Raw genomic sequence first — 72,089 nt, 5'->3', positions numbered from 1 at the left:
CATACATTGGCTAAACTACAAGTGTAGCTTAACCAACAGAGGAAAAGAATGTTTGTCAAATTTATTTGGGCAAAGCCCTATAGACTGCAAGATGGTTGGATGGACGCACGTTTCGGAATTACTACATTCCTCATCAGCATCCTCTACTTGCAGCAAAACTATCAACCAATTATCAGAATAAATTCAGGCAGTTTATTAAACCCAACAAAAACCACACTTGAACCCTCCGAAAAAAGGTTTTACATTGATAGCCGGCTTATGCCGAAATAAATTCGAAACAAACATATCTCTTTTCCTATGCCACTGTCAAATCATCGATTTGAATTCACATGGCTGGGTCTAAAGAAAATAAACTTTTTCAATTGTTTTAGCGGCAAAACTCAAACTTAATACCCGCTTTTATATTTGAAGGTGTCCGTCAACTCCTCTTGGAGTTTATACATTTTACTGTTTAATATTCCACTATTTCCTCGTTTTTTAATTTTGTGGTCCCAACTCTAATAAGAGTACACAGAAAAAAGTGCCTCGTAAATTTAAGAAGATTTTTACAATAATTTATTACAAGAATTTTCCTGAATTTTAGTTCATTTTTCGTATCTTCAACGAAAATTAACTACTCGAAAGGAAATTTTACAAATTCTAAGTAGCAATCGTTTAGTTCATGGCCAAAATACGATGAAAATTTCCTTAAAAAATTTCTTAACTGGTAGTTAAAAATTCGTTTGTCATGCTATAAAACTACTTGTGAAATGTAAAGTATTTTCTAAATAATAAGTGCAATTTACCATAAGATTTGTTTGTATGAGAAAATATTTTTTTACCAAAAATGAATTTGAAAGTGGATAGCAATTTCTTACTGACAATTCCTATAGTTAACAATTGGTGGTAAAAAATTACCCAATGAAATATTTTTAGTTCACATGTAATTAAATTTATAGACATTTTCGTCAAAAATGGTAGATAACATTTCATGAAAATTTTGCAAATTTTAAGTTAAACGTTTCATCGTTCATAAACTGGTGTGCCTTTACGAATATTATTCTTAGAGTAAATTGTCAGCAGATGCGATGAACTAATGCATAGTTCAGAGATCTTTATCGGCATAGTGGAATGTGATTAATGTAAAGAAGATGTTACTTGAGTTTTGTTGTGTATACATGAGCGTGGGGTTGTTTTTATTTTTGTTCATTTAGTGGTTTGTGTGTGTGTGTGTTTGTTATTCGCGGATGGTTTATTGGTTTATTTCAATAAAGGCACATGTGTTGTTGTTGTAGGAATGTTTTGGGTTTGCTTGGTTTTGTTTGGCATGCTTCAGTTGTATAGTTGGCGTCGGCGTGGGTTCTAGCATCTTTTAAGCAGGTGTGCAACAAGGGAATATAAAGACATAGAATATTTTGGATTTTTGAGACATATATTGGTGTTTGTTTATTAAACCTTTTAAATGAAAGTTATTAATATTTTATCGGTAGTTGAGAAAAAAGTTATTAAGAATATTTAGGAAAATATGTTGAAATTGAAAGTGTATTGAAATTTGTATTATTCAATGTAAAAAATTAATATTCAATTCCAGATGAATTTGGAAAATTTTTGTTATATCTCAGCGTATAGTTTATTCATAAATTGGTAAGTATTTTTTTAATATGGCTTTCTTTTAAAAAGAATATTTTTTATGTATATTATTATTTGTTAATTATTATTTTTTTTTTTTTTTGAAACCAGTTTAATGTTTTTCTTTGTTGTAAAAACAATATTTAATTTCAGAGCAACTCCAGATGGATTCGAACAAATTTAAAAAATAGAGAATTGGTACACCCAGAAAAAAGTGACCCCTTCTTTAAGTTAAAATGAACTCATTGTGAAGAAAGTTGAACTTCGTATAGCGCCAAAGACATTTTTATTTGTTTGAACGATGTGATTTTCGTAGAAATTAGGTATAATGCATTCCCTATATTAGTTAACACTATACTACAGAATGAAAAAATTTAACTGATTTGAATTCATATATGGAATGATTTTATTGAAATTTTTTCATTCATTTGGACAAATCTTACACATTTGTGATAAAACTTTTACTTCATAATTAGAACTGCTTACCTTCGTTTTTAAATACAATTTTATTTATTTATATAAGAAATTTTATCTTCAATAAAAGACATGTTTTATTAATATATTGAATATATTTATTAAGAATCAACAGCATCGAATCTCCTTAAAATATTAGTTTATTATTCCACTATTTCCAATTTCCATGTGATATTATCAACTGTAAAACGCACTTTTTCTTCTTCTTGTACTTTTCACTTTTAATAAGTTGCTGCCTTACAATTTCAATACCTATAAATATAAAAAATCATAAACCATTTTTGTTACAAAAGGTTAGCGTCACTGAATATTACCTGATAATTGAAGATTCCAAAATGAAGACAAATGAAAGGGTTGTTATTCTGCTGGTGTTTTCTTTCTTTATACACCATCACGATTGATAGATTTATTTTCAAAAAACGAAAATTTTTCTCACTAATTTAAAATAATAAATATTTTATATATTTTATTTGTTATTTATTATATTATTTTACGATATTATTTTTTAACAATCTCTCCGTATATCACAACAACGCGATTCCAACTAAAAAAACAACCCACGCGCAAACACATCGATTACGATGACAGGTATCGATTCCAGGTAGACAATAGAAATATAGGAAAATTTCCTATATTCTAACAAGTGTGTTTCCTTAAGTTTTGAAAGGATTGCATACTTCTTAGTACGAATGAACTAAAATATTTTTCTATGCCAAGTGTTGTTCGTATGTGTGAACAACTTTCTATTGTAAAGGAAGTCGCAATTATCATTTTATAAGAAATTTTACTAATTTTGAGGAAACTTGGTTTTAGTTCGGTTTTTGTTTATTTTTACGAATGCTTTGTTATCGGTGAATAAAATTTTCTTGTTCAGTAGTAAATTCTTATACCCAGCGAAGAAAATAGTATGAGTAAAATTCCATGCCTTATTCTAGTTAATGAACTATTCCTATCGGCTTACAGTTTAGGATTTTTTTTACTGAAACGAGTAAATTTTATTATTTCTCACAACAATTTACCTTAATGGAAATAAAATGGATAAACTATATTGATGAAAAATTTTTCCTTTAGTTTCGAAGGCACTTTTTTCTGGGTGTAAGTTTTCTTTTAAAAATTGGCTTTATTTCAACTAGAATATTTACGTTTTTGTGACCTTTTTATCATCAAAATTACAGGTTTAATAACTTATCTTAGTATTTCTTTAATCAAATTTTTTGGAAACCAATGTAATATTTCTAATGTAAAAACAAATATTTAATTTCAGAATAACCCCTTAAAAATTTGGACAAATTTTTAGTACTCCTTTGCCTGGAATTTAATAGTGAATTGGTAAGGATTCTTTAACTTTCTTTTATCAAGAATATTTGGTTTTTTATGCATATTATTATTTTTTTCATTAGATTTTTCGAAAACCTATTTAATATTTAATTTCAGAGTAACACAAATAAATTTGGACAACTTTTTATATTTCCCCTCAGCGTACAATTTAATAAAGAATTGGTAAGTTTTATATTAAAACGTTGGCTTTCTTTCAACTAGAATATTTATTTTATTATATCCTTCACATCGATAACAACACAGTTTTATGAGTTTATTTAGAATACTTCATTATTTCTCTAATTGTTTCAGGTACAAATTTTATGCACCCAGAAAAAAGTGCCTTCGAAGCTAACGGAAAAAATTTCCATTAATATAGTTTATCCATTTTATTTCCATTAAGGTAAATTTTTGTGAAAAATAATAAAATTTACTCGTTTCATTAAAAAAATCCTAAACTGTAAGCAGTTAGGAATAGTTCATTAACTAGAATAAGGCATGGAATTTTACTCATACTATTTTCTTCGCTGGGTATAAGAATTTACTACTGAAAAAGAAAATTTTATTCACCGATAACAAAGCATTCGTAAAAATAAACAAAAACCGAACCAAAACCAAGTTTCCTCAAAATTAGTAAAATTTCTTATAAAATGATAATTGCGACTTCCTTTATAATAGAAAGTTTTTCATACATACGAACAACACTTGGCATAGAAAAATATTTTAGTTCATTCGTACTAAGAAGTATGCAATCCTTTCAAAACTTAAGGAAACACACTTGTTAGAATATAGGAAATTTTCCTAAATTTCTATTGTCTACCTGTAATCGATACCTGTCATCGTAATCGATGTGTTTGCGCGTGGGTGTAATCGATATATTTGCGCGTCGGTTGTTTTTTTAGTTGGAATCGCGTTGTTTTGGTATACGGAGAGATTGTTAAAAAATAATATGGTAAAATAATATAATAAATAACAAATAAAATATATAAAATATTTGTTATTTTAAATTAGTGAGAAAAATGTTCTTTTTTTTAATAAATCTATCAATGTTCGTGATAGTGTATAAAGAAAGAAAATACCAGCAGAATAACAACCCTTTCATTTGTCTTCATTTTGGAATCTTCAATAATCAGGTAATATTCAGTGACGCTAACCTTTTGCAACAAAAATGTTTTATGATTTTTTATATTTGTACACCCTCAAAAAAAATCGCTTCTCTAACATATATTCCAAACCTATTTTGCAGGAAGCACATATATTATTGGATACTGCCGAAACATTAATATGTTTGTTTTATGTGAGCATATTATATGTTTGGAAGCATTTTGAGTCCAAAAATAGTATATGCTTGGAAAAATTACTCAAAGAAGATTGTGCTCATTCCCTCACATAATTTTCACTTCCACGAAATTTTTGAGTTCTTCGCATCTTTTTCTGTAATACAAATATGCTGTTTTTTTCAAATGTCTATTTTCTTGGTTCCGAATGTCTATTCTCTTTATTCCGAATACTCATTCTAATATTCAAATTAAATAATATTTAGACTTAAGCATATTACATTTTTGGCCTTCATGATAAGGTTTCCGAAACAACATACAAGCGGTTTCACAGAAATTGCTCTCATTTCATTCTCTCGCTGCGTTATGTTGATATCTTTCAACGTAACAACCCTCCCGTTTTCCATCTCTATTTCTTTCTCTATACTAACTCTCTCTGTCGCTCTATGAATAAAGTATCACAACATATATATGTTTACTCGAAATTTGTAAATTTATATATGTTTACATTCACACATATTATTTTTATGAAACATTCATGCCCCAAACATAATATATTCTAACATATTAACATATGTGTCCCAAACATTTTCTGTTAGTTTAGGAACATTACATGTTTGCACTTAAATATATTGTGTTTAAAAATTGTGCCCGAAACACATTTTGTTTATATCGGAATATATGTAAAACATATTTTTCTAACAGTGTAGGTATTGAAATTGTTAGGCAGCAACTTATTAAAAGTGAAAAGTACAAGAAGAAGAAAAAGTGCGTTTTACAGTTGATTATATCACACGGAAATTGGAAATAGTGGAATAATAAACTAATATTTCAAAGAGATTCGATGCTGTTGATTCTTAATAAATATATTCAATATATTAATAAAACATGTCTTTTATTGATGATAAAATTGCTTATAGAAATAAATAAAATTGTATTTAAAAACGAAGGTAAGCAGTTCTAATTATGAAGTAAAAGTTTTACCACAAATGTGTAAGATTTGTCGAAATGAATGAAAAAATTTCAATAAAATCATTCCATATATGAATTCAAATTAGTTAAATTTTTTCATTCTGTAGTATAGTGGCATATAAATATAGGAAAATGTTAACTAATATATGGAATGCATTATTCCTAATTTCTACGAAAATCATCACATCGTTCAAACAAATAAAAATGTCTTTGGCGCTATACGAAGTTCAACTTTCTTCACAATGAGTTCATTTTAACTTAAAGAAGGGGTCACTTTTTTCTGGGTGTGAGATACGTTTTCCAAAGAAAAGTTGACTTCCTTACACCATTTGATAAAATGCCCCCAAATATATATAAATACAAGCTAAAATAAAGAATTAAAAAATTACACTGAAAAAAAAGCATGCCCGGTTCCAAAGGTTTTGTCTTTACTTTAAAAAATTTGGTATTAATTCCGAGCCAACACTCAAAAAAAAGTGAACTCTCTATTTCACTAAAGCCAATTTAACTTTATTTTAGTTCATAGAATTGTTATGTTTGGAGAAAGTTTTCTTTACTCTAATAATTTTTTGTTTACGTTAGTTAAATTAACTAAATCCGAGGAAAAAATATACTCAACTGAAGCATAAAGATTAACCAAATTCGTGTCTTCCACAAAATAGTTCAGAATTTCTTTAAATTTGTAAATTTTACCAAAAATGCGTCCATTATGAACTTCGTATGTCACATTCTTGCAATTTTGAACTCCAAGTTTTTCCTTCAAACTACAAAATTTTCTTTAACAAGTGAAAAAACTTAGTTATGTCTAATAAATTTTTTTGAATTTGTCGAAAAATATTTACTTATTTTTATGACATCGGCGTGATGCCAACGTTTGTAATACTGTTTAGTTAAAATTTTCTACAAATATTCAAAATTTTCTAAAATTAACCGAAAGTTTTCTTTCTGGTGGGTTCACTGTTTTTTCAGTGAAAGATGCTGGGAATACAAGTAAGGATACTTTTAAGACACAATTCCCTTTCAAATTTGGGTTTTGTGTACTTGCTTCCAGGAAGCAAATTTTAATTTGTCGCTTTTTCAGCCTTTTTTCTTCATATGCTAATAAAATCCTTAAAAACGAGTTAACGACAACTTTATTTCCCGAATTAAGACTCGACTTCCAATAGAAATTACACTATGTTTCAAGTAAAAAGCGTCTTTAAAATAAAGTGTTGAAAAACATGTCCTATATTTGAACGATTTTTTGCTTTGTAGTCAAGATGCAAAAAGACAACAAATTTAAAGACAATTTCATTAAATTTAAAGAATTTTTCTGAATTATTAAAGTCAAGTTGACCTTAACCCAAACAGTTTTTCTTTCATGTTATGATACCCATTTTTAAGTCAAATCACTTAATTATAAGGACAATACGACTTCATTGAAAAGTTTATCGACTTTTGGACAAGGAAAAAAACTTTATATTAGAGAAATGCGTCTTCTATGCTAAGCCAAATTTGCATTCGTATATTAAAGACATGAAATCTTTGACCTCACGACAATATTTTTTTTAGTGTATATTTCATTACATGTTGTTCATTTTTAACAATTTTCATTATTGCTTCCATTTTTTTTTTCAGCAAGATATGTGAAAAAATTACCTACGATGAATAAAAAAAGGATAAGTCAAAATGTCCAAACAGCGAGTTCAAATGAACTACTCTCTGTTCCACGTGGTCATAAATTTTATTCACAAAAAACATTGTATTAAGAACTTTCATCATAAGTTTTTATAATAAACTACTTTTGCTTAAAGAAAATTTAATTTTAATGTATGAAAATTTTCATAATAGCAAAACAGTTTGTTGTTCCTTTAATTATTTAATTTCTCTGTACTGTGGAAGGATTAATTTAAAAATAGTTTAGTTGTCGACATTTTAAAGAGACTGTTAACCAATTTTTATTATCGGGTTTCCCACAAAATTAGCAAGTAAACCAAAATAATACTGACTTTTTAACTTGGTAGGGGTATATACATCTTATGGTGTTGTAAAAATGAACTACAATGTTATAGATGAACTAAAATTTAAGAGAATTATAAACTAGACAAGTTGAAAAAATCTTAAGTGCTAAATCATGGTCAATATTACTACAGTTTAGTTCATTTTGCAATGGAAAAGTGTTCACTGTTCAGTGCAGGGATCCGGAGCGGAGCGGAGCAAGCCCTTTTTTTGCCGGAGCGGGAGCGGGAGCGGAGCGGGAGCGGCATTTCTAAAATCCGGAGCGGAGCGGTTTCCAAATGAAAAACCGCTCCGCTCCGAATAAAATATTACTTGAATGAAATGTGTAACTTTGAAATTACACTGTGTAGGTAATTTCAAATATAGCTAGTACTTAGCGTAGTGTGAGTAAACGTTTAAAATGTACGATATGTATTTTTGTACGTACGTACATTGGGGAAAACACAACGTGTTTTTTAGTAATTTTTTTCAAAAACGGCAAATGTCAAAATATATCTCTAGTATGAGTTGTAAAAGTAACAACAGTACTTTCGATCAATTTCATCCCGTATTACTACAAAGATGTTTGTAATGAACGTCAAATAAATGCAATTAAATGATCTTATTTATATTTAATTTTTTAGTTTTCTACACTGAAAAAAATATTGTCGTGAAGTCAAAGATTTCATGTCCTTAGAATAAGAATGCAAATTTTGCTTAACATGGAAGACGCATTTCTCTAAACTTTTGAATGAAGTTGTAATGTCCTTATAATTAAGTGATTTTACTTAAAAGTGTGTATCATAACATGAAAGATAAAATTTTTGAGGTAAGGTCAACGTGACTTTAATAATTAAGAAAAATTCTTTTTTTCAGTGTAAGGACATTCATATTTGCTTTACTATTGTACTATATCCTAGCATTCTCTTATTTCTGATATTGGTTCTCGAAAATTTAATTAAAATTATGGATAGTTTCAATTTTGGTTGAAAAATGTGCGCATATACATTTATTTTAATTTTTTTCTCACATTGACTTGATTTGTATTATTGCATGTTATCTACTTTTTTGAGGACGAACATTTCTTAAAAACGCTGTTCGAAAATGTATTTTTGCAATAAAAGGGAAAAAAGCGAAATTAGGTAACACTAGATCTGAGTAAGAATATTCGTAGGTATACCACGGACTGATTTCGATGGAGGTTGTTGCAAACATAAACACACACACATTACAAATATAACAAAACCTCTTCTCTACGTCTGTTGCAATACAAAACAAGTATATACAGCAGTAAGTTCGGCCGGGCCGAATCTTAAATACCCACCACCATGAACCAAATATTAGGGTGTCCTTTGAAATTTCAGGAGGGCTTGAGGACTTGAGGACACTTCCCGAAGATAAATTTAAAGATTTCATCCATGAGGACTATATCAGATTCTGGATTTATAAGAACCATTTTTGTTTGAGTTTTAGAGGAATCATTAACATCTCTTGTAAGTGTGCAAGAAAATTATAAAATAACGTCTTGATTTGAAATCTTAAATCTGTAGAAGTAAAATCTGGAAATTTTACATTGAGTTTCAAGCAATTTTCATCATCAGTGCGCCTTCTACACCCTCAAGAAGTGAAGTCGGTCTATATGGAGGCATTACCAAATGGACCTATAAAAACCTAATCCGATACACGTTATTGTGAGCCTAAAATACCAGAATATTTACAATTTCAGGCAAATCAGATAAAAACTACGGTTTCTAGAAACCCAAGGAGTTAAATCGGGAGATCGTTCTTATGGGGGCTATACTGAAATATGGACCGATGCTCACCGTTTTCGGCACACCTCTTTATGACCCGAAAATATCTCTAGATTTCCAATTTCAGGCAAATAGGATAAAAACTTCGGATTCTAGAAGCCCAAGAAGTAAAATCGGGAAATCGGGCTATATGGGGGCTATACCAAAATATGGACCGATCCTCACCATTTTCGGCACACTTCTTTATGGTCCTAAAATACCTCTAGATTTCCAATTTCAGACAAATTGGATAAAAAATAAGGTTTCTATAAGCCCAAGACCCCAAATCGGGACGTCGTTTTATATGGGGAACATACCAAAACATGGACCGATACTCACAATTTTTGGCACACGTATTTGTAGTCCTGCAATACCTCTAGATTTCCAATTTCCGGTAAATTGAATAAAAACTGCGATTTCTATAAGCCAAAGAAGTAAAATCGGGAGATGGGTCTTTATGGGGGCTATACCAAAATATGGACCGATACTCACAATTTTTGGCACACGTATTTGTGGTCCTACAATACCTCTAGATTTCCATTTTCAGGTAAATTGAATAAAAACTGCGGTTTCTATAAGCCCAAGAAGTAAAATCGGGAGATCGGTCTATATGGGGGCTATACCAAAATATGGACCGATACTCACAATTTTTGGCACACGTATTTGTGGTCCTACAATACCTCTAGATTTCCAATTTCCGGTAAATTGAATAAAAACTGCGATTTCTATAAGCCAAAGAAGTAAAATCGGGAGATGGGTCTATATGGGGGCTATACCAAAATATGGACCAATACTCACAATTTTCGGCACACGTATTTATGGTCCGACAATACCTCTAGATTTCCAATTTCAGGTAAATTGAATAAAAACTGTGGTTTCTATAAGCCCAAGAAGTAAAATCGGGAGATCGGTCTATATGGGGGCTATGCCAGAACGTGGACCGATACTCACCATTTTTGGCACACCTCTTTACGGTCACAAAATACCTCCAGATTTCAAATTTCAGGCAAAGTGGATAAAAACTACGGTTTCTATAAGCCCAAGACCCAAATCGGGAGGTCGGTTTATATGGGAACTATATCAAAACCTGGACCGATACAGCCCATCTTCGAACTTGACCTGCCTGCAGACAAAAGACGAGTTTATGCAAAATTTCAGCACGATTGCTTCATTATTGAAGACTGTAGCGTGATTACAACAGACAGACAGACAGACAGACAGACGGACAGACGGACATCGTTATATCGTCTTAGAATTTCTCCCTGATCAAGAATATATATACTTTATATAGTCGGAAATCGATATTTCGATGCGTTACAAACGGAATGACAAACTTATTATACCCCCGTCACCATTCTATGGTGGTGGGTATAAAAAACTTTCGGAGAGTAGTTACTTCTACTCTGTGTATAGACTTTCAATTCCAATCAGCGTCGCCGCTTTGGTCCGATCGGACCAAAATTGGTCCTAAAAATTTCTAATTTTTAAATTTGGTCCGATGGTCGGACCAAACAGCATTTGGTCCATTTTCATAAATTTGGTTTCTATCACATATTAAATAGTAGATGGTGCACCGCAAAGAATATTGTCGGGAGGCCAAATATTTCACATGCGTAAAATATGAATACTAAATTTGCTTAGAATAGAAAACGTATTTCTCTGAAATAAAGTTTTTTCCTTGTCCAAAAGTCTCTAAACTTTTCAATGAAGTCTGTTTGTCCTTATAGCTAAGTGATTCGACATAAAAATGTGTATCCTAACATGAATGAAAATTTCGTTTTAATGAAGTCAAAATGGATTTAATATTTCTGAAAAAATCTTCAAATTTAATAAAATGTTTCAACACATTGTTTTAAAGTCATTATACCCTAAACCACATAGTGGTTAGGGTATAATAAGTTTGATCTGCCAAAAAATGTGCCTACCAGAAATATTGATTTTAGTCCCAATAAAGTATATACCGATCGACTCAGAATCACCTCCTGAGTCGTCCGCTTGGTGTCCGTCCGTCCGTCTGTCCATGTATTTGTTGTTCACAGGATTCCGGTCGCAATTATTAACCGATTTTGATGAAGTTTGGTACAGGGAGTTTTTTTGGGCACAAGGACGAACGCTATTGAATTTGGATCAAATTTAGATATAGCTCCCATATATATGTATTGCTCGATTTCGACAAATGGGGTCACGTTGCACTTTTTTACTAACCGATCGTCGTCAAATTTAGCACAAAATAATCTTTTGTATCACCCTTTAAGTCTGAAAATGTCATCGAAATCGGTTCAGATTTAGATATAGGTCCCATATATATGTATCGCCCGATTTTTCTAAATAAAACAAGTAAGGAAAGTCTAAAGTCGGGCGGGGCCGACTATATTATACCCTGCACCACTTTGTAGATCTAAATTTTCGATACCATATCACATCTCCCGCCCGATTTTGCCAAATTATGTCATAAAACCCTTATTTATCAACCGATCTTACTCAAAGTTGGCTAAATGTAATCTTCTATAGCACTAACTATATGTGCAACAAATCATCGAAATCGGTTCAGATTTAGCTATAGCTCCCATATATGTACCACCCGATTTTTCTAAATAAAACAAGTAAGGAAAGTCTAAAGTCGGGCGGGGCCGACTATATTATACCCTGCACCACTTTGTAGATCTAAATTTTCGATACCATATCACATCTGTCAAATGTGTTGGGGGCTATATATAAAGGTTTGTCCCAAATATATACATTTAAATATCACTCGATCTGGACAGAATTTGATAGACTTCTACAAAATCTATAGACTCAAAATTTAAGTCGGCTAATGCTCTAGGGTGGAACACAATGTTAGTAAAAAAATATGGGAAACATTTAAATCTGAAGTAATTTTAAGGAAACTTCGCAAACGTTTATTAATGATTTATCGCTCGATATATATGTATTAGAAGTTTAGGAAAATTAGAGTCATTTTTACAACTTTTCGACTAAGCAGTGGCGATTTTACAAGGAAAATGTTGGTATTTTGACCATTTTTGTCGAAATCAGAAAAACATATATATGAGAGCTGTATCTAAATCTGAACCGATTTAAACCAAATTTGGCACGCAGAGCTACAATGCTAATTCTACTCCATGTGCAAATTTTCAACTAAATCGGAGTTAAAAATTGGCCTCTGTGGTCATATGAGTGTAAATCGGCCGAAAGCTATATATGGGAGAAATATCTAATTCTGAACCGATTTCAACCAAATTTGGCAGGCATAGCTACAATGCTAATTCTACTCCCTGTGGAAAATTTCAACTAAATCGGAGTTAAAAATTGGCCTCTGTGGTCATATGAGTGTTAATCGGCCGAAAGCTATATGTGGGAGCTATATCTCAATCTGAACCGATTTCAATAAAATTTGGCATACTTGACTACACTACTAATTGTACCCCTAGTGCAAAATTTCAACCTAATTGGGATAAAACTCTAGCTTCTGGGACCGTAATAGTCCATATCGGGCGAAAGATATATATGGGAGCTATATCTAAATCTGAACCGATTTCAATAAAATTTGGCACACTCGACTTATTGTTCTTCTTCTGCAAAATTTTAAGCAAATTAGGGTAAAACTCTGGCTTCTGGGGCCATATAAGTCCATATCGGGCGAAATATATATATGGGAGCTATATCTAAATCTGAACCGATTTCTTCCAAAATCAATAGGGTTCTATTCTGAGCCAAAGCACATACTTGTGTCAAATTTGAAGTCGATTGGACTAAAACTGCGACCTAGACTTTGATTACAAAAATGTGTTCACGGACAGACGGACATCACTATATCGACTCAAGAGCCCACCCTGAGCATTTTTGCCAAAGACACCATGTGTCTATCTCGTCTCCTTCTGGGTGTTGCAAACATATGCACTAACTTATAATACCCTGTTCCACAGTGTGGAGCAGGGTATAATAAAACTCAATTGAACAAACAAGTATATACGGCCGCAAGTTCGGCCAGGCCGAATCTTATGTACCCACCACCATGGATTGCGTAGAAACTTCTACGAAAGACTGTCATCCACAATCGAATTACTTGGGTTGTGGTATGTTAAAACTTCTTATTCCTGCATGGTTGTTGGATACCATATACTAACATCACGTACCAAATTTCAACCGAATGGGAAGAATTTTGCTCTTCCAAGGGGCTCTGGAGGTCAAATCTGGGGATCGGTTTATATGGGGCCTATATATAATTATGGACCGATATCGACCAATTTTTGCATGGGAGTTTGAGGCCATATATTAACACCACGTACCAAATTTCAACTGAATCAGATGAATTTTGGTCTTCCAAGAGGTTCCGGAGGTCAAATCTGGTGATCGGTTTATATGGGGGCTATATATAATTATGAACCGATGTGGACCAATTTTTGCATGGTTGTTAGAGACCATATACTAACATCACATACCAAATTTCAGCCGGATCGGATGAAATTTGCTTCTCTTAGAGGCCTCGCAAGCCAAATCGGGGGATCGGTTTATATGGGGGCTATATATAATTATGGACCGATGTGGACCAATTTTTGCATGGTTGTTAGAGACCATATACTGACACCATGTACCAAATTTCAGCCGGATCGGATGAAATTTGCTTCTCTTAGGGGCCTCGCAAGCCAAATCGGGGGATCGGTTTATATGGGGGCTATATATAATTATGGACCGATGTGGACCAATTTTTGCATGGTTGTTAGAGACCATATACTAACACCATGTACCAAATTTCAGCCGGATCGGATGAAATTTGCTTCTCTTAGAGGCCTCGCAAGCCAAATTTTGGGGTCCGTTTATATGGGGGCTATACGTAAAAGTGGACCGATATGGCCCATTTGCAATACCATCCGACCTACATCAATAACAACTACTTGTGCCAAGTTTCAAGTCGATAGCTTGCTTCGTTCGGAAGTTAGCGTGATTTCAACAGACGGACGGACGGACGGACGGACGGACGGACGGACGGACGGACGGACATGCTCAGATCGACTCAGAATTTCACCACGACCCAGAATATATATACTTTATGGGGTCTTAGAACAATATTTCGATGTGTTACAAACGGAATGACAAAGTTAATATACCCCCCATCCTATGGTGGTGGGTATAATAATACAATATTTGTACTATAATTTTCTCGAAGAGGAGCGGAGCGATTTTTTTTTTCTCGGAGCGGAGCGTGGAGCGGAGCGGTTTTTTTTTCTCCGGAGCGGGAGCGGAGCGGAGCGAAAAAAATGGACCGCTCCGGATCCCTGGTTCAGTGTATAGTGTCCTTTCGTTATTTTTATGAAGATCTCTTTGTAATTATACCCTGCTCCACACTCACAATTTTTGGCACACGTATTTGTGGTCCTACAATACCTCTAGATTTCCAATTTCCGGTAAATTGAATAAAAACTGCGATTTCTATAAGCCAAAGAAGTAAAATCGGGAGATGGGTCTATATGGGGGCTATACCAAAATATGGACCAATACTCACAATTTTCGGCACACGTATTTATGGTCCGACAATACCTCTAGATTTCCAATTTCAGGTAAATTGAATAAAAACTGTGGTTTCTATAAGCCCAAGAAGTAAAATCGGGAGATCGGTCTATATGGGGGCTATGCCAGAACGTGGACCGATACTCACCATTTTTGGCACACCTCTTTACGGTCACAAAATACCTCCAGATTTCAAATTTCAGGCAAAGTGGATAAAAACTACGGTTTCTATAAGCCCAAGACCCAAATCGGGAGGTTTATATGGGAACTATATCAAAACCTGGACCGATACAGCCCATCTTCGAACTTGACCTGCCTGCAGACAAAAGACGAGTTTATGCAAAATTTCAGCACGATTGCTTCATTATTGAAGACTGTAGCGTGATTACAACAGACAGACAGACAGACAGACAGACAGACGGACAGACGGACATCGTTATATCGTCTTAGAATTTCTCCCTGATCAAGAATATATATACTTTATATAGTCGGAAATCGATATTTCGATGCGTTACAAACGGAATGACAAACTTATTATACCCCCGTCACCATTCTATGGTGGTGGGTATAAAAAACTTTCGGAGAGTAGTTACTTCTACTCTGTGTATAGACTTTCAATTCCAATCAGCGTCGCCGCTTTGGTCCGATCGGACCAAAATTGGTCCTAAAAATTTCTAATTTTTAAATTTGGTCCGATGGTCGGACCAAACAGCATTTGGTCCATTTTCATAAATTTGGTTTCTATCACATATTAAATAGTAGATGGTGCACCGCAAAGAATATTGTCGGGAGGCCAAATATTTCACATGCGTAAAATATGAATACTAAATTTGCTTAGAATAGAAAACGTATTTCTCTGAAATAAAGTTTTTTCCTTGTCCAAAAGTCTCTAAACTTTTCAATGAAGTCTGTTTGTCCTTATAGCTAAGTGATTCGACATAAAAATGTGTATCCTAACATGAATGAAAATTTCGTTTTAATGAAGTCAAAATGGATTTAATATTTCTGAAAAAATCTTCAAATTTAATAAAATGTTTCAACACATTGTTTTAAAGTCATTATACCCTAAACCACATAGTGGTTAGGGTATAATAAGTTTGATCTGCCAAAAAATGTGCCTACCAGAAATATTGATTTTAGTCCCAATAAAGTATATACCGATCGACTCAGAATCACCTCCTGAGTCGTCCGCTTGGTGTCCGTCCGTCCGTCTGTCCATGTATTTGTTGTTCACAGGATTCCGGTCGCAATTATTAACCGATTTTGATGAAGTTTGGTACAGGGAGTTTTTTTGGGCACAAGGACGAACGCTATTGAATTTGGATCAAATTTAGATATAGCTCCCATATATATGTATTGCTCGATTTCGACAAATGGGGTCACGTTGCACTTTTTTACTAACCGATCGTCGTCAAATTTAGCACAAAATAATCTTTTGTATCACCCTTTAAGTCTGAAAATGTCATCGAAATCGGTTCAGATTTAGATATAGGTCCCATATATATGTATCGCCCGATTTTTCTAAATAAAACAAGTAAGGAAAGTCTAAAGTCGGGCGGGGCCGACTATATTATACCCTGCACCACTTTGTAGATCTAAATTTTCGATACCATATCACATCTCCCGCCCGATTTTGCCAAATTATGTCATAAAACCCTTATTTATCAACCGATCTTACTCAAAGTTGGCTAAATGTAATCTTCTATAGCACTAACTATATGTGCAACAAATCATCGAAATCGGTTCAGATTTAGCTATAGCTCCCATATATGTACCACCCGATTTTTCTAAATAAAACAAGTAAGGAAAGTCTAAAGTCGGGCGGGGCCGACTATATTATACCCTGCACCACTTTGTAGATCTAAATTTTCGATACCATATCACATCTGTCAAATGTGTTGGGGGCTATATATAAAGGTTTGTCCCAAATATATACATTTAAATATCACTCGATCTGGACAGAATTTGATAGACTTCTACAAAATCTATAGACTCAAAATTTAAGTCGGCTAATGCTCTAGGGTGGAACACAATGTTAGTAAAAAAATATGGGAAACATTTAAATCTGAAGTAATTTTAAGGAAACTTCGCAAACGTTTATTAATGATTTATCGCTCGATATATATGTATTAGAAGTTTAGGAAAATTAGAGTCATTTTTACAACTTTTCGACTAAGCAGTGGCGATTTTACAAGGAAAATGTTGGTATTTTGACCATTTTTGTCGAAATCAGAAAAACATATATATGAGAGCTGTATCTAAATCTGAACCGATTTAAACCAAATTTGGCACGCAGAGCTACAATGCTAATTCTACTCCATGTGCAAATTTTCAACTAAATCGGAGTTAAAAATTGGCCTCTGTGGTCATATGAGTGTAAATCGGCCGAAAGCTATATATGGGAGAAATATCTAATTCTGAACCGATTTCAACCAAATTTGGCAGGCATAGCTACAATGCTAATTCTACTCCCTGTGGAAAATTTCAACTAAATCGGAGTTAAAAATTGGCCTCTGTGGTCATATGAGTGTTAATCGGCCGAAAGCTATATGTGGGAGCTATATCTCAATCTGAACCGATTTCAATAAAATTTGGCATACTTGACTACACTACTAATTGTACCCCTAGTGCAAAATTTCAACCTAATTGGGATAAAACTCTAGCTTCTGGGACCGTAATAGTCCATATCGGGCGAAAGATATATATGGGAGCTATATCTAAATCTGAACCGATTTCAATAAAATTTGGCACACTCGACTTATTGTTCTTCTTCTGCAAAATTTTAAGCAAATTAGGGTAAAACTCTGGCTTCTGGGGCCATATAAGTCCATATCGGGCGAAATATATATATGGGAGCTATATCTAAATCTGAACCGATTTCTTCCAAAATCAATAGGGTTCTATTCTGAGCCAAAGCACATACTTGTGTCAAATTTGAAGTCGATTGGACTAAAACTGCGACCTAGACTTTGATTACAAAAATGTGTTCACGGACAGACGGACATCACTATATCGACTCAAGAGCCCACCCTGAGCATTTTTGCCAAAGACACCATGTGTCTATCTCGTCTCCTTCTGGGTGTTGCAAACATATGCACTAACTTATAATACCCTGTTCCACAGTGTGGAGCATATATATCTTTCGCCCAATTTGGGTGAAATTTTGCACTAGGAGTTCAGTTAGTAGTGTAGTCTAGTGTGCCAAATTTTATTGAAATCGGTTCAGATTTAGATATAGCTCCCATATATATCGTTCGCCCGATTTACACTCATATGACCACAGAGGCCAATTTTTCGCTCCGATTTAGTTGAAATTTTGCACAGGGAGTAGAATTAGCATCATAGCTATGCATGCCAAATTTGGTTGAAATCGGTACAGATTTAGATATAGCTCCCATATATAGCTTTCGCCCGATTTACACTCATATGACCACAGAGGCCAATTTTTTTCTCCGATTTAGCTGAAATTTTGCACAGGGAGTAGAATTAGCATTGTAGCTATGCGTGCCAAATTTGGTTGAAATCGGTTCAGATTTGGATATATCTCCCATATATAGCTTTCGCCCGATTTACACTCATATGACCACAGAGGCCAATTTTTTGCTCCGATTTAGTTGAAATTTTGCACAGGGAGTAGAATTAGCATTGTAGCTATGCGTGCCAAATTTGGTTGAAATCGGTTCATATTTAGATATATCTCCCATATATAGCTTTCGCCCGATTTACACTCATATGACCACAGAGGTAAATTTTTTGCTCCGATTTAGTTTAAATTTTGCACAGGGAGTAGAATTAGCATTGTAGCTATGCGCGCCAAATTTGATTGAAATCGGTTCAGATTTAGATATAGCTCCCATATATATGTTTTACTGATTTCGACAAAAATGGTCAAAATACCAACATTTCCCTTGTAAAATCGCCACTGCTTAGTCGAAAAGCTGTTAAAATGACTTTAATTTTCCTAAACTTCTATTACATATATATTGAGCGATAAATCATAAATAAATTTTTGCAAAGTTTCCTTAAAATTGTTTCAGATTTAAATTTATCCCATATTTTTTTACTAACATTGTGTTAGGGCTTTAGCCGACTTAAATTTTGAGTCTATAGATTTTGTAGAAGTCTATCAAATTCTGTCCAGATCGAGTGATAGTTAAATGTATGTATTTGGGACAAACCTTTATATATAGCACCCAACACATTTGACGTAATGTGATATGGTATCGAAAATTTAGATCTACAAAGTGGTGCAGGGTATAATATAGTCGGCCCCGCCCGACTTTAGACTTTCCTTACTTGTTTTTGTATATATTCCTCCGTTTTTATACCCACCACCATAGAATGGTGACGGGGGTATAATAAGTTTGTCATTCCGTTTGTAACGCATCGAAATATCGATTTCCGACTATATAAAGTATATATATTCTTGATCAGGGAGAAATTCTAAGACGATATAACGATGTCCGTCTGTCCGTCTGTCTGTCTGTCTGTCTGTCTGTCTGTTGTAATCACGCTACAGTCTTCAATAATGAAGCAATCGTGCTGAAATTTTGCATAAACTCGTCTTTTGTCTGCAGGCAGGTCAAGTTCGAAGATGGGCTGTATCGGTCCAGGTTTTGATATAGTTCCCATATAAACCGACCTCCCGATTTGGGTCTTGGGCTTATAGAAACCGTAGTTTTTATCCAATTTGCCTGAATTTTGAAATCTGGAGGTATTTTGTGACCGTAAAGAGGTGTGCCAAAAATGGTGAGTATCGGTCCACGTTCTGGCATAGCCCCCATATAGACCGATCTCCCGATTTTACTTCTTGGGCTTATAGAAACCACAGTTTTTATTCAATTTACCTGAAATTTGAAATCTAGAGGTATTGTCGGACCATAAATACGTGTGCCGAAAATTGTGAGTATTGGTCCATATTTTGGTATAGCCCCCATATAGACCCATCTCCCGATTTTACTTCTTTGGCTTATAGAAATCGCAGTTTTTATTCAATTTACCGGAAATTGGAAATCTAGAGGTATTGTAGGACCACAAATACGTGTGCCAAAAATTGTGAGTATCGGTCCATATTTTGGTATAGCCCCCATATAGACCGATCTCCCGATTTTACTTCTTGGGCTTATAGAAACCGCAGTTTTTATTCAATTTACCTGAAAATGGAAATCTAGAGGTATTGTAGGACCACAAATACGTGTGCCAAAAATTGTGAGTATCGGTCCATATTTTGGTATAGCCCCCATAAAGACCCATCTCCCGATTTTACTTCTTTGGCTTATAGAAATCGCAGTTTTTATTCAATTTACCGGAAATTGGAAATCTAGAGGTATTGTAGGACTACAAATACGTGTGCCAAAAATTGTGAGTATCGGTCCATGTTTTGATATGTTCCCCATATAAAACGACCTCCCGATTTGGGGTCTTGGGCTTATAGAAACCTTATTTTTTATCCAATTTGTCTGAAATTGGAAATCTAGAGGTATTTTAGGACCATAAAGAAGTGTGCCGAAAATGGTGAGGATCGGTCCATATTTTGGTATAGCCCCCATATAGCCCGATTTCCCGATTTTACTTCTTGGGCTTCTAGAATCCGAAGTTTTTATCCTATTTGCCTGAAATTGGAAATCTAGAGATATTTTCGGGTCATAAAGAGGTGTGCCGAAAACGGTGAGCATCGGTCCATATTTCAGTATAGCCCCCATAAGAACGATCTCCCGATTTAACTCCTTGGGTTTCTAGAAACCGTAGTTTTTATCTGATTTGCCTGAAATTGTAAATATTCTGGTATTTTAGGCTCACAATAACGTGTATCGGATTAGGTTTTTATAGGTCCATTTGGTAATGCCTCCATATAGACCGACTTCACTTCTTGAGGGTGTAGAAGGCGCACTGATGATGAAAATTGCTTGAAACTCAATGTAAAATTTCCAGATTTTACTTCTACAGATTTAAGATTTCAAATCAAGACGTTATTTTATAATTTTCTTGCACACTTACAAGAGATGTTAATGATTCCTCTAAAACTCAAACAAAAATGGTTCTTATAAATCCAGAATCTGATATAGTCCTCATGGATGAAATCTTTAAATTTATCTTCGGGAAGTGTCCTCAAGTCCTCAAGCCCTCCTGAAATTTCAAAGGACACCCTAATATTTGGTTCATGGTGGTGGGTATTTAAGATTCGGCCCGGCCGAACTTACTGCTGTATATACTTGTTTTTTTTTTTCAATTTACTTTGCCTGAATATTTGGACTTACTCCTCGTACGTACCGATTTTTTTTAATGAACCAAGAAAAAAATTGTGCCCATAATGCTAAAATGATAAACAAAACGCATGTCCACACATACATAAAATGCTGCTCTCAAGGCGAAAACACATGCTTTTTTTCAAATGTATATTCTCTTTACTCTGAATACTCATTCTAATATTCAATTTAAATAATATTTAGACTTAAGCATATCAAATTTTTGGTCTTATCATAAAACAGTTTTCCGAAACAACATACAAGCAAATTCACAGAAATGGCTCTCTTTTGATTGTCTCGCTGTGATATGTTGATATCTTTCGTCAACCCTCCCGGTTTCCATCCCTATTTTTTTCTCTATACTCTCTCTCACTTTGTCGCTCTCTGAATAAAATATCACAAAATTTGTAAATTTATATATGTTTACATTCACACATTGTTTAAGTTCGAGTAAAGATTAATTGGACTTAATAGTGTTCGTTAGAATTTGTATACTACTTTTTGGTACATCCCTGCCAGAGTAGAAATGTCATAATTTGAATATTAATTTATCTTGTCAAAAGCCCCGCCTTCCGCCATCTTGGTTGAGAGCATCTCTCACTTTACTTGTTATCGATAAGCCAATTGGTGCGGTTGCAAATTTATCCATATCGTTGGAAATTATAGGTAATATTGTTTACCATTAATTATAATAGAAAACACCTTAATAAAACCTTCTGCTCTTGTTATATATTGAAAATATTAAACTATCGTGTTTTTATTTTTCTCTATATTTCCATACTTTTCGCATTCGGCGAACATTTTGATCCATTCGTACCGGATAATTGGACTTCGGAGTGGAAGAATTGGTTTAACCGGTGTTTTTCTTGGTTTTTGTTATAGACACAGTCCACCTGACCTGGTCATCAATTTCACCTTAAACTCAAACCAATCAGTTCATCATCCTCAACATCTGTTTCATCGTTTTATAAGGTAAGTGCAGTGCATTTTCCCTTATAAAGTGAGTTCGCGGTCGGTGCAACAACAAATATAGTGGTCGTCCGTCCATTTAAAGAAAAAACAAGTATATACGGCCGCAAGTTCGGCCAGGCCGAATCTTATGTACCCACCACCATGGATTGCGTAGAAACTTCTACGAAAGACTGTCATCCACAATCGAATTACTTGGGTTGTGGTATGTTAAAACTTCTTATTCCTGCATGGTTGTTGGATACCATATACTAACATCACGTACCAAATTTCAACCGAATGGGAAGAATTTTGCTCTTCCAAGGGGCTCTGGAGGTCAAATCTGGGGATCGGTTTATATGGGGCCTATATATAATTATGGACCGATATCGACCAATTTTTGCATGGGAGTTTGAGGCCATATATTAACACCACGTACCAAATTTCAACTGAATCAGATGAATTTTGGTCTTCCAAGAGGTTCCGGAGGTCAAATCTGGTGATCGGTTTATATGGGGGCTATATATAATTATGAACCGATGTGGACCAATTTTTGCATGGTTGTTAGAGACCATATACTAACATCACATACCAAATTTCAGCCGGATCGGATGAAATTTGCTTCTCTTAGAGGCCTCGCAAGCCAAATCGGGGGATCGGTTTATATGGGGGCTATATATAATTATGGACCGATGTGGACCAATTTTTGCATGGTTGTTAGAGACCATATACTGACACCATGTACCAAATTTCAGCCGGATCGGATGAAATTTGCTTCTCTTAGGGGCCTCGCAAGCCAAATCGGGGGATCGGTTTATATGGGGGCTATATATAATTATGGACCGATGTGGACCAATTTTTGCATGGTTGTTAGAGACCATATACTAACACCATGTACCAAATTTCAGCCGGATCGGATGAAATTTGCTTCTCTTAGGGGCCTCGCAAGCCAAATCGGGGGATCGGTTTATATGGGGGCTATATATAATTATGGACCGATGTGGACCAATTTTTGCATGGTTGTTAGAGACCATATACTAACACCATGTACCAAATTTCAGCCGGATCGGATGAAATTTGCTTCTCTTAGAGGCCTCGCAAGCCAAATTTTGGGGTCCGTTTATATGGGGGCTATACGTAAAAGTGGACCGATATGGCCCATTTGCAATACCATCCGACCTACATCAATAACAACTACTTGTGCCAAGTTTCAAGTCGATAGCTTGCTTCGTTCGGAAGTTAGCGTGATTTCAACAGACGGACGGACGGACGGACGGACGGACGGACGGACGGACGGACATGCTCAGATCGACTCAGAATTTCACCACGACCCAGAATATATATACTTTATGGGGTCTTAGAACAATATTTCGATGTGTTACAAACGGAATGACAAAGTTAATATACCCCCCATCCTATGGTGGTGGGTATAAAAAGGTTGTTTTACAACGCTACGCGATCGGTTTTTATTATAAATATTCCTAAAAGTGGTGTACAAGTTCAGTGATATCAGTGAATATTAGTGTTTTTTTTTATTTAAAGTGGTTTATTTGCCTTTATTTGCGTGAAAATATCGTTTTTCATTGTTTTTAAGTAAATTTTCATTTGCCGACGGCAAAACGCATTCAAGGTTTTTGTTTTTGTATTTCCATTTTGACGTCTGTGCAAATAATTTCGGAGAGAAATAACTTAAAGTACATATTTTCACCACTTTCGTACACTAATATTCACTATACACATATATCACTCTCTTTGTTTCGTATATTCACCACTTTTTCGCGTTTTCTGTGCTGAAATTTCATTTATTAATTATTGTTTCGTTCATTTGCATACATTTGAGAACATACAAAAGCTTTTATTTTGTTTTGTTCTCATCAGTGTTGCGCTCTTAGTCGATTGCTATAGTATAGTGACTAATCGGGCACATCTCGTACTATCGTGTTATCGGATATCGATCATCATTTGAATTCTTAAGGGGGCTATACACTACGTGTAATTCCCACATTAGAATTCAAGTTGAATTCAAAGGTTTGAATATTTCCCGGTTGGAATCGGGGCTTGAATTAAAACTCGGTATATTTTGAAACTTTTACGCTCTCACACTGAGAGAAATTATTCGATCATTGAAATATTTGGTAAATTTTGAATATTTATTGGACAGGTATTTATTATTATTGATTTATTTATACCTTTGTTTATTATTATTATTATTATAATTTTTCTTGTGTCAAGCGTTCGGGGGTAATATTTTGTGCACCCTACATTCAGTATTTTCGGTTTCTGGGAACGTTTGATCTTTTGTCGGATTTTCGCGAGTTGTGGACTCGAATTAATCTTTGTAACTCGAGATAAAGTGCGTTTTGATATTTGATACGGATTGATTTATTTTGATAGTGAAAATTGTGTTTTTTCGTTTTGGTCGGAATTTGAGTTACTTTTGCGTATTTTGCTATTTTTATTGAACGGAACCTTGTCTGAGTTTGGTAATTTTATTGGCCGTTGCTTCTTGGCTATATTGTAATTTCGTATTTGGTTACATTCTTCAATTTGGTAGTTGAACGTAAAGTTAGAATGTCTGTATTTCCCTTTGATCGCTTTATTCGCGTTTCGGACGCTCTTATTAAATTCCACGCCCATTTTAATGCCATGAAAGATGAGGAGTTAGACGTCTATAGCCTCGAGATTCGAAGTGAGGAATTGGGGAAGTTGTGGACAAAGGTTCAGGATTGCTTTGAGGAATGCGTGGCTAGTTTACAGGGTGCCGGAACAACGCAAACGAGCGATATTGAATCGGTGGACGGGAAATATGACGCGTCCCATCAGGCTTTTATGAATTGTTTGTCCGCGATAAATCGAAAATTGGGCCAGTTTCGTCGGTCACGTAGATCATCGATCACTTCGTCTGCGTCTTCGGTCGTTGCAGCATCGAGACGGAGTATCGGGTCTCATAAATCGACTCAAGGATCCGAAGCGATTTTGGCTAATAACGCGACTACTTCGATACCGGCTGATCGGGATGGGCAGTCGCTGCCTAATGGCAAAGCCGGGTTTAGGGGTGAAGTGGCCGTTAGTGGCCCTCCACTTTGTGATATGGTTCACAATTTGGCGTTGCCACCGTGCGATACGGATGTATTTGAGGGCAATTTTCTAGACTGGCCTACATTCCGGGATTTGTTTCAAGCAGTTTATGTTAACAATTCAAGATTAACGGACGTCGAGCGTTTGTGTCATCTTGTGCGGAAGACCAGTGGCGAAGCTAGGGAAATTGTCTCGAAGTTTCCGCTGACACATCGAAGTTTTGCCCTCGCGTGGAAGGCCCTCGTTGATGCATACGACAATAAGCGGGTTCTAGTTCACAATCAACTTAAGTCTCTCTTTGCAATTTCGGCAGTATCGGTAGAGACAAGTGCGGGTTTGAAATCGATTCAACGTGGAATCAATGGCTGTCTTTCGGCATTGAATACGTACGAAGTTTCGACCGATAATTGGGACCAGATACTCGTTTTTATTTGCCTTCAACGTTTGCCGCGGCTCACACAGACTCTTTGGGAGCAGAGTGTTAGGGACAAATCAGCCCTTTCGTCGTGGGCGGATTTAGACGCTTTTTTGTCCGAAAGGGTTCGTACGTTGATGTGTTTGCATGATTTGCGGGAAGACACGTCTTCGAAGCGTTCTCAGGAAAAGAAGGTAAAAGCGCATTTTACCAATGCGTCTTCTTCTAAATCGTCGCGTGCTTCGTCGGAATCTAAGTGCGTTATTTGTCCTAAACATAATCATAGACTTTCGGCTTGCGTTAAATTTGGTAAACTCTCGGTATCGGAACGTTACATAGTGGTAAAACGTAACCGGTTGTGCTTGAATTGCTTAATGAAAGGTCATGAGATGAAGGATTGTCCAAGACAATATTCGTGTGCAAAATGTAATTCGAGACATCATTCGCTATTGCATCGCGATTCTACGCCGTCTAATAGCGCGACTTCGGCGACGGGTTCGACCAACACCTTGTCGAGTTCAGCGGCTAGTTTTCAACCGAGAACTATGCCTTCGGTTGATCAGCCGCAACCTTCTACCTCGTCGGCGTGCCTACCTCGCCAGGCATTTCATACGACGCAAAATAGGGCCGTGCTTTTGGGAACTGCGATGATTAATATCATGCACGATGGGGTTTCATATCCGGCACGCGCTTTGATTGACCCCGCTTCAGAATCTTCGTTTCTGACGGAACGCTTTCGAAATCGGGTGAAACTACCGGTTCACGCGGCTAATGTTACAATTTCGGGGGTAAATAGCGCAATTTCGGCCAAATCGAGTAAAATGTGTAATTTGAAAATCGGATCTCCACTCAACGCGTCGGTTTTGTTGGAAACTATGGCTATAGTGCTCCAATCTATATCCGGGAATTTACCTTCCTTTACGGTGTCGCAGGAAGTTTTGTCTCAGATTCCGGATATTCGCTTAGCTGATCCGAATCTTTTCGTGTCGAGACCGGTCGATATTCTACTAGGCGCTGACTTGTACCCGAGAATACTATTAGAAGGTTGCCGGCAGATTGCGGCTCAATCATTGATAGCACAGAACAGTGTTTTCGGCTGGCTAGTAACGGGTCCGATTTCTACATCGCAAATTCAAACATTTACTACGACTATAGCGGTTGATGAAGAGGAAAATTTAGATAGAACGCTTTTACGGTTTTGGGAGTTGGAGGAAACACCACGTAAAGGGGTTTTGTCCCCCTCCGATAAGTTCTGTGAGGAAAATTACGTTCGGACAACGCGCAGAGATTCGGAAGGTAGATATATAGTTACACTTCCGCTAAAGGAAGAGCTCGGTCCTCGTGGATATTTGGGTGAGTCCCGAACAACTGCTTTGAGGCAATTTTATCGTAATGAATCGTCATTATCGAAAAGGCCGGACGTGAAATCAGTTTATGATAGTGTTGTTAAAGAATATTTGCATTTGGATCACATGAGGCCAGTATCCGCCATTTCTGCAAGTGATACACTTTCGTGTTATCTTCCACATCATCCTGTCATTAACCTCGAGAAGAAGACTTCCAAACTTCGCGTCGTATTTAATGCGTCTAATAAAACGTCCAACGGGAATAGTCTTAACGATATCCTTCACGTAGGTCCCACTTTGCAGCAGGACTTAGTCCTTCTTATTGTGCGATGGCGACTATTTAAATACGTGTTCAACTGCGATATTACACAGATGTATAGGCAGATTCGAGTGGACTCTTCTCATGCTCCGTTGCAGAGAATTGTTTTTAGGGATTCTCCGACAAGGACAGTCCAGGACTATGAACTACAAACGGTGACCTTCGGTGTAAACTGTGCACCATATCTCGCGATACGGACACTGTTACAGTTAGCTGAAGACACTGAGGAGGAGTTTCCACTCGCGGCCGATATATTACGTAAATGTATGTACGTTGATGACGTTTTGACCGGAACTCATGACCTTGAAACTGCGATAATGGCTCGGGATCAATTAATCGCGGCGCTTGCGACGGCTAAATTTGAACTGCGGAAATGGACATCGAATTATAGAGAAATTTTAGATTCACTACCGCCGGAATATTTGGTTGATGCTCAATTGCTGGCATTTGTCGAGGCTAGCAATTCGAAACCATTGGGTGTGAGATGGAATGCTCAATTGGATGCATTCTACTTCGCGGTCGAGCCTATAGCAAAAAGGTGTGGATACACTAAACGGGAAGTGTTGTCGGCTATCGCGAAATTATTCGACCCTGTCGGTTGGTTAGGTCCAGTGATAATTGTGGCAAAGATTATCATGCAGAAGGTTTGGCTTGATCGCGTCGGCTGGGATGAAATACTGCCTTCGGCAACGGCATCCGAGTGGGAAAAATTTGTAGATAGTTATCCGGATGTCAATTCGATAAATATTCCTCGGTGGATTCGTTACACACCGTGCACTTCGGCCGAGCTTCACGTATTTTCAGATGCCTCGGTTAAGGCATACGCGGGGGTAGTATATATTCGAGTTTTGGCCCCAAATGGCGAGATTGTCGTTAATTTGCTATCGTGCAAGACGAAAGTTGCTCCGTTGAAATCGGTTTCTTTGCCTCGTTTGGAGCTTTGCGGCGCTGTTTTAGCGTCCGAACTCGCAAGAACGGTCATTCGAGAAATCGGTATTGATTTTGGTCGAATTTATTGTTGGACGGATTCGACTATTGTACTAGCCTGGTTAAAGAAAACGCCTTCGGCTTGGACAACATTTGTCGCGAATAGGGTATGTCGCATTCAGGAGAACGTCGGTGGTACGAATTGGTATCATGTGAGGTCGGAGGATAATCCTGCTGATCTTGGCAGCCGCGGTGTGTCCCCTTCGGATTTGGCCGCCTCTCGACTTTGGTGGCATGGGCCTCAGTGGCTATCGTGTAGTCAATCGGAATGGCCGGTTCGTGACACTTCCTCTTTTGACACCGACGTAGAAATTCGGTCTGTGAAGGCACATGCTTCTTTCGTTAATTCATACGAGGATGTTCTCGATAGATTTTCTTCTCTGGATAGAGCGCTGCGTGTTATTTCATATGTTATGAGATTCTTTTATCGGACGCATCCCGCTCATAGGCGTGATTGTAGCTATGCGGATCACAGTTTATCATCGTCTGAGATTAGGGCAACTAAAAGTCGCTTGATAGTGCTTGCTCAAAAAATGAATTATGGTAATGAATATAAGGACTTGATGGATAGGTCTTCGTTAGGTACTGGCAGTTCACTTGTTTCTTTGAACCCGTTCCTTGATGAAATGGGTGTAATGCGGATGTATGGTCGTTTGAGCCGCTCGCCTATTCTTTCGTATTCGGAGCGGCACCCTATAATTTTGCCCTACAGCTGTCGATTCACGAAGCTTTTGGTGGAATTTGTTCATTTGATTTCCATTCATGGAGGAAATCAGTTGATGTTGCGTATTCTTCGTATAGAATACTGGATACCTCGGGTGAGGAATCTTATTCGTTCGGTTATACATAGGTGTAAACCATGTCTTTTGGAGAGGAAACGGGTTTGTAGTCAGGTGATGGCTCCTCTTCCTCCGGAAAGAACTGTTCTCGACAGACCTTTTACGACGACTGGCGTAGACTATGCAGGCCCCTTTGAGGTGAAGTCGTTCACCGGACGTTATTGTCGCATAACTAAAGGTTATGTGTGCGTTTTCGTGTGTTTTGCTACTAGGGCGATTCATTTGGAAGCGGTTTCCGACTTGTCGACTGCCGGCTTTCTTGCGGCATTTCATAGGTTTGTTGCTCGTCGGGGTTGTCCTGCGACCATTTTCTCGGACAATGGGACAAATTTTGTCGGTGCGTCGCGTGAGCTTGAACGAAATTTCCGGGATGTAATGAGGGGAAGCAGTGATGTTGTGTCCTCTAAGTTTGCACACCAGGGCCTATCGTGGCGATTTATCCCAGCTGGTGCGCCTCATATGGGAGGCCTTTGGGAAGCTGGGGTGAAGAGTTTTAAGTTGCATTTCAGAAGGCAAATAGGGAATGTTCGTTTCACGTTTGAAGAGTTTTCGACGGTGTTGGCTCGTATTGAGGCTTGTTTGAATTCAAGACCTCTTTGTCCCCAATCGGATAACCCGCAGGAGCTTGACGCTTTGACACCGGGTCATTTTCTTATAGGTGCCCCTCTACTCGCCCCTGCTGAGCCAGTTATAACCGAACAGCCTCTTTCGTTGGTGAATCGGTTTCGTAAGGTACAGGCTCTTGCACAACAGTTTTGTGTACGTTGGAAAGAGGAATATTTGAAGAATCTGCATATGAGATATAAGTGGAAATTTCCTCAGCGCGATGTTATGGTAAATGACCTAGTCGTTATTCGTCATGAACAGCTTCCACCAACTTCTTGGAAATTAGGTCGAGTCGTGTCGGTTCACCCGGGCGTAGATGGTCACATTCGGGTCCAATTTTGCCGGTTGACAGTATCGTCCGCTTATGATCCAGAGCAGCGACTGACGTTTACTGCTCGTGTGCACGATCTAGGTCGTGTGTTGACCCCCGCCGAAGCCGTGCCAGAACGGATCAAGGAATCCTTTTTGGGATTACCTTTGGCAGATCCGCAATTTTACCGAGTGGGACGGGTTGCGATCGTTTTTGGTCCTGAGGTGTATGGGCGAATCATAACACATAGGGTGTATACGTCGCCCGGTCTCCCGGTGGCTCATTATACAATCTTCGGTTGGGTTCTGTCCGGGTTGTGTAACTGCTAGGGTAAATGCGCGAGAGCCCCCCTTTTGGGTTCTAACGGCCCCCTTTTGGCCATCGTTTTATTGTATCTCTTCGCGAGAGCCCCCTTTTTGGGGTTCTAACGGGTCCCCTTTTGACCCATCGATATATTGTCGCGAGAGCCCCCCTTTTGGGTTCTACCAGGTCCCCTTCTGACCTTACGTAATTATTTTTATTAGTTTTTTTTTTTATCTAGTCTTAGGTTGAATTTGAAAAGATAAATGAATTAATAAATTGGATTTATGGTAAATGAACTGAAAAAAACTCACTTTGCACTGCACTTAGCCTCATTTTGTATTTTAAGTTTAGTTTTAGTTACAACATACCTTGATGTTGCAAGGCGGCCGGCAATGTTTAAGTTCGAGTAAAGATTAATTGGACTTAATAGTGTTCGTTAGAATTTGTATACTACTTTTTGGTACATCCCTGCCAGAGTAGAAATGTCATAATTTGAATATTAATTTATCTTGTCAAAAGCCCCGCCTTCCGCCATCTTGGTTGAGAGCATCTCTCACTTTACTTGTTATCGATAAGCCAATTGGTGCGGTTGCAAATTTATCCATATCGTTGGAAATTATAGGTAATATTGTTTACCATTAATTATAATAGAAAACACCTTAATAAAACCTTCTGCTCTTGTTATATATTGAAAATATTAAACTATCGTGTTTTTATTTTTCTCTATATTTCCATACTTTTCGCATTCGGCGAACACACATATTATTTTTTATGAAACATTCATGCCCCAAACATAATATATTCTAATATATTAACATATGTGTCCCAAATATTTAGTGTTAATTTAGGGACATTTCATGTTTGCACTTAAATATATTGTGTTTAAAAATTGTGCCCGAAACACATTTCGATTATATCGGAACATATGAAAAACATATTTTTCTAACAGTGCATACATATTCCTGCTATTCAAACTTTCCTGTCTCGTCTAATACAACACCCATTCTGTTCCTGATATCCGCAATGAATTTACTCCAGAATTATCCTATTATCCCGATTCTCGTTATCACATTGTTCCAGCCTTATCTTACTGTTGCTTTTTTGTATCCAATTCTTAGTTCCAGTCCACATAGGTGGACTGGAATTGTGACGGCATGCAAATGACATTGGAAACCCCATATTTCTTGAAGAAAATATACACAAACTAGATAATTTACATACTCTGAAGAATAATTTGGCCGAATCTGCCCAAAAACTGGCTTTGGAAGATGGATTTGAGTTTGTGCAAGATAAAGATCCCACACTCAAAAAAAAGTTTACTTGGATCCAAAGATTTTGACCTTCCCTTAAAGATTTTGGTATTGATTCCGAGCCGAAGGTGCGGCTTCTTTAAAATAAAGACATCTTTGACGGACCTCCCTGGCTTTAAATCTAGGATAAATAAAATTAAAATTAGATACAGATCTCATTCATCGAATTTTTATGCTCTTTTTGCGATATATTAACAAAAGTATTTATGTACAAACAAATTCCAATTTAAAATTCAAATTATGCCAAGTACTTCAAAGTAAAAACTGTTTTCTTAATGCTAAAAAAAACTTTAAACCAAAGATGCAAATCCTTAAAATAAGTCTTAGCCTATATTTGAAGCGATTTTATCTTAAATTTAAAAATGCAATATGTCCGTTGTGTTAAAGATGATTTCTTTAAATTAAAAATGTTTTTCTTTATTTGAGGAAAATTGGCCTTACTTCAAAGGTCTACAACTTCAGCAGAGAGACGGAAAATTTCAAGATTTGTGTCCTAAATTTAATGAAAAAAAATTTTGAAGCAAGGATTATAAACTTTCATTCTTAAATAATATGTGATATACAACAACACAAAAGTATTACCTCACCTTCCACAGAGCCCGGACATGCATCCAATTGGACACCTATGGTTATATGTATAAAACAAAGCTGAAAAACTTTAAGCGATAATCACTTCAGTATTAGTGAAAACATTGAAATAATTGAAATAAAAAATTAAGCCTACACAAAAAAGTGAACTGTTTAAAGCAAAACTATTTAAAGCAGATCTTACTGAAATTCTAGTTTCTGGGCCCATATTAGTACACTCAAAAAAAATTTACTTGGATCCAAAGATTTGGACCTACCCTTAAGGATTTTGGTATTGATTCCATGCCAAAGATGCGACTTCTTCAAAATAAAGAAATTTTTTAGCGACCTATCTGGCTCATTTATCAAATGTTCATTCTCTTTTCACGGTTTATTAATAAAGGTACTCAAGTACAAACAAATGCCAATCTAAAAATCCAAATTATAATGGATACTTCAAAGTAAACAAGTATATACGACCGTAAGTTCGGCCATGCCGAATTTTATATACCCTCCACCATGGATTGCGTAGAAACTTCTACGAAAGACTGTCATCGACAATCGAATTACTTGGGTTGTGGTATCTTAAAACTTCTTAACATCGTTTTCTAAATTGTGAGTTATTCCATACGTGGTATATATTAGACAATACGTACACACAAAAATTACAACCAATTTTTTTTCAATTAAACACTTAATTGAATTTGGAAACGGATTCAATTAATATGTTAATTGATTCAATTAATTATTTAATCAAATCCGAATAAAAACCAATTAAAAAAATGATTGATATTTGTTACCTTTCCAATTAAAATATTAATTGATTCAATCAATTTGTTAATCAATTCGGAAATAATTTTCAATTACAAACGTGATTGAAAATTTTTCCGTTTCCAATTACATATGTAATTGATCCAACCACCTTTGTGATTGAAATTGAATAATTTTGAGCAATGGAAAGAGCGAAAAGAGAACAAGAGAATGAGTATTTATTCAGCAATGTATGATGGAGAGATCAGTCTGTGGAAGTAACTCGTAACGAACGGTTGGGTTTTTGTTTTTCGCGTAAATTGGAAAACATGATTGGCGACATTCTGTCTGCTGCATTCAAAATGTGTGCATAAATATTTTGAACGCAATAACAAATCATAGCAAAGGGTTGAAATAAATAAAGTGTGCAACAATAAATGGCCACGTGGTAAAGGTTTGAAAAATATATGACAGAACGCATTTGAAATTACCTGTGTTTGCGTTTTGTGGTATTGTAAAAATGGAAAACAATCTACGTTTATTGAAGGTAAGAAATTATGAAATGTGAATGCCGTTTTCCATTGAAGCCTGTTTACATTAAACTGAATAAAATAATATATTTTTTATTAATTTCTTTTAGTGCCCAATTTTATTTCGTGAAATGGACCAATCAATCCCATCAACTCCATAATTTTGTCAAATATATAAGAATATGTTTGCAATCAAAAGGTAGGTACCGTATTGATCTTTTAAAATTATAAATTTTTTTCACTCCTAGTTTTCTTAAAACCAAGAGTGGTATGGGTTTGTTGGAAGATTCACCTTCAAGTTGCGAAGTAGCGTTGGTATTAAATTAATTTTTGTTTTACTTGCCTTTTTCAGTTTGAACCCAAGTAGAGAGCAGTATATCTGATATATAAACTAATGAGCTGAATTATGTAATGGTTAAAAAGTTCTTTCTTTTGCATTTAAAAATATGAAAAATATCCGAAAATAATAAAATTATGTATTTTCCATTTATATTTTTTTCTATTTCCAGAATTCGCAAGTTACCATCAATATAATACCAAATATTACATTGCTTTCCCATTATTTTTGTCTTTGATTGGTTCAAATTTTAATAGACGATTTCAATGTGTGGACATTTTGGAAAGGAATTAAATTACCGAGCTCCTTAATACACCTTTTTATGCTAAAAGACTACAACTGCAAAAGAAGATTATAAATCTGTAACCTGGAACTAAGAATTGAACTTGATATTCTATGCAGGTAATGTTTAACAAAATTAACTTTTAATTGAACAAAATAAAATTCGAATTATTCTGTTTACTTTCAGAAAAGCTAATTTAGGCGCATCTACATGTTAGAAGGAACATGCTGATATGATTATTATGATAAGGACGATAATGATTTATATAGCTTATTTTTTCACCCTATAGTTGTTATTGATAGTAATTGTATGTGTAAATTATGCTAGAACAAAACACACAATTGAGAAGAACCAATTTTATATTGCATAATTAAAAAAATAATAAAATATTGAATATTTTTAATAAGAAACACATATTTTCTTTTATTTAAAATAAAACTAAATTCGATTTTGGGGGCGCAATATATAATTTTTTGAATGCAATTTATAGCCAATTTCAATTAATTATTTAATTGAATGAATCAAATAGTTGATTGATTTTTGTCGCCAAATTAATTAAAATTTTGATTGATTCAATTAAAACTGTAATTGAATTTTATGTTAAAAATCAATCACGTTTTTAATTGATTCAATCACACAATTAATTGATTCCGTGACAAAAGTCAATTAAATTTTTAATTGAAAATCGTGTTGGTTTTCAATCATAATGGGTGATTGATACTATCATTTTCGTGATTGAAGACATTTCAATTAAAAAAATGATTGAATCCGCGATTTTCGTGATTGAAATAAAAAAAAAAAATTTTGTGTGTAGAGAGCCAGAATTGAAATATGGGGGTCGCTTATATGGGGGCTATATACAATTATGAACTTGATATGGACCAATTTTTGTGTGATTGGGGGTCGATTTATCTGAGGGCTATATAAAGGGTGATTCTTTTGAGGTTAGGATTTTCATGCATTAGTATTTGACAGATCACGTGGGATTTCAGACATGGTGTCAAAGAGAAAGATGCTCAGTATGCTTTGACATTTCATCATGAATAGACTTACGATCTGCCACAACGTCGAATTTTCAGTGAATGGGCCCTAGAAAAGTTGGCAGAAAATCCGCTTTTTTATCGACAAATTTTGTTCAGCGATGAGGCTCATTTCTGGTTGAATGGCTACGTAAATAAGCAAAATTGCCGCATTTGGAGTGAAGAGCAACCAGAAGCCGTTCAAGAACTGCCCATGCATCCCGAAAAATGCACTGTTTGGTGTGGTTTGTACGCTGGTGGAATCATTGGACCGTATTTTTTCAAAGATGCTGTTGGACGCAACGTTACGGTGAATGGCGATCGCTATCGTTCGATGCTAACAAACTTTTTGTTGCCAAAAATGGAAGAACTGAACTTGGTTGACATGTGGTTTCAACAAGATGGCGCTACATGCCACACAGCTCGCGATTCTATGGCCATTTTGAGGGAAAACTTCGGAGAACAATTCATCTCAAGAAATGGACCGGTAAGTTGGCCACCAAGATCATGCGATTTGACGCCTTTAGACTATTTTTTGTGGGGCTACGTCAAGTCTAAAGTCTACAGAAATAAGCCAGCAACTATTCCAGCTTTGGAAGACAACATTTCCGAAGAAATTCGGGCTATTCCGGCCGAAATGCTCGAAAAAGTTGCCCAAAATTGGACTTTCCGAATGGACCACCTAAGACGCAGCCGCGGTCAACATTTAAATGAAATTATCTTCAAAAAGTAAATGTCATGGACCAATCTAACGTTTCAAATAAAGAACCGATGAGATTTTGCAAATTTTATGCGTTTTTTTTAAAAAAAAGTTATCAAGCTCTTAACAAATCACCCTTTATAACTACACACAAAAAATTATCACCAAAATTTTTTCAATTAAGCACTTAATTGAATTTGGAAACGGATTCAATTAATATGTTAATTGATTCAATTAATTATTTAATCAAATCCGAATAAAAACCAATTAAAAAAATGATTGATATTTGTTACGTTTCCAATTAAAATGTTAATTGATTCAATCAATTTGTTAATCAATTCGGAAATAATTTTCAATTACAAACCTGATTGAAATTTTTTCCGTTTCCAATTACACATGTGATTGATCCAATCATCTTTGTGATTGAAACTGAAGAATTTTGAGCAATGGAAAGAGCGAAAAGAGAACAAGAGAATGGGTATTTATTCAACAATGTATGATGGAGAGATCAGTCTGTGGAAGTAACTCGTAACGAACGGTTGGGTTTTTGTTTTTCGCGTAAATTGAAAAGCATGATTGGCGACATTCTGTCTGCTGCATTCAAAATGTGTGCATAAATATTTTGAACGCAACAACAAATCATAGCAAAGGGTTGAAATAAATAAAGTGTGCAACAACAAACGGCCACGTGGTAAAGGTTTGAAAAAAATATGTGACAGAACGCATTTGAAATTACCTGTGTTTGTGTTTTGTGGTATTGTAAAAATGGAAAACAATCTACGTTTATTGAAGGTAAGAAATTGTGAAATGTGAATACCGTTGTCCATTGAAGCCTGTTTACATTAAACGGACTAAAGTAATATATTTTCTATTCATTTCTTTTAGTGACCAATTTTATTTCGTGAAATTGACCAATCAATCCCATCAACTTCATCATTTTATCAAATATATAATAATATGTTTGCAATAAAAAAATGGGTACCGTATTGATCTTTTAAAATTATAAATTTTTTTCACTCCTAGTTTTCTTAAAACCAAGAGCGGTATGGGTTTGTTGGAAGATTCACCTTGAAGTTGCGAAGTAGCGTTGGCATTAAATTGCATTTTTGTTTTACCTGCCTTTTTCAGTTTGAACCCAAGTAGAGAGCAGTATATTTGGTATATAAACTAATGAGCTGAATTATGTAATGGTAAAAAGTTCTTTCTTTTGGATTTAAAAATATGAAAAATATCCGAAAATAATAAAAATATGTATTTTCCATTTATATTTTTTTCTATTTCCAGAATTTGCAAAGTATCATCAATATAATACCAAATATTACATTGCTTTCCCATTATTTTTGTCTTTGATTGGTTCAAATTTTAATAGACGATTTTAATGTGTGGAAATTTTGGAAAGGAATTGTTACTAAAATTAAATTACCGAGCTCCTTAATACACCTTTTTATGCTAAAAGACTACAACTGCAACCTGGAACTAAGAATTGAACTTCATATTCTATGCAGGTAATGTTTAACAAAATTAACTTTTAATTGAACAAAATTAAATTCGAATTATTCTGTTTTCTTTCAGAAAAACTAATTTAGCTTACAGGCTGCTGATTTATTGGAAATCTAGGCGCATCTACATATTAGAAGGAACATGCTAACATGGTTATTATTATAAGGAAGATTTATATAATTTATTTTTTCACCCTATAGTTGTTATTGATAGTTGTTCTAACATAACTTACAAATACAACTGTAAGTTATGTTAGAACAAAACACAAATGACAAGAACCAAATTTATTTGTCTATTGCATAATTAAAAAAATAATAAAATATTAAATATGTTTTATAAGAAACACATATTTTCTTTTATTTCAAAAGAAAAAAAAAACTAAATACGATTTTGGGGTCGCAATATATACATTTTTTGATCGACATTTATAGCCAATTTCAATTAATTATTTAATTGAATGAATCAAATAGTTGATTGATTTTTGTCGCGAAATTAATTAAAATTTTAATTGATTCAATTAAAACTGTGATTGAATTTTATGTTAAAAATCAATCACGTTTTTAATTGATTCAATCACACAATTAATTGATTCCGTGACAAAAGTCAATTACATTTTTAATTAAAAATCGTGTTGGTTTTCAATCAAAATGGGTGATTGATACTATCATTTTCGTGATTGAAGACATTTCAATTAAAAAAATGATTGAATCCGCGATTTTCGTGATTGAAATCAAACAAAATTTTTTTGTGTGTATAGACCGATAAGGACCTAGTTAGGCATGGTTGTTAATGGCCATATACTAGCACAATGTACCAAATTTCAACTGACTCGTATGAAATTTGCTCCTCTAAGAGGCTCCAAAACCAAATCTCGGGATCGGTTTATATGGGGGCTATATATGATTATGGACTGATATGGACCACTTTTGGCATAGTTGTTAAATATTGTTACGAATGTGATATTTCTAGATTTAAGTTTATTTAAATTAGTTTACGTTAATTTAAATTTCAAATTGTAACGATGGAATTGCGTCATAACTTGTTAGAGTCATTTCTTTATTTTCTAGTACTTTCTTAAACATCTTTTGTGTTTCCAATCGTTCATTGTAAAAGTAACGCCTTTTGTTTTACGTTATGCCTGCACGACATCTACCTAATCTAGTAGAATGCACTAGATTATTAGCATAAGCCTAAAAGTATGTGTGCCATATCACCTGTAAAATAACGCCGATAGAACATTCCAGATGGCTGTAGGCAATGAAGATAACCAGTTGAATATGTGGTGTTAGATAAATTGTATCAAGATAGTTCTAGATGGTTGTAGGCCAGACTATCCAGAATTTTCGAAATCGTCAAATCACGGTATATAAGCCCCTGGCGGAGGGTGCAGTCAAGTCTGTCGTAAGCTAAAGTTTATACAGTACACATCGTAGAGCAAATAAGTGAAACCAATCAGTTAAACAAATAAATTGTAGATTAACGTTATTGAAAAGAACTCCCTTTTTAATTATCGGGTAATTAAATACGCCTCAATATAAAAACGTAACAATTGGTGTCGGAAGTGAAATAACGGAAAAAAATCTACAATGAAGTTTAATGAGCTTCGTGCGGAAGACTTAAAAAAGGAATTGAGCAAACTGGAGCTGCCGACAACAGGCAATAAGGCCCAGCTTCAAAAGCGTCTACTGGAAGAGTTTGAACGGCGTAATATGGACATTGCGACGCATGAGTTTGATTATAAGGAGGACATTGACGAATCAATACTCGTCAATACCAGCAGTGTAGAAAATCCATCCGTGGCTTCAAGTGTTGTGGATTACACCTCAATGCTCAATGTTTTGAGCAAAATGATGGAAGAGAATTCTAGAAAACTGGAAGAAAATTCTCTAAAAATGCAAGAGAATTCTAGAAAAATGATGGAAGAAAATTCTCTAAAAATGCAAGAGAATTCTAGAAAAATGATGGAAGAAAATTCTCTAAAAATGCAAGAGAATTCTAGAAATTTGGAAGAAAAATTCGACGAAAATTCAAAAAAGATGGACGAAAATTCTTGAATTCTAAATGAGAATCTTCAACAAATTGCTGAAGGCATGGAAAAACGAAAAGAAAATTCTCTAAAAATGCAAGAGAATTCTAGAAATTTGGAAGAAAAATTCGACGAAAATTCAAAAAAGATGGACGAAAATTCTTGAATTCTAAATAAGAATCTTCAACAAATTGCTGAAGGCATGGAAAAACGTGTGGACCATATCGAAAGCCAAATTGGGGAGCTGGATAAGAAGATTATTTCTGTGGATGAGAAAATTATGATTCATGATGAGAGGTTTCTACACATTGAAAGAAAAATGTCAGAGCTGGAAATTAAAGGTGGACCAGTGCGCGTTATCGAGGGCTCGAAAACCAAACCTACTATTTTCGATGGCTCAACTTCATTTGATGTATTCAAATTCCAATTTGAAATGGTTGCTTCTAGAAATTTATGGAACGTCAATGACAAAGCAATTGAACTTCTATTGGCATTAAAGGGCAACGCCGCTGATGTGATACAAAGCATTCCCGCTGCCTCTAGAAATAATTATAATGAAGTAATAGCGGCACTTCAACGTAAGTACGGCGGAGAACATAAGCAAGACATCTTCAGAATGGAATTAAGAGGAAGAGTCCAGAAGTCAAATGAGACTCTACAAGACTTTGCAACAGAGGTTGAGCGGTTGGTGCTTTTGGCATACCCAGGAGAGAGTCACCCACTTGTGGACCGCATCAAAATTGAGACCTTTGTGAATGGCATTCGAGACCCAGACATAAAATGTGCAACATATGCGTCACAAAAAGCTACATTTGTGGAAACTGTAACATTTGCCCTTGCACAAGAGACAGCGAGAGTACTAGCACGTCCTCAAGTTCACAAAGTACGTAAGGTGGAGACTGAGAATGACGAATCAAATTCCGTGATTGATTCAGTGAAAGAAGCCGTTAAGCAGGCAATGCAAGAAATGAAGCAGGAAACAACAAAATCCAGAATGAAGTGCTATAACTGTGATAAGCCTGGACATGTTGCTCGGGAATGTAAAGCACGTCGTAAGCGATCAAGATCGAAATCGCCATCCCCATCAAACAATAGCCATGTGTGGGTGAACCCACAGTCCAGTGAGTCACCTTTAAACTAAATAGAGCTAGTTCAGCGGGGCAAGAGCTGGCTCCCACATATGATGGTCCCACAATCTCCATAGCAATAGTACAACAGCAAAATAACAATTTAACTGTCGCGGGGTGTGTTAACGGCGACAAGCGTACATTGACGTTGGATACGGGTGCGTCGAAGTCTACACCCTCAGAAAAAATCGCTTCTCTAACATATGTTCCAAACATATTTTGCAGGAAGCACATATATTATTGGATACCGCCGAAACATTAATATGTTTGTTTTATGTGAACATATTATATGTTTGGAAGCAGTTTGAGCCCAAAAATATTATATGCTTGGAAGAATTTGTCGCAAAGACGATTGTGCTCATTCCCTAACATACTCGTAATTTTCACATCCACGAAATATTTTAGTTCTTGGCACCTTTTTCTGTAATACAAATAATGTTGAAGAAATTATTCACTTTTATTAATTTTTAAATTTTACCTTTCGCCTGCACGGAGAATCGAACCGAGGACCATACAGTTTGTAAGCCAACACACTATCACCAGTAGATAATTATCGTTATAAGTTACATTTACATAGCATAGCACGAGTCCATGCAAACATAACATTATTTAACAGAAACATACATTTGTTTGCCACGTGAAGCAGCGGTTAGCATGTCTGCCTTGCATGCAAAGGATCGTGGGTTCAATCCCTGCTCCGACCGAACACTTTTTTTATATACACATTTATATTTATACTATATTAAATTTTTATAATGAAACTTCGAAATGTGTTTATATTTATAGTCAGTAACAGTGCTTGATATAAACGAAATTGACTGATTTTTGGATAAAATATTTTTTATTGCAAAAATAACAATTTTGTAACAAAAAAACTGTTTTTGGTACAAAACTTTAAAATTTGGAAGGAATACAAAAACTCTAACAAAAGAAGAACGTGGAGTCGGGTATAAACATACATAAATAATTTTATAATATAAACATAAATGTATTTAGGCGTGAACAGTTTTTTACTAGCATTTAACACCATCGCTTTAAATGCCTTTTATTTTTCTTTAATAATACATTTTAAAGAAAATAAACTTTTTAAATTGTTTTAGCTGCAAAACTCGAATTTAATGCCCGCTTTTATATTTGAAGGTGTCCGTCAACTCCTCGTGGACTACTTACTAATAAAGAGGAACTAAACTTTGTTTTTATACATAAAAAGTATAGTGCCCTTTCGTTATTTTTATGAAGACCCCTGATTTCTTTTAACGAACCAAGAAAAAAAATATGGGCACCATAATGCCAAAATGATAAACAAAACACATGTCCACACATACATAAAATGCTGCTCTCAAGGCGAAAACATATGCTGTTTGTTTTTCAAATGTCTATTCTCTTGGTTCCGAATGTCTATTCTCTTTACTCAAATTAAATAATATTTAGACTTAAGCATATCAAATTTTTGGCCTTATCATAAAACAATTTTCCGAAACAACATAAAAGCGGTTTCACAGAAATTGTTCTCTTTTGATTCTTTCGCTGTGTTATGTTGATATCTTTCGTCAACTCTCCCGGTTTCCATCTCTATTTCTTTCTCTATACTCTCTCTGTCGCTTTGAATAAAATATCACAACATATGTATGTTTAGTCGAAATTTTTAAATTTATATATGTTCACATCGACACATATGATTTTTATGAAACATTCATGTCCCAAACATAATATATTCTAACATATTAACATAGAAGTCCCAAAACATTTAGTGTTAGTTTTAGAAACATTACATGTTTGCACTTAAATATATTGTGTTTTAAAATTTTGCCCGAAACACATTTTGTTTATATCGGAACATATGAAAAACATATTTTTCTAACAGTGTATCATTAGATCAGACATAGTAAAAGAGAAAGTTACACCATTGATTGGAGTCAGACTACGCACGGCTACAGGTGAACCCGCAACTGTATATGGAAAGGTTCCTGTAAAGTTAACCATTGCAAACAAATTCGTTAATTATGAATTCATTGTGGCCGATATAGTGGACGAAGTTATAATTGGAGCGGATTTTATGATTGCTTTTGGTCTCAACTTGGATTTGAAGCGTCGTGTAATGACCTGGTGCGATATCGAAATACCGGTAAACGTGGGCTACAGTGAGAATACAACTGTCAGATATTTGACAATGAGCCAGCCAGAGTCAATACCACCAAATGCCGAAACAATTATATGGGTTTCTATGAATGGAGATTGTGAAGTCGGCAAATTGTGCGTTGTTGAACCAGCAGAAAATAAAAACAACAACATCTTGATAGCAAATGCCCTGGTAACAACAAATGAAGAGGGACTTATACCAGTTCGAGTTTTGAATTTATCTGACCATCAAGAGCAAATTGGAAAATTTTCTGACATTGGCAAATTTACACCAGCCGAGGCAATAGTCCATTTGGAAAGCAACTCATCGAAGGCACATGGCACAGCGAAGAAACATCTTGAAGGTTATGTCGAAGCTTGGACACGTCATCTATCACCGACCGAGAAAAATAAGGCCAAGCAATTGTTATCGAAAAACGCCTCTGCCTTTGCTTTTGATAAGAGAAATCAAGGAAGAACATCTGTTGTGAAGCATGAAATAAATACTACAGAGCAAAGACCAATAAAACAGGCCCCACGAAGTGTTCCACTGGCAAAACGAGATGAGGTACATAAGCTCGTAAAAGAAATGGCGGAAAGTGGTGTGATCGAGCCATCATCAAGTCCTTGGTGCTCACCAGTTGTACTAGTCAAAAAGAAAGATGGAAGCACCCGATTTTGCGTGGACTACAGAAAGTTAAATGATGTCACCCAGAATGACAGTTATCCACTTCCACGCATTGATGACACGTTGGACACACTAGCCGGAACACCATGGTTTTCCACGCTTGATTTGCAGATTGGATATTGGCAAGTAGAGATCGCCGAGAAAGACAAAGAAAATACAGCTTTTGGCGTTAATGGCGGTCTTTGGCAATTCAATGTAATGCCATTCGGGCTCTGCAATGCTCCGGCTACGTTCGAGCGATTGATGGAGCGGGTGCTAAAGGGGTTGCATTGGAAGTCCTGCTTGATATACCTCGACGATATGATGGGCAAAACATTTGACGAGCACCTTAAGAACTTGAAAGACGTTATCCAGCAATTGTCAGCCGCTGGTCTACGACTTAACGCCAAGAAGTGCTCGCTTTTCCAGCGAGAAGTTAAGTACCTGGGTCATCATGTTACAGCAGAGGGCATATCCACCGATGAAGACAAAATTCAAGCATTAAAAGATTGGCCACGTCCACGGAATCTCCACGAGTTGCGCAGCTTCCTTGGTTTATGCACATACTACAGGCGTTTCGTACCAAACTTCGCCAGCATCGCCGCAAGCCTCCATAAATTAACGCAAAAAGGTACGAAGTTCCAGTGGAGTGAAGAACAGGAACAGTCATTTCATCATCTAAAAGAACTTTTATGTTCAACTCCTGTTCTGGCGTATCCAATTCCTGGCGAAAAATTTGTTTTGGATACAGATGCTAGTGCGTACGGAATTGGTGGTGTACTATCTCAACAGATTGAAGGTAAAGAAAAGGTCATCGGATATTTTAGTCGAACGTTATCCAAGCCCGAGAAGAACTATTGCGTAACAAGAAGAGAGCTGCTTGCTGTCATAGAAAGCGTGAAGCATTACCACAAATACTTGTATGGACAGAATTTCTTGCTAAGAACTGACCATTCAGCTCTACGATGGTTGCTTCAATTCAAGAATCCGGAAGCTCAGCTGGCACGTTGGATAGAAAGACTCCAAAGCTATGATTTCAGTATCGAGCATAGAAAAGGTGGCAAACACGGCAACGCGGACGCCTTGTCACGTCGACCTTGTAATGTCGAGTGCAAACACTGCTCGAAAGCTGAACATAAGGAAGAAATCGTGGATATCAGGCTGTTGCACGTCGAATCTGGAGTGGACTGGCCAGCAGAACAGCGTAAAGATCTCATTTTGAGCAAAATTATTTCGGCGAATGAAGAAGATAAGAAACCCAGTAAGAAAGACATCGCAGCCGAAAGCCCACTTATGAAATCATACTGGGCTCAATGGGACAGTCTATGTCTGGTCAACGGAACCCTACAACGTAAGTGGGAATGTGAAGATGGCAAGAATAGCCGCAACTTGATAATCGTGCCAGATTCCAAGGTAAAGGATGTTTTGACGGAATTCCACAATGGACCTAGTGGAGGTCACTTAGGAATAACCAAAACAGCCGAGAAAGTGAAGCAACGATTCTACTGGGTTGGATGCCAGAAATCAATTGCTGAATGGGTGGCAAATTGTGAGAAGTGCATAAAGGCGAAAGGGCCAAGACGAAAAAGTAGAGGTCTTATGCAAGAGTATAGGCCAGGAGCGCCTTTTGAAAGAATAGCAATGGACGTTGCAGGGCCTTTCCCAGTAAGTGATTCTGGAAATCGATATGTCCTTGTGGTCATGGACTACTTCAGCAAGTGGCCAGAAGTTTATGCCATTCCTAACCAAGAGGCGAAGACGATTGTAGATGTAGTCGACAAGAACTGGATATGTCGCTACGGTGTGCCGACCGAGATACACTCAGACCAAGGAAGAAATTTTGAATCGGCCATATTCAAAGAGATGTGTGACTCCCTTGGTATCAAGAAAACAAGGACTACGCCATTGCATCCGCAGTCTGATGGCATGGTAGAAAGGTTTAATCGCACTCTGGAAGAACATCTTCGAAAGGTGGTGGATAACGGCCAACGAGACTGGGACGATCATATACCAAAGTTTTTGCTGTCGTATAGATCAGCCATACATGATTCTACGTCACGAACACCGGCCAAGGTCCTATTCGGAACGGAATTGAAGTTGCCCGGAGATTTGATATTTGGCGCTACACCCAATGAACTCGCCATGGAAGAAACCAGTAACGACATACCAAACACATTTGGTAAAGTTCACGAATCAGTGCGAAACAAAATAAAAATGGTTAGCAACAGAATGAAGGCGAGATATGATCGTGCACCAAACACTGAGGGCTTTAGTGAAGGACAACTGGTTCTGCTATTCAACCCGCAACGAAAGAAAGGATTATGTCCTAAACTACAAACACAGTGGGAAGGCCCATATAAAGTCATCAAGAAGATCAATGATGTTGTATACCGCATTCAAAAAGACGACAGCCCAAGGTCAAAGATGAAAGTCGTTCACCTGGAACGTTTGGCTCCATACGGAACGGGTTCTGTGCCTATTCGGGACGAACAGGCTTAAGCGGGAGGCAGTGTTACGAATGTGATATTTCTAGATTTATGTTTATTTAAATTAGTTTACGTTAATTTAAATTTCAAATTGTAACGATGGAATTGCGTCATAACTTGTTAGAGTCATTTCTTTATTTTCTAGTACTTTCTTAAACATCTTTTGTGTTTCCAATCGTTCATTGTAAAAGTAACGCCTTTTGTTTTACGTTATGCCTGCACGACATCTACCTAATCTAGTAGAATGCATTAGATTATTAGCATAAGCCTAAAAGTATGTGTGCCATATCACCTGTAAAATAACGCCGATAGAACATTCCAGATGGCTGTAGGCAATGAAGATAACCAGTTGAATATGTGGTGTTAGATAAATTGTATCAAGATAGTTCTAGATGGTTGTAGGCCAGACTATCCAGAATTTTCGAAATCGTCAAATCACGGTATATAAGCCCCTGGCGGAGGGTGCAGTCAAGTCAGTCGTAAGCTAAAGTTTATACAGTACACATCGTAGAGCAAATAAGTGAAACCAATCAGTTAAACAAATAAATTGTAGATTAACGTTATTGAAAAGAACTGTCCTTTTAATTATCGGGTAATTAAATACGCCTCAATATAAAAACGTAACAATATCATGTACTACCACCACGTACCAAATTTCAACCAGATCGGATGAATTTTGCTTCTCCAAAAGGCATCGGAGGTCAAATCTGGGGATCGGTTTATATGGGGGCTATATATAATTATGGACTGATACGAACCAATTCCCGAATTGTTGTTGGATACCATATACTAACTTCAGGTACCAAATTTCAACCGAATCGGATGAATTTTGCTCTTCCAAGAGGCTCCGGAGGTCAAATCTGGGGATCGGTTTATAAAGGGCCTATATATAATTATGGACCGATGTGGATCAATTTTTGCATGGGTGTTTGAGGTCATATATTAACACCAAATTTCAGCCGGATCGGATGAAATTTGCTTCTCTTAGAGGCTCCGCAAGCCAAATCGGGGGATCGGTTTATATGGGGGCTATACGTAAAAGTGGACCGATATGGCCCATTTGCAATACTATCCGACCTATATCAATAACAACTACTTGTGCAAAGTTTCAAGTCGATAGCTTGTTTCGTTTGGAAGTTAGCGTGATTTCAACAGACGGACGGACGGACTCAGATCGACTCAGAATTTCACCACGACCCAGAATATATATACTTTATGGGGTCTTAGAGCAATATTTCGATGTGTTACAAACGGAATGACAAAGTTAATATACCCCCATCCTATGGTAAATCTTAGCCTATATTTGAAGCGTTTTTATCTTAAATCTAAAGTTTAAATATTTCAGTTAATTTAAGGTCAATTTCTTTAAATCAAAAATGTTTACTTTACTTTAAGGAACATTATCCTTAGTTCAAAGACATGCGACTTTAACGGAGGGACTCAAATTTACAAAATTTGTGTACTAAATTTAATTATAAAAAATTTTGAAGCAAAGATTATAAACTTTATTTTAATTAAAGTTTTATTTTTTTGTAAATTTCACATCCTAAAATTGAGGTTGCATAATCTTTAATATCACGTAAATATTTTTTTTGTGTATATATCGGGCGAAACATATATATGGGAGCTATATCTAAAACTGAACCGATTTCTCCCAAAATGAATAGGGTTCTATTCTGACCCAAAACTCGTACGTGTTCCAAATTTTAAGTCGATTGGACTAAAATTGAGACCTAGACTTTGATTACAAAAACGTGTTCACAGACAGACGGTCGGACGAACATGGCTAGGTTAGGTTAGGTTTGGTAGCAGTCCGATGCATCAGTCTCAATTAGACTATTCAGTCCATTCTGATACCACAGTGGTGACCTTCTCTCTTATCACTGAGTGCTACCTGATTCCATGTTAAGCTCAATGACAAGGGAACTCCTTTTTATAGCCAAGGTCAAACGGCGTTCCACATTGCAGTGAAACCACTCAGAAAAGCTTTGAAACACCCAAAAATGTCACCAGCATTACTGAGGTGGGATAATCCACTGCTGAAAAACTTTTTGGTGTTCGGTTGAACCAGGAATCGAACCCACGACCCGACGGACATGGCTAGATCGAGTCAGGGCCTGGCCCTGAGCAATATAGCCAACGACATATTAACTAAGGCAATGATTGAACATTTTTAAATTATTAAAAAAATTAATTGATACAATTAACTTTTCAATCAAACTCGGAAGCCATTCAAAAAAGTGAACGAATGAAATTTGCTAATGAAATCAATTAAGTTTTTAATTAAGTATTTTTGAATGTCCATTTGAAACTGTGATGGGTACTATAATTTTCATGATTAAAGACATTTAAATTAAACAAGTAAGGAAAGTCTAAAGTCGGGCGGGGCCGACTATATTATACCCTGCACTACTTTGTAGATCTAAATTTCCGATACCATATAACATCCGCCAAATATGTTGAGTGCTATATAAAAAGGTTTGTCCCAAATACATACATTTAAATATCACTCGAACTGGACAGAACTTGATAGACTTCTACAAAATATATAGACTCAAAATGTAAGTCGACTAATGGCACTATGGTGGAACACAATGTTAGTAAAAAAAATATGTGGGAAGCATTTAAATCTGAAGCAATTTTAAGGAAACATCGTAAAAGTTTATTTATGATTTATCGCTCGATATATATGTATTAGAAGTTTAGGTAAATTAGAGCCATTTTTACAACTTTTCGTATAAGCAGTGGCGATTTTATAAGGAAAATGTTGGTATTTTGACAATTTTTTTCGAAATCAGAAAAACATATATATGGGAGCTATATCTAAATCTGAACCGATTTCAACCAAATTTGGCACGCATAGCTACAATGCTAATTCTACTCCCTGTGCCAAATTTCAACTAAATCTGAGTAAAAGATTGGCCATTGTTGTCATATGAGTGTAAATCGGGCGAACGATATATATTGGAGTCATATTTAAATCTGAACCGATTTCAATAAAATTTGGCACACTTAACTACACTACTAATTGCATTCCTAGTGCAACATTTCAACCAAATTGGGTAAAACTCTGGCTTCTGGGACCATATTAGTTCATATCGGGCGAAAGATATATATGGGAGCTATATCTAAATCTGAACCGATTTCTTCCAAAATCAATAGGGTTCTATTCTGAGCCAAAATACATACTTGTGCCAAATTTGAAGTCGATTGGACTAAAACTGCGACCTAGACTTTGATTACAAAAATGTGTTCACGGACAGACGGACATGGCTATATCGACTCAGAAGCCCACCCTGAGAAATAAATCAATACAAATCAAATTTCGTCTTAAATGTATAGTTAGTTGAATTTCTCATTTCTCTGGCGCAGAATCAATACCAAAATAACTAAAGACAAAAACAAAATCTTTGGAACAGGCTAAGTCTATTTTAATGCAAGCCGTTTAGATCAGAATAGTATATCTCAATGTTAAACCAAATGAAGATTTTTTTATTTATTTATTTAAACGCATTTCATAAATAAATTTCCGGTACAAACATTTTCCAGGGGCTGGTTACTAATACGAATCCATTGAATAAATATCAACAACTTCAGGAATGGAAAATGATAGCAAATCGAGTTTGGTGCGTGCGTTTGTGCGTCCATTTCAACATCGATGAAAGATGAAGCTAAAGTACTCCAGATATGGTATGATCGCGCATATCAAACGCAGACTATAATCTGGGAGAAGTGTGCAGACGCTGATGTTACTCCAACAGGTTTTCATTGAGGAAAACTATTTTCAAACCATTTATCCACTTCGGTTGCTTCATTTACAATTACGCACATCTAGTGCTCTGCCAATGGGCCATTGGATGAATGTGTGTGTCAAACTGGTATGGATGTGATACAACTGGACTGATGAAAATTTAGTTGACAAAGTGGAAAAATATTTTATCAGGAAGTCGTAATAAATATGCCCTCTCACACACTTGCATAAGTGGACCATGATTTTCGTTTCTGGAATGAATTAAAGTTTAAAAAAAATAACCCCTTACCATATATAATGTATTCACAATAACGGAAGTACTAAGAAAATATAAAATGTTATTAAATTTGGTAAGGCATTTCTGTAAGAGAAGTGTGAAATAACAAAAAATATCGCAAATTTTCTTGAAACACCCTCAAAAAAAATCGCTTCTCTAACATATGTTCCAAACATATTTTGCAGGAAGCACATATATTATTGGATACTGCCAAAACATTAATATGTTTGTTTTATGAGAACATATTATATGTTTGGAAGCATTTTGAGCCCAAAAATATTATATGCTTGGAAGAATAAAGGCTGATACGGTCCAAATTTGGTCAATATAAACTTGACGTATTTCTTTCAATTTTGCATTTAAAAAACCTGAACACCTCTCATTTTGAAGGTGTGTGTGTGTAGAATGTTGCTCCTATTTGGATTTTGGAATTCACTCTTCAGTTGTCAAAATGCCGTCCAAGCAAGAAGAGCAGCGTATCAAAATTTTGCTCTCGCATCGCGAAAATCCGAGCTACTCGCACGCAAAGCTGGCAAAATCGCTAAAAGTTGCTAAATCAACCGTTACAAATGTAATTAAAGTGTTTGGGGAACGTTTGTCGATAGCCAGGAAGTCTGGATCGGGGGGAAATCGAAAACCGGAAGCCGCTGAGACGACAAAGAGATTTGCCGGTAGTTTCAAGCGAAACCCTAACCTCTCTCTCCGAGATGTCGCAAATAAGCTGGGTGTATCGTCTACAACCGTGCATCGAGCCAAAAAACGAGCCGGACTATCGACTTACAAGAAAGTAGTGACTCCAAATCGCGATGCTAAACAAAATACGACGGCCAAAGCGCGATCCCGGAGGCTGTGCACGATGATGCTGACGAAGTTTGACTGCGTGGTAATGGACGACGAAACCTACGTCAAAGCCGACTACAAACAGCTTCCGGGACAGGAGTTTTATACGGCAAAAGGAAGGGGAAAGGTAGCAGATATTTTCAAGCACATAAAAGTCAAAGTTCGCAAAGAAATATCTGGTTTGGCAAGCCATCTGTACCTGTGGCTTGAAAAGCAGCATTTTCATAGCTTCCGGGACTGTCAACCAAGAAATTTACGTGAAAGAGTGTTTGAATAAACGTCTGCTGCCTTTCCTGAAGAAACACGGTTGTTCCGTACTGTTTTGGCCGGATTTGGCATCTTGCCATTACGGTAAAAAGGCCATAGAGTGGTATGGACAAGGACAAGAACCCTCCCAACAGGCTAGAGCTCCGCCCAATTGAGAAATACTGGGCTATTGTCAAGCGGAACATAAAGAAGACCAAAAAAACTGCTAAGGACGAGCAGTAGTTCAAGGCAAACTGGCTTTCTGTGGCGAAGAAGGTGGACAAGGTGGCTGTACAAAATCTGATGGCAAGTGTCAAGCGTGAGGCCCGGCAATTCGGATTTGGAAAAGCGAAAGCCTAACTGAATATTTTTCCTGAATTTTATACTAATTGAACTTGAAAAAGAAATTTAATTTGATTTTTTAAATAAACGATTTCACCGATTTACACGCGTTTTCCATTGACCAAATTTTGACCGTATCACCCTTTATACCTTTCGCCTAGATGGAGAATCAAACAGCGGAACATACAGTTTGTAAGCAAACACACTATTCACCGAGCTACATAGCTGTCATCAACAGACAAGTATCGCTATAGCCATCAAGGCACAAGCAACGGAAACATTTATATTTATATAGCATAATTTTGGGTGCACACGAGTCGATGTAAAGAAACTTTATTTAACAGAAACATACATTTAGTTGACCATTGTGGATATTAGTACTCCCACTTGCATACCAAGGGTCGGGGTTCAATCCCTTCTTTGACCGAATACCAAAATTTTTTCTTTACATATAGTTTTACATATATTTCAAAAATGTTCGCAATATTCCGAAAAGGTTTTCAATATTACATACTGCTGTGTTAAATAAACTATAAAACTTCAAAGTGTGTCTTATTAATGACTTAAAGCCAGAAAAGAACAGTGCTTGATATAAATGTTATGGACTTTGGTTTTGTATCAAAAATTATTTTTTTTTGTGTAACAAAAAAAAATTTTTGGTGATAAAAGTTTTACATTTTTGAAGTAATTCAAAACACCCTAACAAAGGAAACACGTTTTTTGTACACGTTTTCAAAACGTGTTTTTTTGCGTGTAGTACACATGTGTTGCCCGATTAATCATAAATGCATAGAAATAGATCTAATTTTAAATTTCCCATATTTGTTTACTAACATTGTGTTTCGTTCCAGGGCTCAGATTTAATTATATGTACACTAAAAAAATGATGATATTAAAGATTACGCAACCTAAATTTTAGGATGCGAAATTTACAAAACATTAAGGACAAATTCCTTTAATATAATGAAATGTTAATTAAAATAAAGTTTAGAATCTTTGCTTCAAAAATTTTTTTTAATTAGGACACAAATTTTGTAAATTTGCGTCCCTCCGTTAAAGTCGCATATCTTTGAAATAAGGCTAATTTTCCTTAAAGTAAAGAAACACCTTTTTGATTTGAAGAAATTGTCCTTAAATTAACTGAAATATTGAAACTTTAGATTCGAGATAAAAACGATTCAAACATAGGCTAAGGCTTATTTTGAGGATTTAGCATCTTTGGTTTAAAGTTTTTTTTTTTGGAATTAAGAAAACATATTTTTACTTTGAAATAACCGTTATAATTTGGATTTTTAAACTGGCATTGATTTGTACATGAGTATCTTCGACACCAAGAGGCTGGTTGGTATCAAGGACGATTTAAGCTAGTCGCATTTGAGGACCAGAGGTCTATAGAATGTTTTAAAGCTGCTCTGATACTAATTGGTGAAGTTTGGGAAGGAGCTGCTCTAGAGTTAGTCGAGAAGAAAGACATATCGGCTAGACCTAGAGCACATGCGTGGATACCTGCAAAGTCTTCTGACCCTGAATCTATTTTAAATAGGCTGAAACAATGCAATCCAGATCTTCCAACAGCTGATTGGAAGGTTGGCCGTTTGGATGAAGTGGATGGACCAAGAAGGTATGCAGTGTTTATATTGAACACTCAGTCTTTGTCACATCTAGCAAAGTCTCAAGGCCGTGTATGTTATGAATTTCATTATATCCACATGAAGGTATATAAAAACGATCAGCTAAAGGATTCAGAAATGGACAAGCCTCTGTCTGAATCAGAAGTAAGCGGATCCTCTTGCGAAGTCGAGGGAGATACCAAAGTTGAAGACATGGATAGATACCGTATGCGAGAGGAGGTTTCTATTGCCTCAGAACTCACCAAAGTTGAACCTATAGTTATTGCGAGAGTCACCGAGATCTCTGAAGAGGACATTCTTGATGACTCGATTGAAGCGGTTGATGTGACGGTTGTTGAAAATCTCGATGGTCACACGGATCCTCCAGATAAATCTTCACCATTGTAAGGCTGCATGTGCTGCCTTAAAAGTTCTCCTGATGAAAGGGGACATAGACATAGTTCTTATTCAAGAACCATATGTTTATAGAAACAAAATATGTGAATTAAGTACTCCGGGGTTCAAACTATTGCAGTATACTGGTAATGATGTAATTCGAGCCTGTATAATTGCTAAAAACGAGCTTAACCTGTTTCTGCTTCCTTCAATGTGCAATGCAGACACTGTCGTTGCCAATTTAGAAATAGCCAAATGCAAATATTGGGTATCTTCGGTCTATATGGGACATGACAGGGAGATGCCTCCATGTGCCGTTAAGACCTTAGTTGAGGAGTCACTGAAAACAAAGACGAAACTCATTATGGGATGCGATACGAATGCGCATCATAGTATATGGGGAAGTAGTGATACTAATGCAAGGTGAGAGTCGCTAATAGAGTTTATTTTGCGTACTAATCTGGTAGTTTGCAACAAGGGAGATGCCCCAACCTTTGTCACTAAAAACAGGCAAGAGGTTTTGTATGGTTTTAAGCTGAAATAAAAAAACAACAACAAAAACAACAACAATGCTTAAAGAACAAAACCAACAATAACAAAACAAAACGAATGGAAAAAGAAGAGGAAGCACGCTCAAAATAAACCCAGCCAATTGCACTCAAATCGATGATTTGACAGTGGCATAGGAAAAGAGATATGTTTGTTTCGAATTTATTTCGGCATAAGCCGGCTATCATACAAAACCTTTTTTCGGAAGGTTCAAGTGTGGTTCATTGTTGGGTTTAATGAACTGCCTGAATTTATTCTTATACTTAGTTGATAGTTTTGTTGCAAGTAGAGGATGCTGATGAGGGATATGGTAATTCCGAAACGTGCGTCCATCCAACCATCTTGCAGTCTATAGGGCTTTGCCCAAATAAATTTAACAAACATTCTTTTCCTCTGTTGGTTAAGCTACACTTGTAGTTTAGTCAATGTATGGTTTTAAGCTGAAATAAAAAAAATAAAAAAAAACTGTTTTTGGTATAAAAGTTTGAAATTTTGGAAGGAATTAAAAAACTCTAACAAAAGAAGAACGTGGAGTCGAGTATAAACATACATAAATAATTTTATAATATTCACATAAATTTATTTAGGCGTAAATATTTGTTTACTAGCATTGAACACCACTGCATTTAAAACTTATTGTGTCTTGTACTTAATTTCCATTTTATGTTTAAGGCCGGTATTAAGTTGACGTTATCGCTCTAAAATGACGCTGTGTTGCCTTTTACTTTTCTTTAATAATTCATTTTAAAGAAAATAAAATTTTTCAATTGCTTTAGCTGCAAAACTCGAACTTAATGCCCGCTTTTATATTTGTCCGTCAACTCCTCTTGGACTACTTATTAATAAAGAGGAACTAAACTTTGTCTTTATACATTTTAATGTTTAATTTTTCGCTATTTTCTCCCTTTTTCATTTTACTGTCCCAACTCTAAAAAGAATATAGTGCCCTTTCGTTATTTTTATGAAGATCCCTTTGTAATTTTTGTATATTTTCCACCGTTTTTTTTTTTTTTTTAATTTCCTTTGCTTGATATTTTGACTTACTCCTCGTACGTTCCGATTTCTTTTAACGAACCAAGAAAAATAATTGTGCCCATAATGCCAAAATGATAGGTTAGGTTAGGTTAGGTTAAAGTGGCAGCCCGATTAAGATTCAGGCTCACTTAGACTATTCAGTCCATTGTGATACCACATTAACTAAAAAGTACCTATTACATATGGGCACTTCTAGTTTTAACCGCTGAACCTTCTCTCATATTTTTCTTCGCTGAACCAACCAGATTGTTCCAAAAACATTAGCAGACTGCTTAAGTTAACGTTTTCCAGATCCGCTAGTAATCTGAAGCTATATGCTCCTAAAAGTTGCTTGCGCTTTACACAAAACGCAGGACACTCACACAAGAGGTGTTTAATTGATTCTTTTTCCTCCGCATCATGACAGCTCATACAATAGTCATTATACTTCGCGCCAATAGTTTTTGCAAAATCGCCTATCAGGCAACGACCCGTTATAGCAGATATCAGGAGTGATATCTGACGTCTCGAGAACATTAGCATATCTAGTGTGCGGTTTAAGTTGAAATCTGACCATATTTGCTTGGTGTCGTTACAACCCTTGCAATTCTCCCATCGAACATTTGCCATCATAACAGCCTTCTCACGCATAACAGCCTTCTAGTTCCCCTGGAATATGTAAGGTAGTCCCTAGCCTTGCCAACTCATCCGCTTCGCAGTTTTCCGGTATGTTCCTATGGCCAGGCACCCATATTAGGTGAATATTGTACTGCTTAGCCATCTCATTGAGAGATTTGCGGCAGTCGATGGCCGTTTTCGAGTTGAGGAACACAGAGTCCAAGGATTTTATTGCAGGTTGACTGTCTGAGTATATATTAATTTATTTATTTATTGCTAATATTTCAGCCTGACAAACACTACAGTGATTAGGTAATCTTTTCGCTATTCGAAGTTCCAGATCATTAGAATATACCCCGGACCGCACTTGTCCATGCAATTTGGAGCCATCAGTGTAGAAATCTATATATTCTTTATTCCCCGGGGTCTGTGTGCACCACGCCTCACTGTTGGGGATTAGAGTCTCAAACTTTTTGTCGAAAAGTGGACTCGCCAAAGTGTAATCCACTACGTAAGGCATATCTGGCATTATTTTGAGGACCGAACTGTGGCCGTACATTTTTTCCGACCACAGCGATAGCTCGCGCAACCGCACAGCCGTTGTTGCAGCTGACGGTTTGGCCAAAATGTCTAAAGGCAATAGATGCAGCATGACATTAAGGGAATTCGTTCCTGTCTTGCTGAATGCGCCTGAGATATACAAGCACGCCATACGCTGAACTTTGTCTAAATTTGTCGGCTGGTGAAGTGCCGGCCACCAGACTACAAGACCATATATCATTATAGGTCTAACCACTGCCGTGTATAGCCAATAAACAATTTTTGGTTTTAGGTCCCACTTTTTTCCGATTGCCTTTTTGCACGAGTACAAAGCTACCGTGGCTTTTCTCGCCCTTTCTTCAATATTAAGCTTAAAGTTCAGCTTCCTGTCCAAAATAACGCCAAGGTATTTTGCACACTCACCAAAGGGAATTTTAATACCCCCTAACGAAATAAGCCTAACCGTGGGAGTTTTGCGATCTTTGCAGTACATGACTAATTCTGTCTTTGCAGGATTTACCACAAGACCATTGTCTTTCGCCCATTTCTCAGTCATCCGGAGGGGCCTCTGAATAATATCTCTGATTGTGGATGGGAATTTTCCCCTGACTGCCAGAGCCACATCATCTGCGTATGCCACCACTTTTATCCTTTCTTTTTCTAGGGTAACCAGAAGGTTATTTATAGCAACATTCCAAAGAAGAGGTGATAGAACTCCTCCTTGAGGAGTGCCTCTGTTCACATACCTTTGCATGTTTGCTTGTCCTAGTGCGGCTGAAATACGTCTCTTCATTAGCAGTTTGTCTAACAGCCTAAGTATACATGGATCAACATTCAGAGTTGTCAGTCCATTTAATATCGAGCTCGGATGGACATTATTGAACGCCCCTTCGATGTGTAGAAACGCCACGATTGTGTATTCTTTGACCGATAGTGAGCTTTCAATAAAGCTGACTAGTTCATGTAATGCGGTCTCAGTAGACCTGCCCTTCGAGTATGCATGCTGTCGTTTCGAGAACAAACTTGAATCGATGCTAGTTCTAAGATAAATATCTATCATCCTCTCCAGAGTCTAAAGTAGGAATGAGGATAAGCTGATTGGTCGGAAATCCTTCGCCCTCGAGTGAGAGGCTTTTCCCGCTTTAGGTAAGAAAACGACTTTTGTTTCCCTCCACTTTCCTGGGATATATGATAAGTTGATACATCCTTTATATATCGCCGACAACCAGGGGATAATTTTGTCAGTCACTGCTTGTAACTCCGCCGGAGTGATTCCATCAGGTCCGGGGGATTTGAATGGTCCAAAGCTATTTAGCGCCCATCTTATTCTAGTTTCCGATACAATTTCCTCGACGTGAAACGACCGCTGAGCAACTGTGGCACGGCCAGTACATGGTTCAACCGTCTGATTTCCAGGAAAATGTGTGTCCAATAGTACCTCCAGCGTCTCCTCACTGGACGTTGTCCAATTGCCCTCCGACGTTTTAATAAAACCTGGAGCGGAGTTGGTGGATGCTAGAACCTTCCGTAGTCTGGAAGCCTCGGACGTATTCTCAATACTGCTGCAGTAATCATTCCAAGAGTTATGCTGAGCCTTTCTCAGTTCTCGCTTGTATCCTCTCAGATTCTTCTTGTAAGTGTCCCAATCCTCAGGGGCTCTGGTGGACTTTGCCTTGTTAAAGAGCTTCCTGCAGGATTTCCTCATATTACTTAATTCCGTAGACCACCATGGTGGTCGATTTTCCCCCTTGGCTTCCCTCTAGGGCATGCAGCTTTCAGTGAGATGTTGAAGGCCTTAGTAATCCGCTCCACTGCGTGTTCGATATCTTGCACATTTCTCATATTTGTCTCTGTTATTTCCGGTATCATCAAATTGAACGATTCCCTATACCTAATCCAGTCAGCTTTCCTAACATTTGCCGGAAATATGAACATCCAATTTGAAACTGATGTAGCGATGATCTGAGAAACTGTGTTCACTTAAAACCTGCCACTCAGATATCATTTCATTCAGTTCTTGCGAGGCCAAGGTGATGTCCAAAACCTCTTGCCTGTTTTTAGTGACAAAGGTTAGGGCATCTCCCTTGTTGCAAACTACCAGATTAGTACATTAGTATCACTGAAGTAGTGATACAGTGTAGATTAGTTTTAAGAAAATCGTATTATGGAAAAATAGTATATACAGTTGAACTTCGCTATAGTGAACTTCTATAAAACTAAACTCTCCCATTAATAAATTGATTTCAAAACTACAGCACACTCGCGGTAACGTGAACACACGGACGAAAAAGGCTCCTTTTCATATAATTGGGTGTAAAAATTATATGTTTGGAACTCAAATTTATTAACACAATATTTTTAAGTGCAAGCATATAATATTCATAAACTGGGTTAGGTTATGTGGCAGCCCGATGTATCAGGCTCACTTAGAATATTCAGCCCATTGTGATACCACAGTGGTGAACTTCTCTCTTATCACTGAGTGCTGCCCGATTCCAAGTTTCGTGTTCATAATGATATGGTGAATGTGTTAGGTGAAACATAGTATTAAATGATCGACGAGTAAAAGTGCGTGAAATTAATAATAATATCATGGCATCTAATATCATGGGCATCTCAAATGATTGAGTCCATTTAATTTTGCATGAAGAACTACACCCTCACAAAAAATCGCTTCTGTAACATATACTCCCAAATATATTTTGCTTCAAGCATATACATTTTTGTGTATTGCCCAAACATTTATATGTATGATCTCTACCAATATATAATATGTTTGAAAGCATATTGGTCTAAATAATATATGTTTAGGTAGTCTAAGTTCCAAACATTTTGTATTTTTGCATCCAAATTCAATAATGTTGTCTTCCAAAAAACAATATGTTATTATGTGACCATATAATATGTTTGGAAGCATTTTGCACCCAAAAATATTATATGCTTGAAAAAAATTCTCCCAAACAATATTGTGCTCAAAATTTTATTTATTTATTTATATATTTACAATCATAATGAATTATGAAAATAAACAGGTAATATAGGTGCTAACAACATAGGTTTTCGACCTGAATGCTCAAAATTTTGTTTCTGCCTAATTTTATATTCCCCCACATCTTTCTCACTTCCACGACATTTTTTAGTTCTTAGCACCTTTTTCTGTAATACAAACATTGTAGAAGAAATTATTCAATTTTATGATTTTTTTTATTTTAATTTTACCTTTTGCCGGACGGGGATTCGAACAGCGGACCACACAGTTTGTAAGGATCAACCTTTAACCGGTGAGGTGAAATTTTTTTGCGTAATTTGCGACGTGTGGTAAATTTTACCCCCTCTTTTACATTAATATTTTATATTTTATTATATTTGTTGATTAGTAAACATTGTATTTAACGAAAATAAAACAATATTTCGAAATATTATATGTTCTTTCAATGATTAACATATACTTTATTTCACACGTCTTTTTTAAAATATATTTAAACGAGTGTTCGAGGTGGTAAATTTTACCACCACGTACCCAGTTAAAGGTCAAAGAAGTAGCTGATCAATTGCCCAAGGAAAAATAAAATGTTAACTTTGTAATAACAAGCAACAACCACCAACTTAATTCAATATCGCTCCCTGTTAAATAGCGCTCCAAGCTACTAAACACACATATGTTTATAGGCTATTTCTAAATTAATATATGTTTGCATCCAAGCATATTATATTTACAAACATTTTATGTCCCAAACATAATATGTTCTAACATATTAACATATATGTCCCAAACATGTTATGCTAGTTTATGAACATTATATGCTTGCACTCAAAAATATTGTGTTTAAAAATTTGTGTTCCAAACATATAATGTTTATAGCCAAACATATGAAAAACAGTCTTTTTCATCCGTGTATAGATGAAAAAGCTTTCTCCAAGATGGGTGCCGCATTTGTTAACAGTCGATCAAAAACGCATAAGAATGAACATTTTTCAAGCTTGTTTGGATCGTTTTAAGCGAAATAAAATGGATTTTAAGCGTCGTTTCATACCTGCTGATGAGACATGGATCCATCACTATACTCCAGAGACAAAAGAACAATCCAAACAATGGACTGAAGCTGGAGGAAGTGCCCCAAAGAAGGCAAAAACAATTCAATCGGCTGGTAAGGTTATGGCAACGGTTTTTTGGGACTTCAAAGCTATTTTATTGATTGACTATCTGCAAAAGGGCAAAACAATAAATTCAGAGTACTATTGCAACCTTTTGGATAAATGTACAAATTCGAGAAAAAAGTCCTGGCTTACAACACAAAAAATAATTTTTCATCAAGACAACGCACCAGCGCACAAGAGTGTTTTAACAATGGCTAAAATCAACGAATTAAAGTACGAGTTGCGTGACCACACACCTTATTCTCCTGATTTAGCTCCCAGTGACATTTACTTGTTCCCAAATCTAAAAACAAAATTCTTGCTGGCAAGCGTTTTACCTTAAATGAAGATGCAATTACAGTTGTAAACCACTATTTTTAAGACCTTGAGGAAAACTATTTTAATCAAGGGATAGAATTGCTAGAAAAGCGTTGGACTAAATGTATCGAAGTATCAGGAGATTATATTGAAAAATAAAAATATTTTTGAAAAACTATCTATTCTCTTTCATTGATAGGCTAAGAAGTTTCCGAACCGCCCTCGTATTATACCACAATTTCCAACTACATGCCATGTTACATTTTCTCGACCACATAAAGTAATTTTTGCAACTTCTACACTCTCAAAAAAATCGCTTCTCTAACATATGTTCCAAACATATTTTGCAGGGAGCACATATAAAGGGTGATTTGTTAAGAGCTTGATAACTTTTTTAAAAAAAAAAACGCATAAAATTTGCAAAATCTCATCGGTTCTTTATTTGGAACGTTAGATTGGTCCATGACATTTACTTTTTGAAGATAATTTCATTTAAATGTTGACCGCGGCTGCGTCTTAGGTGGTCCATTCGGAAAGTCCAATTTTGGGCAACTTTTTCGAGCATTTCGGCCGGAATAGCCCGAATTTCTTCGGAAATGTTGTCTTCCAAAGCTGGAATAGTTGCTGGCTTATTTCTGTAGACTTTAGACTTGACGTAGCCCCACAAAAAATAGTCTAAAGGCGTCAAATCGTATGATCTTGGTGGCCAACTTACCGGTCCATTTCTTGAGATGAATTGTTCTCCGAAGTTTTCCCTCAAAATGGCCATAGAATTGCGAGCTGTGTGGCATGTAGCGCCATCTTGTTGAAACCACATGTCAACCAAGTTCAGTTCTTCCATTTTTGGCAACAAAAAGTTTGTTAGCATCGAACGATAGCGATCGCCATTCACCGTAACGTTGCGTCCAACAGCATCTTTGAAAAAATACGGTCCAATGATTCCACCAGCGTACAAACCACACCAAACAGTGCATTTTTCGGGATGCATGGGCAGTTCTTGAACGGCTTCTGGTTGCTCTTCACTCCAAATGCGGCAATTTTGCTTATTTACGTAGCCATTCAACCAGAAATGAGCCTCATCGCTGAACAAAATTTGTCGATAAAAAAGCGGATTTTCTGCCAACTTTTCTAGGGCCCATTCACTGAAAATTCGACGTTGTGGCAGATCGTAAGTCTATTCATGATGAAATGTCAAAGCATACTGAGCATCTTTCTCTTTGACACCATGTCTGAAATCCCACGTGATCTGTCAAATACTAATGCATGAAAATCCTAACCTCAAAAGAATCACCCTTTATTATTGGATATTGCCGAAACATTATTATGTTTGTTTTTTGTGAACATATGCTTGGAAGCATTTTGAGCCCAAAAATATTATATGCTTGGAAGAATTTTCCACAAAGAAGATTGTGCTCATTCTCTCACATAATTTTCACTTCCACGAAATTTTGTAGTTCTTGGCACCTTTTTCTGTAATACAAATAATGTTGAAGAAATTACTCAATTTTATCTTTTTTTTTAATTTTACCTTTCATCTGGACGAAGAATCGAACCGAGGACCATACAGTGTGTAAGCCAACACACTATCCTTTGGGCTACGTAGACAATTGTCAATAGACAATTATCGTTATAAGTTTTAAAAAGTGGTTAAAATTTCAAGGGCCGATCTTGATTTTGAATAAAACACAAATTATTTAGGAAATTATTGTAATTTTATTTTATTATGATATATTGGTATTACTCAATTATGTATGGAACAAAATATCGGCCAAATGGGCGCCGCGACCTCGGTGGCACACCTTCATCCGATGGTCCAAATTTTCGATGACGCTGAGGCATAATGGAGGTTCTATGCCGTTAATGTGCCGAATTATCTTATCCTTTAGCTCTTGAATTGTTGCTGGCTTATCGACGTACACCTTTTCTTTCAAATAACCCCAAAGAAAAAAGTCCAACGTTGTCAAATCACAGACACATAAAAAGTTCGTTATCATCTCACGATGGCGAACACCATTCACAGTAACTGCTTGACCGGCCTCATTTTGGAAAAAATACGGCCCGACCAATGTGGGTACATTGGTTTTTCGACAATCACTCTTGGATTCTCATTCGCCCAAATGCGATAATTCTGTTTATTGACGAATCCACTGAGGTGAAAATGTGCCTCATCACTGAAGATGATTTTCTTCGAAAATTGATCATCCACTGTTGCCATTTCTTGATTATGTATCTTTCCATGGTTCAAATTGAGTAAGTCTGAAATAGAGAAATTATTATTTAACAGAAACATTATTTGTTTGCCACGTGGAGCAATGGTTAGCATGTCCGCCTTGCATACAAAAATTAGTGATAAAAATGTTCGTTTTTTGAAAATTGGTTTATAAAAAAGAAAACACCAGCAGAATAACAACCCTTCATTCGACTTCATTTTGGAATCTTCAATTATCAGGTAATATTCAGTGACCCTAACCTTTTGTGAAAAAATTGGTTTATGATTTTTTATATTTGTACTAGAAGAAGAAAACAATATGTTTTAATGTTTCAAGGCCAGTCGATGATGTTGATTCTAAATAAATATATTTAATACATTAATAAAACATGTATTTTATTGAAAATAATTGCTTATATAAATACATAAAATTGTATTTAAAAACGAAGGTAAGCAGTTCTAAATTTGAAGTAAAAAGTTTACCACAAATATGTAAGATTTGTCCAAATGAATGAAAAAAGTTCAATAAAATCATTCCATATATGAATTCAATTCAGTTAAATTTTATCATTCTGTAGTATAGCGGTACATAAATATAGGAAAATGTTAACTAATATATGGAATGCATTCTACCTAATTTCTACCAAAATCACATCGTTCGAAGAAATAAAAATGTTTTTGGCGCTACACGAAGTTCAACTTTCTTCAAAACGAGTTGATTTTAACTTTTACTGTCCCAACTCTAAAAAGAATGTAGTGCCCTTTCGTTATTTTTATGAAGATCCCTTTGTAATTTTTGAATATTTCCCACCGTTTTTTTAATTTCCTTTGCCTGAATATTTTGACTTACTCCTCGTACGTTCCGATTTCTTTTAACGAACCAAAAAAAAAAAAAAATTGTGCCCATAATGCCAAAATGATAAACAAAATAAACACATACATAAAATCAAAGACAATAAACTTTAGGAAGATAGGAAATTGGCTGGCGTCATGTTGCATTTACCATGTTAGTTCCATACATGTTTGTCATTTTTTTTATTTGTTTTTCGTTTCTATTTTTTAAATGAAAAACTTAATTTTCTTAATGGAACAATATTAAATTTTAGGCAACATCAAAAAAATTACATTCTCCCCTTTATGGAAATTTATTTCGTGCTCTTAATTTCATTTTATTTGCATTTTAATGCTATGTCAATACTTGTCGTATACGCGTTTGATTCGATAAACGAAAAGTATGAAACTAACACCGTAAATGGTTTGATCTCCTCAGTAGTCAATTTCCTATTTTCCTTTGTGTATTGTCTTCACATAAAATGCTGCTCTCAAGGCGAACACATGCTGTCTATTCTCTTGGTTCCGAATATCTATTCTCTTTACTCCGAATACTCATTCTAATATTCAAATTAAATAATATTTAGACTTAAGCATATCAAATTTTTGGCCTTATCATAAAACAGTTTTGCGAAACAACATACAAGCGGTTTCACAGAAATTGCTCTCTTTTCATTCTCTCGCTGTGTTATGTTGATATCTTTCGTCAACCCTCCCGGTTTCCATCTCCAGTTCTTTCTCTATAATCTCTCTCTGTCGCTCTCTGAATAAAATATCACAACATATATATGTTTACTCGAAATTTGTAAATTTATATATGTTTACATTCACACATATTATTTTTATGAAACATTCATGCCCCAAACATAATATATTCTAACATATTAACATATGTGTCCCAAGCATTTAGTGTTAGTTTAGGAACATTACATGTTTGCACTTAAATATATTGTGTTTAAAAATAACTTTGGCCCCGGTGGTCATATGAGTCTAAATCGGGCGAAAGAATCAATTAAACACCCATCGTGTGCGTTACCTTCAGTTTGTGTAAGTTGTAAGCGAATCTTAGAGGTATATAGCTCTAGATTACTGGCGGAAAATGTTGACTTAAGCAGTCTGCTAATGTATTTGGAACAATCTGGTTGGTTCAACAGAATGAAATAAAACCAAGAGATTTCACGTTAGCGAAAATGTCTACGTTAGCGAAGTTTGATTTGATTTCAGAACAAAACATGACCATATTCAGTAGTTTTATACCTTTTAGCGTGATAGTATTTTATTTGTAGTGATATTAAAAACTTAAATTATAAATTTAATTTCATGAAAACTTAACAAACAATGATCGGAAAAATATTAGTAGGTATGGAATTATAAAGCAATTTAAATTAATAATTAAAATTCAGGAAACAAAGCTAAACGAAATCATAAAAAATACTACACCTATGGATGGATTTGAAATTGTATTTGGCATTGTGAATCTGTTTTTGCGTTGCATAATATTTTATAATAAAAAATTTTTTCACGTTATAGAGTTTTCAAGTTTGTTCACGTTACGGAGTAGTTAGTGTAACTAAAGGGCGGAATTCACGGTACCACGAGTGCACTGTGGGTACTTTTAGATAATGTATATCACAAAGGACTGAATAGACCATACCGAGTAAAAATTGCGAGATCTACTTTCATATCTAATTACTATGGAAATAGATCTGATCAGATATCAATATTGTGAAAAAACTCAAAAAACCCAATTGATTAAAATGGCCAGATCGAAAAAAGGGCTTCATACGTACATATGTAGAATTGTTTGCCATACCTTCAATGTGATTTGCAATCATATGATCATTGTGACAACCTCAGACACATTAATGACATACAGCGCACTCAGCTTAAGGAGACATCGCAACTCCTTTTCTCGTTGTCTATTGGAGATTTCCCGTTCGTGCAGTCTGTTGTGTTGCAACAATAAATTGGAGTACATGGAATTCATATACTGGTGGTGCAGTTTGTGTTCCACTACAACGTAAGTAGTTTATTTTGGCGATGGCTGGTTTTTTAAGACACCAACTTCCTTATTATTGATTGCAGAGCCTAGATAAACGATAAAAAAAAAAAAAACAATAGTCTCGTTGCGTTAAACGCCACTGCCATTGGGCCTTTTTGGTTCACTAGTTTGTTTTTTGTGCCGACTTACATTATTCGCATTCACTAAGCGACTATATTAGTTGTGCAGCCCGGTATCCAGAAAGCAATGTTGTTTTGGCAATCATCATTCCCGCCATCAGCCCTCTTTCAGTGTGTAGCATCACTGATGGATACTAGCGACCATTTCACTTTGGGGCCTCGGTTATATTTGTTGTCGTTTTCCCATATTGCGTTAGAAAACAATTTTTATGATTTCCTATTATTATGCAAGTTGCAAGGAGGCAGTTTCTGAAACTCAATATCCAATGTGTCTTAACTATTTTAGGTATCAATATACAGCGTTGCCAGAATTGTTTCACCAAAAACCGCTAGATTTGTCCAAAAAAATAGCTAAAAAGCTTAAAAAAATAGCTAGAATTTTTTGGTATCAAAAGTAACATTTTTCATTGAAATTTGACAAACTTAAAAGCCTTATTTCACTTAAAATGCATATTAATTTAATTGTATTCATATTAATTCTACTTCTGTGAGACTGCAACAATATCTAAGTCATATCATTAGAAAATGTCAATATGTTTCATTTTAATTGGCTTAAATCCGCTGAAATTATGATAAATTCGTGACCGTGTACATTTTTGCTAATTTTACACAAGAGAGTAAAACTCATTCTTACTGTCTTGCAAGTTTATACTGAATAACTTTTATTGGAAAAATACCCAAACAAACCTATATATTGTTGTCCAATTTTCGTAAATGTAATTCCATTCCAGTAATAAATACCAGTTTTGTTTTTATCGCGCGTTTAATTATGTTTTGATCCTATCAATACGATATTTTTATTGTATTTTTTTGATGTTAAGAAAATAATACCATATTCAAAACTTTATTTCCTTAATTTTTTCTTGCATACACTGAAGAAAAGCATGTCCAGTTCCAAAGATTTTGTACACTAATGATTTTGGTATTGATTCCGCGTCAAATTTGAATGTATTCGTTTTTTCAGCTTTTTCTTCATGAGTATTGACCCTAGCCTAATGAAATTTTCTTTCATGTGAAGATACCCATTTTTAAGTTGAATCACTAACTATAAGCACACTAACAAAAATACTTTATCGACTTTTGGACAAGGAAAACAGTTTATATAAGAGAAATTCACAAATGCTACACCCAGACAAAAAGTGTCTTCGAAACTAAAGGAAACAAGTATATACGGCCGTAAGTTCGGCCAGGCCGAAGCTTATGTACCCTCCATCATGGATTGCGTAGAAACTTCATCTAAACATTGCCATCCACAATCGAATTACTTAAGTTGCGGTAACGCTTGCCCATGGCAAGGTATCTTAAAACCTCCTAACACCATCTTCTAAATTGTATGTAAGTCCATACGTGGTATATATTAAATCAAAAAAGATCGATCCAATACGTATATAATTCAGTTTGACAAAGTAGACATAAAATGTTGACAAAATTTTCTACAGAAATAAAATTTTAACAAAATTTTCTATAGAAATAAAATTTCACACAATTTTCTGTAGAAATAAAAATTATCTACCAACATTTTATTTCTATAGAAAATTTTGTCAAAATTTTATTTCTATAGAAAATTTTGTCAAAATTTTATTTCTAGAGAAAATTTTGTTAAAATTTTATTCGGTTCATAATAAAATTTTCATCATTGTCAAAATTTTATTTCTATATAAATTTTTGTCAAAATTTTCTATAGAAAGAAAATTTTGACAAAAATTTCTACAGAAATAAAATTTTAACAAAATTTTCTATAGAAATTAACTTTTGACAAAATTTTCTATAGAAATAAAATCTTGGTAGATTATTTTTGGCTCGAGTGGCAACCATGATTATGAACCGAATAAAATTTGAACAAAATTTTCTATAGAAATACAATTTTGACAAAATTTTCTATAGAAATAAAATTTTGACAAAATTTTCTATAGAAATAAAATTTTGACAATGATGAAAGTTTTATTATGAACCGAATAAAATTTTAACAAAATTTTCTCTAGAAATAAAATTTTGACAAAATTTTCTATAGAAATAAAATTTTGACAAAATTTTCTATAGAAATAAAATGTTGGTAGATTATTTTTGGCTCTAGTGGCAACCATGATTATGAACCGATATGGACCAATTTTTGTGTGATTGGACCAATATTTGTATGGTTGTTAGCGACCATATACTAACACCACGTTCCTAATTTGAACCGGATCGGATGAATTTTGCTCCTCCAAGAGGCTCCGAAGGTTAAATCTGGAGAATGTTTTACATGGCGGCTATATATAATTATGGACCGATATGGACCAATTCTGGCACGGTTGTTAAAGATCATATACTAACACCATGTTCCAAATTACAACCGGATTGGATGAAATTTGCTTCTCTTGGAGACTTCGCAAGCCAAATCTGGGGATCGGTTTATATGGGGCTATATATAATTATGAACCGATGTGGACCAATTTTTGCATGGTTGTTAGAGACCATATACCAATATCATGTACGAAATTTCAGGCGGATCGGATGAAATTTGCTTCTCTTTGAGGCTCCGCAACCAAAATCTGGGGATCGGTTTATATGGGCGCTATATATAATTATGAACCGATGTGGATCAATTTTTGCACGGTTGTTAGAGACCATATACCAATATCATGTACCAAATATCAGCCGGATCGGATGCAATTTGCTCCTCTTTGAGGCTTCGCAAGCCAAATCTGGAGATCGGTTTATATGGGGTCTATATATAATTATGTACCGATGTGGACCAATTTTTGCATGGTTGTTAGAGACCATATACCAACACCATGTACCAAATTTCAGCCGGATCGGATGAAATATGCTTCTCTTAGAGGCTCCACAAGCCAAATCTGGGGATCGGTTTATATGGGGGCTATATATAATTAAGGACCGATATGGACCAATTTTTGCATGGTTGTTAGAGACCATATACCAACATCATGTACCAAATTTCAGCCGGATCGGATGAAATTTGCTTCTCTTTTAGGCTCCGCAAGCCAAATCTGGGGATCGGTTTATATGGGGGCTATATATAATTATGTACCGATGTGATCCAATTTTTGCATGGTTGTTAGAGACCATATACCAACACCATGTACCAAATTTCAGCCGGATCGGATGAAATTTGCTTTTCTTTTAGGCTCCGCAAGCCAAATCTGGGGATCGGTTTATATGGGGGCTATATATAATTATGGACCGATGTGGACAAATTTTTGCATGGTTGTTAGAGACCATATACCAACACCATATACCAAATTTCAGGCGGATCGGATGAAATATGCTTCTCTTTTAGGCTCCGCAAGCCAAATCTGGGGATCAGTTTATATGGGGGCTATTATGGACCGATGTGGACCAATTTTTGCATGGTTGTTAGAGACCATATACCAACACCATATACCAAATTTCAGCCGGATCGGATGAAATATGCTTCTGTTAGAGGCTCCACAAGCCAAATCTGAGGGTCCCTTTATATGGGGGCTATACGTAAAAGTGGACCGATATGGCCCATTTGCAATACCATCCGACCTACATCGATAACAACTACTTGTGCCAAGTTTCAAGTCGATAGCTTGTTTCGTTCGGAAGTTAGCGTGATTTCAACAGACGGACGGACGGACGGACATGCTTAGATCGACTCAGAATTTCACCACGACCCAGAATATATATACTTTATGGGGTCTTAGAGCAATATTTCGATGTGTTACAAACGGAATGACAAAGTTAATATACCCCCATCCTATGATGGAGGGTATAAAAATGTTCATCAATTTAATTTAGCCATTTTATTTCCATAAAGTTAAATTTTTGTATGAAATAATAAAATTTACTTGTATTTTACTGAAATACTCCTAAACTGAAAGCAGTTAGGAATAGTTCATTAACTAGAATAAGGCATGGAATTTTACTAATACTGTTTTCTTCGCTGGGTATAAGAATTTACTATTGAACAAGAAGATTTTATTCACTGATAACAAAGCATTCGTAAAAATAAACAAAAACCGAACTGAAACCAACTTTCCTCAAATTTAGTAAAATTTATTATAAAATTATAATTCTGACTTGCTTTATTTTAGAAAGCTTATCAATTCTTTCAAAACTTAAGGAAACATACTTGTTAGAATATAGGACATTTTCCTATATCTCTTTTGTCTACCTGTAATCGATACCTGACATCGATGTAATCGATATGTTTGCGCGTGGGTTGTTTTTTAGTTGGAATCGCGTTGTTATGGTATACGGAGGGATTGTTAAAAAATAATATAGTAAAATAATATAATAAATAACAAATAAAATGTATAAAATATTTGTTAAAAAATTTAAAAAAAATTGAAAATTATTAAACATAAATAACAAACAATAAGTCTATCAATTTTCGTGATGGTGTACAAAGAAAGAAAACACCAACAGAATAACAACCCCTTCATTCATCAGGTAACATTCAGGACGCTAACCTTTTGTGAAAAAAATTGGTTTATGATTTTTTTATATTTGTAGCCATTCAAATTGTAAAAGGAGAACAAAATCGTTAAGCAGCAACTTATTAAAAGTGAAAGGTACCAGAAGAAGAAAAAAAATTACGTTTTACAGTTGATAACATTACATGGAAATTGGAAATAGTGGTATAATAAACTAATATTTCGAAGCTGTTGATTCTTAATAAATATATTTAATATATTAATAAAACATGTCTTTTATTGAAGGAAAAATTGCCTATATAAATAAATAAAATTGTATTTAAAAACGAACAAATATGTAAGATTTGTCCAAATGAATGCAAAAAGGTCAATAAAATCATTCCATATATGAATTCAATTCAGTTAAATTTTTTCACTCTGTAGTCTAAGGGTACATAAATATAGGAAAATATTAACTAATATATGGAATGCCTTCTACCTAATTTCTACGAAAATCACATCGTTCAAACAAATAAAAATGTCTTTGGCGCTATACGAAGTTCAAATTTCTTCACAATGAGTTCATTTTAACATAAGGTTAGGTTAGGTTAAAGTGGCAGCCCGATTAAATTTCAGGCTCACTTAGACTATTCAGTCCATTGTGATACCACATTTAACTAAAAGTACCTATTACATATGGGCACTTCTAGTCTTAACCACTGAACCTTCTCCATTATTTACTTTTGTGGAACCAACCAGATTGCTCCAAAAACATTAACAAACTGCTTAAGTTAACGTTTTCCAGGCCAGCCAGTAATCTAAAGCTATATGCTCCTAAAATTCGCTTACGCCTTACACAAAAAGCAGGACACTCACACAAGAGGTGTTTAATTGATTCCTTTTCCTCCACGTCATGACAGCTTATACAATAGTCATTATACTTCGCACCTATAGTTTTTGCAAATTCGCCTATCAGGCAGCGACCCGTTATAGCAGATATTAGGAGTGCTATCAGACGCCTTGAGAACACTAGCATATCTAGTGTGCGGTTTAAGTTTAAATGGGGCCATATTTGCTTGGTGTCGTTACAACCCTTGCAATTTTCCCATCGAATATTGGCCATCATAACAGCCTTCTCACGCAGTAAGAGCTTGCAGGTGGCCAGAGGCATACCAACAGATTCTAGTTCCCCTGGAATATGTAAGGTAGTTCCTAGCCTTGCTAACACATCTGCTTCACAGTTCCCCGGTATGTTCCTATGACCAGGCACCCATATTAGGTGAATATTGTACTGCTCAGCCATCTCGTTGAGAGATTTGCGGCAGTCTATGGCCGTTTTTGAGTTAAGGAACACAGAGTCCAAGGATTTTATTGCAGGTTGACTGTCTGAGTATATATTAATGCCAATATTTGTTGGAACATTACTTCTCAGCCAATTCACCACCTCTCTTATTGCCAATATTTCAGCCTGAAAAACACTACAATGATCAGGTAATCTTTTCGCTATTCGAATTTCCAGATCTTTAGAAAATACTCCGAACCCCACTTGTCCATTCAATTTGGAGCCATCAGTATAGAAACCTATATATCTTCTATTCCCCGGGGTCTGTGTACACCACGCCTCACTGTTGGGAATTAGAGTTTCAAAGTTTTTGTCGAAAAGTGGTTTTGCCAGGGTGTAATCCACTACGTTAGGCACATCTGGCATTACTTTGAAGACCGAACTATGACCGTACATTTTTTCCGACCACAGCGATAGCTCGCGCAACCGCACAGCCGTTGTTGCAGCTGACTGTTTGGCCAAAACGTCTAAAGGCAATAGATGTAGCATGACATTAAGGGAGTCTGTTCCTGTCTTACTAAATGCGCCTGAGATACATAAGCTCGCCATACGCTGAACTTTATCTAAACAAGTCGGTTTCTGAAGTGCCGGCCACCAGACTACAACACCATATAGCATTATAGGTCTAACCACTGCCGTGTATAGCCAATGCACAATTGGTGGTCTTAGTCCCCACTTTTTCCCTATTGCCTTTTTGCACGAGTACAAAGCTACCGTGGCTTTTCTCGCCCTCTCTTCAATATTAAGCCTAAAATTCAGCTTCCTGT

General features: G+C 35.8%; 1 protein-coding gene and 2 long non-coding RNA genes across 3 annotated transcripts; 2 read left to right on the top strand and 1 right to left on the bottom strand.

Moving 5' to 3' along the window:
• Window positions 1–2,157: 2,157 nt before the first annotated feature.
• Window positions 2,158–2,479, bottom strand: LOC142225473 (uncharacterized). Its single transcript, XR_012719295.1, has 2 exons — window positions 2,397–2,479; window positions 2,158–2,334 (listed from the first exon to the last, which is right to left on the bottom strand). It is a non-coding gene; the product is annotated as an uncharacterized LOC142225473 (long non-coding RNA).
• A 22,208-nt stretch (window positions 2,480–24,687) lies between these two features.
• LOC142224721 (uncharacterized) lies at window positions 24,688–30,345 on the top strand. The gene has a single exon (XM_075294508.1). The coding sequence runs from the start codon at window positions 24,688–24,690 to the stop codon at window positions 30,343–30,345; it is 5,658 nt and encodes a 1,885-aa protein (XP_075150623.1).
• Window positions 30,346–33,234: 2,889 nt separating this feature from the next.
• On the top strand, window positions 33,235–33,884 carry LOC142223139 (uncharacterized). Its single transcript, XR_012718598.1, has 3 exons — window positions 33,235–33,493; window positions 33,587–33,675; window positions 33,829–33,884. It is a non-coding gene; the product is annotated as an uncharacterized LOC142223139 (long non-coding RNA).
• The last annotated feature ends 38,205 nt before the right edge of the window (window positions 33,885–72,089 follow it).

The sequence above is a fragment of the Haematobia irritans genome, chromosome 2 (genome assembly GCF_050003625.1).
Source record: "Haematobia irritans isolate KBUSLIRL chromosome 2, ASM5000362v1, whole genome shotgun sequence".
In the NCBI taxonomy this organism is placed as follows: domain Eukaryota; kingdom Metazoa; phylum Arthropoda; class Insecta; order Diptera; family Muscidae; genus Haematobia; species Haematobia irritans.
Note: the sequence above shows the minus strand (reverse complement) of the source record. Positions and strands in the feature narration are given on the sequence as shown.

Bases quoted from the DNA above. Each gene is read 5' to 3' on its own strand.
- LOC142224721 (XM_075294508.1), top strand. From the start codon at position 24,688: ATGTCTGTATTTCCCTTTGATCGCTTTATTCGCGTTTCGGACGCTCTT.